Below are 72,089 nucleotides of genomic sequence, written 5' to 3'. Positions count from 1 at the left end.
CCTGTCTGGGTGGATCTCAAGGGATCTACCATGTGTTTTATTCTACCATGTCTCTCATTGCTGAGTTCCTGGCCTGCCAAGGTACCCAATGGTGCCTTCACTGCTTTCTTTTTTCTTTTCTTAGACAGAGTTTCGCTCTTGTCACCCAGGCTGGAGTGCAATGGCACGATCTCAGCTCACTGCAATCTCTGCCTCCCAGGTTCAAGTGATTCTTCTGCCTCCGCCTCCCAAGTAGCTGAGATTACAGGCATGTACCACCATGCCCAGCTAATTTTGTATTTTTAGTAGAGATGGAGTTTCACCATGTTGGCCAGGCTAGTTTTGAACTCCTGACCTCAGGTGATCCACCTGTTTTGGCCTACCAAAGTGCTGGGATTACAGGCATGAGCCACCATGCCCAGCCTGCCTCCACTGTTTTTTGTGCCCAAATCTTACCCAAGGTTTTCTCCAAAGCATCTTCACAGTTTTATTTCTTTTCCTGTTCATGTGCCTCTCTCCTAGGCCTTCCTCTTTCTACTCTATGGTGGCTACTTGGTGGCCTTTTGATTTCACAGAGGAGGACATAACTATAGTATGACTTTTGCCATCAGGTACTTTAATCAACGAAGAGGGTTCCATACACCTAATTTGATCTTTGCCCTGGAAGTTTTTTTATCAAATGAAATGTTCACCTAGCACTTGTCCCTCCAAGTGTTGTTAACCTCATCTCCACAAGTCCTCATATTCTCCAACCTTATAGGGCCTGGAATATCTGAAATCACCCTATTCCTTTGCATTGCTGCCTTCAAACTGGCATTGTTTTTCTCTTGAGCTCATCTCATTCTTATAATATCTTGCCAAATTCAATTAAGAGCAGCTAAATATTGTTTTCCAAAGTCTTCTCCTATTTCAATAGGTAGCATCCGTCTCCCAAATGAACATGGGTAACAGGCTTTCTATACATATGTTTTGAAATGTTTAAAGTTACTTCTTTTGTATTATTTTATTTTTAACTGACAATAATTGTATACATTTTAAGGTATGATGTGATATTTTGATATATGCGTACATTTAGAAATTATTAAATCAAGCAAATTAACATATCAATCACTTCACTTATCTTTTGTGTTGAGAACACTTAAAATCCACTCTTTAAGCAGTTTTGAAATGTATAATACATTGAGCATTGCATGACAAGCAGCTCCATATTTTAATATTTCCCAAATATGATATTCATTTTCTCACCTTCTTGCCCCACTGCTCAGCCAATGGCAATTATTCTTAGTTTTTGTTGTGAGTAATTCTCACTTCTGTTTCCAATTTCTGTATTAATCAGAATAGGAAAGGCTGTACTGTGGTAATAAACTTCCAGCTCTCAGTGGCCTATCACATGAAAGATAGTTTCTTTCTTGTTCAAAGTCCTCTGGAAGAGAAGCAGCTCTCCAGGGTGGAACACTTCTCCAGGAGGATTGAGGGACTCATGTGGCTTATACCTGGTTATATAGCTTCTGGGACACACATCTTTCAAGGCCTCTGTGGTGGGAGAAGGATGGGTATGGAGAACTCACACCCTTGCTTATAAACCTCCAACTGAAAGTGAAACTGTTATTTTTACTCACTATTGGCAAGAATCTCATACTTCAACCTTCCCTGAAGAGGTTGGGAAATATGGGGCATAAATGTGCTCATCTGTGTAGCATGAGCCCTTCCGCTTTGTCCTGTCTCCCTTTCTGCCTGTTTCCCTTTCTCTCAGCTTGCCAGTTGAGAAAGTATTCAGCATTCTACCTTTTTAGACACCTTTGTCTATGCACATTCAGAAGAATGAGATGGGACCAGATGATAAACTCACTGTTTATGTGAAAAAGAAAAACTGTCTTCAAGCTTCAATCTGGAAGGAAATAATAGCAAGAGAAAATTATTCAAAACAGAACATGAGTAGTGTTATCTGGAGTGAGCTATTGCTGTCGAGCACTGATTCTACATCCACAAAGGAGGTTTATTTATGGGAGTAAAGGATTGTTGGTGGGGTTTGTTTTGCTTTTTTTTTTTTTTTTTTTTTTAAAAAAAGACTAATACCTAGGCCTAATCCTGGAAATCCCAATTTAGTAATCCAAGGTGAGGCTCAGATTTCAACATGTCTCCAGGTAGTTTGGATGATCAGCTAGGGTGAGGGACAACTGGACACAAGATACTCAGGAATACTTCGTCACTGGTAGAGGACCTAGTGTAAAGGGGTGAGAGGTTGAAAATGTTGGTGGGAAAGTAACAAGATATTTAAAGAGGCAGACAACATAACAGTCGGTCAATGGGAAGGTGGGTGGTCTAGCCATAAAAAGAAAGAAGATGGCTCTTCATCTGCAATGGAAGAGATGACACAAAGAAGAAATTGTGAGACACACACCCCTTGGCAGCCTCAGACTTTCCAGTCGCCACTCACTCATTTATTTAACATTTATTGAGTAGCACTAGCCATCAGCCAGGTAGTCTGCTAGGGTCCCACAAATACAGTGCTGGACAGGACTGCCATCCTGTCCTTGGGAGGCTCCCAGCCAGTGGGCACTCAAGGTAAGAACACACCGTGATGTGTGTGGTGACAGTGGGAGAACATGGAAGGGAAGTGACTGAACCAGGAAAGACTTCTGCAAGGAAGGGAATCTTTTCCGAAGCTTTAAGCGTAAAATAAGTAACAGGTGCTACCCTCTTAAATATTTTCTGAGACAAATGAGGTATGCAAACAAACAGGGCTGAATGTTGGCCTCATTGTCCACAGGGTGCTATAAAGAACGCAAAGACGGAAGCAGATAGACCTGGACAGCAACACCAGCCTCAGCATTAGCAGTGCGTCCTGAGCACCACTAATGCTGGTCCTCCACCAGCTTGCTCCACCAGCCTCCGTTTCCTCAGTTATACAGTGAGCATGTGAACACCCTCCTCTCATGGGTCGTTCTTGAGGAATGGATGCCATTGCCTGCCTTCAGCAGCTAGCACCAAGTTTGGTTTAATGCCAGTTCTCTTCTTCTCTTTCCTGCCACTCATCACTGTCTTACCAAAATAGGGATACTAATGCTGATAATAGTATTAACACCATTATTAGATATGACTTCTACTACTAATAGTGTAAATATATTATTTTTGCACAACAGTCTACAACTGACACCATACTCTCACGCACATCACCGTTCTGAAGTTACTATCGCCTATTCTCCTTTTCCCTTCCTACCTTTTTTGTTGTCTTTGGAACAGTATTGAGTCTGCCTTAAGGTATACTTAAAATAATATAAGTGAATGAATTAAAATTAACTTGAAAAAAAAGTATAGTGAAAAAGTGATACCAATAAGATTGGCCACAATGTATTTACTGATCCTCTGGGCAGATTTAAGAGTTAGCTTTCAGCTTCCTAGAAGCCAAAGTGAAGAGAAATATTTTCAGATACATAGTTTATAGCATCCATGAAATAAGTAATCACCAGTAGCTTTGGCGATTTTCAACTATTATTGGTACTAATTTCAGACAGGTGTTTCTCCCTGGGAGTCTCATAGGGGAAAGCTGTACACCTGAGTGAACAATATTCAAGGCAACCTTTTGACGGATGAGCAAGAGCAATGCTGGGCTACTTTCTCCGAGATTCCCAGTGTGCACTGATGGTTGAGAGAAATTATCTTAGGGAAGAGAGAAAGATGGTGTAATTTAATTACCAATGGTCACCTTATTTGGCTTGACCAAAGGATAGATATAATATAGAATTTGGGGAGAATGAAAGCTGTGTGTTCTCTAAACATTCCCCGATGGACTTTCCGTGATTGTTAAATGACAGTGTGCTCAAGATACATCTATGTGGTAGCTTACGCATATTTGTTTTCTAAATGCAGCTTTTCCAACTAAAAATCTTGGAATCTTTCCATCAGGAAGTGTAAATTCTATTGGAGGCTCATGATGAAGTCACTTTGGCACTCATCAGTTCCCATTCCTTCCTGATTTACCTTCGGTCCCATGGCAAGGAAAGCACTTAACGTCACCCTTCCACCCTGAAGTGTAACTGGAAGGTTACCTGAGAAATGTGTATAGGATGTTTCCCCTAGCGCCTAGCACAGTGCCTCAGTGATCCATCAGCTATCCTCTAGGTATTGTGGTTGTTTCAAGAGTTGATTTGATTTTCTTGCAGCATTTGTAGTTTAATGGTGCTTTTAAGTAAACATTTTTTTAACAGTATTTAAAAAGGGGCCTAATTGAAATCCATCTGGATTCAGGTAGGCCCTTCAGACCCCTAATGCTTAGCTAATCAGCCGATCATTGGCACAGTGGATTGCGACTGCTCTCTTGCAGAGTAGCCTCTGAATGGCTATGTCTCATTGAGCAAATGCCCACTTGGCAATGCTGTGGCCCTCGCTATGTCAGGATGTTCTCAGCAGCAGGAAGAACCAACTGAAACACACATGTTTCAGCATGAGATGTAGCAAATCACCAGTGGTGGTGCTGACTCTACCACCACACATGGTGTCCCATGTCCAAGAACAGGTTTCCCAGGCACACAACCAGTATTCTCTTCAGCACACAGAAAATAGATCCCCAGCTAATCCCTTAAGATAAGTCTCTACAAGAGGAGATTTAATATGTCATCCATGGGCAATTCCACAATTGCACACACTCCACTCACCTTTTTTCAACTCTTGTCTTCAGATGCTGTGGGAAGCAGCAGATGCCAGACCACCACAGAACCCCAGGCAATCAAGCATGACAAAGTCCGAATTCATGCTCATCGGTCAGTGTCCTGGGTCTTAGTATAGGCGTAAGGGCCTGTACTCTGGAACCAGGCTGCCTTGGTTCTGTGCGGTCAGGGATTCCCTAAGCCAGTTACTTTACCACTCTGTGCCTCAAGCCCAATTTGTAAAACTAAAGATGGTAAACATATAGGGTTGTTGAGAGGACTAAATAATTGGATACGGGTAATTCGTTTAGAACAGCATCTGACACATATTTTACCAGGCTTCCGTTATTAAAAGTTGTGGTCTTGAACTGCTACAGAGATTCTGAGATTTACAGAGTATACCAGAGATGACCCTGGGGGGCAGCCAGCTCTCCTTTTTCTCCCCTAGGAATCCCAAATTAGGTGCAGCTTCAGAGGACCTCAGAGCTTTAAACTCCCTGAACAAAGGGTAAATAAACAATTTAGTTTTCTGTGCTAAATCCCAACTATATATTAAGTGTTTTATGTATAGGTTCACCTATAATCTTTCCGTTTACCTGTGAAGTAGGCACTATTATCCCCATTACTTAAGGAAATTATCTTTCTCCAGAGAGAGTATGATTACCACACTGGGCTTTAATACTCTTCTCGCTACCAGTATTGTAAACTATAGAATGCCTTGACAGTAAACTGGAGGATGCCTCATTCAAATTGAATCTCAGATTTAAAACATTAAATGAGATTTTAATATAAGCCTATCCCAGAGGTTGCATGGAACATACTTATGATAAAATATTATTCACTTTTTAATCTGAAATCAGAATTTCACTGGCTGTACTGAATTTTCATTTGCTACATCTGGGACCCTAACTACAAGGAAGTGTCTTCTGGTTGCCAAGCACTGAGCTTAGCCCTTTATACAGTTTATCACATTTAGATCATACAAGAGCAAGCCACGGAGAAGGTCAATTATGGAGCAATTTATATACATCTTTGCCAGCTGGGTTGATCTTTCACTAGCATGTTGAATGCCAACCTCTCTTCTGGCATTAGGGCATTTTGTCATAACACAGCAGATTTTTCACATAATTAACCTTCAACTGTACTGGTAAGACTCCCCAGTGATGAGGTATAGGTAGGGCTATTTAAAAAATAATTAAAAACAATAAGAAGCAATCTGAAGCAAAAAAAAAGAAAAGAAAAAAGAAAGAAAGAAAACACACACAAAAAAACAAAAAAATACAAGCTTTGGATTTAGAAAAACATAAAATTCAAATTCAAGATCTTTCACTGGCTGTCTCTGTGAGCCTCAGTTTTAACATCTGTAAATTTAACATTCTCCCCACAGGGTAATAGGGGATTAAATGAGGACTCTGTCTAAGTGCCTAGCTCAGTGTAGTACAAGTGAGTGTTCAACAAGTGACTGCTTCCTCCTCTTTCTCCTTCCATCTTGTAATAATAGATGGTAAGTATGAAGACTTTAAGTTCTTCACCTCAGTCACCTCTAGAGAGAAACTGTCTTCCAGTGTTTCCTATAGTGAGACCCATACTGTTAAGAAGTCATTGGGAAACTTCCCCTGGAACTTGGCCAGCTGGGCTGAAGCCTCAAGGGTGGGAAGGGAAGGAAGGCAGGTAAGGTCAGTTTCTACTAGAGCAGGCCCGCCTTTCAATTGGTGTCATTTGTTGTGTCCATGGGAATTCTTCTGTGGTGCGGAAAAAGCAAGTGGCTGCAGGCTGGGATTTTTACCCAGGTGTCTGAAAGAAGATGGATATATAAAAAAAAAACAAAACCAAACAAAAAAACATAACCTGAAGACTTGTCCCGAGGAAATGCTGATCTTAGGCTAGATCCTTATGCAATTTAGAAAATAAGTGTGCCATATTCTGGTTAAGGTTGCAAATGTTTAGCCCAGGGTCTCCCTTTTGTGTGTTATTTATGGAATCTGTATTTATGGACTTAAGGAATCTGCTATACAAGTCAAAGGACGCCTTGATGAAAAAAATTGCACAACAATGGCAAATGTCCTAGTGACAGCTCCCCTTCTCCCCCAGCCAAATCTTCTGGTGGAGCTGCCATGACAGGACAGTTGTACTGTGCAAGCAGAGAGAAAGTCAGCCCTGGTTAGCACAAATTTGCTTACTGAGAGCTGGTCCATAGAGTGCATCTTCCTTGTCAGAGATACCCTCCCTTTCCAAGACCAGGAGCACTGTTGAACACATCTCAGCTTGTGCCCTCTTTTATCTAAGGGTGGTATGAAGGAAATGAATCTGAACTTCACTTCTGACTCCCCCCTGCAATTGGTTCAAAGGCTAAATTCCATTTCCCTGCCTTAGCTAAGTCTTGTAGCATCTCCAGCACAATACGAAATTTGCTTGTGAAATAAAGACAAACACAAGCTTGACAGAAATGGTATAATCAATCCTTGGTATATTTATATAGAAGCCAAGTGCAGCTCGTGGATGATTGCTTCATACTTTATTTCTTTGCTTTTCCAAGAAATTCTGATAGATGTAGTGGGGCAGTTTGACATCATCTGGCTGTGTCCCTCGTGTATATCTTGAAAAATAATCAGCCCCAAATCAGGTCTGGTGAATATGAAGAAAAAACAGCATAGAAATCTAAGAAGAAACATCTTTAGAGTAAGTAACAAAGGGCATTTTATAATATTCATTTGCTCAGTCCCCCAAACTTTATGATATGTGTATATCACATTAGTTTCCTGATAGAAAGTCTGGTACGAGGAGTCAGAAACTTTTTACAGGATGAACTTATTGGTGAGGTTTCCAGCCTCAGTATGCAATCCCCAGACACCAAAATAACTTGGGACCCATTCAAATATTCTCAGTAACACATGAGAAATGCCAAGTTCCGCAGAGAACGGTGTGTTACATATTTGTTGAATATACATCTTCACAGCAATATGGTATTCCATTTATTAATTCTGTTTGCTGCAGATGGCTTCATTATGTGTACTTAATTTTAGTGCCTAAGTAAACATACAGGAAGGGTATGTAAGAAATTCTGAAGATATCCTTAAACAAAAAGCAAAGACTGTGTAATGGTGTAGGAGAGCCTGCTGAGAGTAAATCTATTCTAAAACGGTTTGGGGAAAATCTCCTCAAAGGCCTTGAGTGTGTGTGTCTCCTTATTTGTGATGAGGTGGAGAGTTTGAGAGGGAGTAAGATACTAATCAATGAGGCCGTAATTTGCAACAGCAATTACAGTGATTCTATTTTTCGCACAATAATTGCCACATGTTGACTGTGCAGATGTCCAAACACATGGGAGTACTTCTCTTTCTGTAAGACAAATGAAGATTTTTACTTTGTTTGGTAAATGTGTCAAGATTTATGACTTTAGTCATGTGCCATACATTAGGGTGTTTATAAAATATGGCTTTCTGCACTCTTGTTATGTAGTTTTATGATTTCAACAACATAGCAGTGAGGAAATCAATGTTTTCTGGATTCAAATTTGCCCTAAGTCTCAGAGTGGACTGTGTGCAGGAGTTCAGTGGTTAAAAACAAGAAAACAAGAAATCCCCATCTATCTATCTATACATATAGAAGGGGATATATATACATATACACACATACACACACACGCATATATATACACACATGCATATATATATCTAGGGATATATACACATATGTGTATATATATGTGTGTATATGTGTGCATATATATGTGTATGTATATGTGTGTGTGTGTATACAGATAGATAGATGATAGATAGATAGATAGATAGATAGATAGATAGATAGATAGATAGATAGATATGGTAGCCAGATTAACATTCCTGATCGCCTCTCCTCCCTGTCCAGGAAAATGATGATCAAGTGGAATAACATTGTCCAATAAGCTTTGACTTAAAGAGACCTTGGGAGTTGGAGCTTCCAGCTTTTCATTATAGACTGGCCGTAGTAACTATTTCCAAAATGCAAGGGAATTGTAGAGAATATGAAACTCCTGTGAGATGCACAGATGAAAGTAAGGGGTAGGTTCTGAGGAGACAGTGAAAAGAAGTCCAAGATAAGCCCCAAAATAGTATGTCTGTTAAATCTGAGGACAACATAAAACATTTCATAAAGATACAAATGCTGCCGCTAGTCCAGTGGCAAGCCAAAGCTTGTCTGTTAGCAAAGAACTCATACTATTTAGGATACCCCCTTTCTTGGCCACAAACTAAGCTAATCTGAATTTTGATGGCTCTTCTAAAACTTGCTCAATCCACAAAAGTTATGCTTTTTAAAGGAATCTGAAAGCACATTCGTGAATTAGGAAGATGGTAATTTACACTTTTGGCTTAACATTTAGGGAATAAACAGCCGGAGTAAGAGCGGGTTTTTCGGTTTCTTAGCTGCACAAAAAAGCTTGGGATTCAGAGAAAAGACAATGCTCTAAAATCTCCCTGGATCTATGACACATTAATTTTCTGCATTGTCCTAGAAATGTATAATTTCACAAAAATGGAATAGGATTTTTCTTGTAACATGTGGAAGGAAGAGAACATTTGTAGAATGGGGAAAATAATACCACCCTGTATTGTCTCATAATGGTTTCTAATGTAAACATCTTTTTTTCTCAATCAGACTATAAAATCCACAAAGGCAGAGGAATCCTTTGGATTCTCTAGTAGCTATCACACTCCTAGGCATATGATTGATAGGTATTACTTATGTATTGGTGTAACACACACACCAGTTTTGTTAGGTACTGTAGGTTTATCATTTAGCACACTACCTGGAATAAAGTAGGAACTTACTATGTTTGTCAAATGGGTGAATGGTTGAGATTCCTCAGGCCAGGGCAAAAGAGCCATGGCACATTGGAAACCCTGATGATGGATGCATATGAGCAGTTGTGAACATGACCCAGAAACATTTAGGCTGTTGCCCAAGAAAAGACCAGAATTTCCTTTAGATGGCATGGTATGCTTTATGTGACAATTCCCTGGCTGTAGTTAGGACCAGTACAAGGCAATATTTCAGTGTTGGACAGTCCATTTGCTTTAAGGCCTCAGACAGAAAGTCAACAGAGAGCTCAGTGCTATTGGCAAATGCCAGGCATTTGTGGCAGCTGCTGAAAGCTCTGCAACAACCTCTGAAGGGCCATCCTTGAAGATTTGGTTTTGCTCCACCTTTGTTCATTCCTGCTCAGATAGTTACTTGGGAAATGCTGCCCAATGGCATAGGCACCTTGGTAAGCTTCCCCAAAATCTTCGGGAAAATTCTTGTAGTGTATGCTTACTGCAGAGTTGTTAAGTGGTTCTAGCTTTGGAAAACAGTGCTTCCCTTACCTTATAAAAATCAACTTGGAGGAATGGGATTTAAAAACCAAGCTTGGCTGGTGCTGTGGCTCACGCCTGTAATCCCAGCACTTTGGGGGACTGAGGTGGGTGGGCCACTTGAGGCCAGCAATTCGAGACCAGCCTGGCCAAAATAGTGAAACCCTGTCTCTACTAAAATACAAAAATTAGCCAGGCATGGTAGTGCAGGCCTGTGGTCCCAGCCATTCGGGGGGCTGAGGCAGGAGAATCACTTGAACCTGGGAGACAGTGGCTGCAGTAAGCCAAGATTACTCCACTGCCCTCCACCCTGGGCATCAGAGTGAGACTCCATCTCTAAATAAATAAATAAATATAAAATAAAATAAAACAAAAAAAAAACAAGCTAAAGAAATAAGATACAAGGAATGACTGAATGCTCAAATCTTGTCTAATGCAATAAGGCCAAGGATTTTCGGGCAATTAATGGTAATTGATCATTCTTAAATATTTGAAAAACCTGTTATCACTGTTGAAGAGAAATTTATTTTTTTAGTGTATGCATCACTGTGATGTGAAAGGAAATTTCCAAAGAGTCATAGAGGTAGCAATCAGTAATTTCTGGGAGATAGTCTTAAAAAGAGAATTGGTTTTCTGTTATAGTACTTTTAAAATAGAAAGGATAGATGAAGCTAAAATGTAAGAATAAAAACAGATTTATTTGTTATTTTATCCCCATCTATCTCTAGTCTCCACACGGATTTGTTTTTTCAAAAGCCAAATAGACAAATACTCAACAGATGGGCAAAGGCGGCCTTGAGGAAGTCTTAATGTAAACACTTGCCCTTCTTTTCTGTGGCGCCCTCACAATTTATGGGTGTTTCCGATAATAATGGGGGCATTCTTGTTTGGGAGATATAAGTTCTCCTGTTCTAAAGTAGAGGCTGTTTTTTTTTTTTTTTTTCTGTAGATTTTTACTACCATTGAAGGACACTGGGAAAGATGATAAGACTCTTGATGTTGGAGGAAAAAAAGCAATGAATTCTTTTGGATTTTCTAATCATAAGCATTTTTTCCAAAGTTTTGAAGAATGTTGAGATGGTGAAGGAAAATAATTCAGACTTTCCTCTAAATACATAAAAGAATAATAAATATCTCTTTTTGCTAACTAAACAGACATCATAAACAAATAAACACTTAAACTGTTAAAAAACAAACAAAAAAGAGAACCCACTACTATTCTAACATCATCCTTCCGATACCAGCAGTTTTTCCTGTTAGTGTCTATAATACCGTTTCGAGAAGTTTATGTGGATCTTATATTTTAAAAAAGATTTATAAGCTGTTCTCTCCAAGAATGTTATTAATTAGGAGGAGCTATTTTTACCCTTCATAATATGCATTTTTCTTATATTGAGACTTTGTTGCAAAGAATCAAAACTCTTGCATTCTATTTTTTTTTGACAGTTTGCCTTTTTGTTTCTGAAATTTAAAATAGCCATAGAAAATCTCCATGGAAGCCATAAAGATGTACCTCTTTGGCTTATCCCCTTTTCGGTTGGCATGCCATTGTGCTTACAGTTGGGGGTGGAGTGTGCATGGTACAAAAAGCCATTACTATCTTTTATCAAACAAAGAATGTAAAGAAATCCAGGCAACTTCTCAGTACAAAAGCCTGACCTCTCTGGCCTCTGGGGCCTAAGGCCTAGACAATCATCCAAGCCTAGATCTTTCCTGCAAACTGGTGCAGGGGAGATCTGAGAAAGGACACAAATTGTGCCTTTTAGAAGCAAAGTCTGAGGTCTGAGGATCTAACAGGTTCTAGCTACACAAAGAATAAAGTTGAACGCTCCTTCTCAAGGTAACTGAATAAAGGAAAAAGTCAGCAGTAGAGATCTTAATTCTTTAAAATTTAAAAGCTAATTTTGTGTCTTTTAGTCAATTTCCTGCACAGGAAGGAAGAATTTATTAACTGCCCTCTGGTATTAAATGGAGTGCTAATGGGTAAGTACAACAATTCAACAGGTGCCAAGTAGATATATAGAGGCATTATATCAATATTAATCGTAATGCCTCGCAAATGCATTTGTAGAGTGATAGCTTTTTTTCTCCCCCATTGAGTTTATTTTGGGAACCTGTCTCTCTCTAAATACTAAAATGGCTGCTATACCTTATTCTGGAAAACAGAATACTGTATGGTTTTATTTATTAATTCATCCTATGGAAATGTTATTGCACAGTTCTAAGCAATAGGGAGGAGGATAAGCCAAATGTTCAGCTTTTCAGAAAATAATAATAATGAAAGCAGTTGAGGGGTTGAATCAGATTTAGGAAGGAATTTTCTCATTTGAAATCCAAGATTATAACCCTAAACCATGAACGCTTATATAAAATGCAGTCACAGAACTTGGAAGCAACAGCTTCTCTACAGCAAAAAGATGAATGTTCACTGTTTTGTATTCTGTGTTCTATTTTTGTTCTTCATCTTTTCTTTAGAAGTTTAGCCTGATTCAGTTGTCAATAGGAACAAAACACATAAAGCTACAAGTTTTATATAAGTTTATAGAAAAATGAAGGCCGATAATTAATGCCACTCTCAATGAACTTGTTTAGATCAAGCTGTTTTCTTAAATGGATCAGGTGCCACTTAGAAGAACAAAAGAGACTTCTTCCATAATAAATTTGATTTAAAACCACACAGTGGGGCCCTTTAGTATTTCTGCAGAAGGAATGTTTTTACCAATACCTCGTGCTGCATCCAGCTCTTGGAGTTGTTCTTCTGTATAAGCCGCTGAAACTCATGTTCTTCTTCCTAATGGAGGAGAGATGCCTTCAGATGGAAATCTCTAGACCTTTGAATAATCCCATTTTCTTCAAGGTTTAGTGGGGGATGTGGGAGGAGAAAAAGCCATTTATTCTTTTTGGTCGTTCCTCTCACATTTTTTTGAATATTGGAATTTATCTCAACTTTCCTTTGGAACAGTTAACCCTTTTTCTTTATCTTTCATGAACAGAAAAGATTAGAGGGTGCTTGTAATGGAAACTTTATTATTCAGTGAAATTGGAATCTCAGGCCTGATCAGAGAGGGGCATGGAGAAACAGAATATGAAATTTTCAAATTATGGAAAAGTTAGGAATGTGAAAATTAAAGAAATAAAGGCCTACCCTGATCAATATTCATGTTTCCTCTATGGAGGCCACCATTTGGAGACATCAAATTGAGGAAATAAAGGCCCACCCTTATCGATGTTCATGTTTCCTATATTGAGGCCACCATTTGGAGTCACCATTTGGATACACTTGGTTTGATACATTTAGGATGGAGGGAGGAAGAAAGGCTGAAAAGGGTTTTAGATCATGGTGCGCATCCCTAAAGGCCTAGAGGCTCAGTTAAATTTCTTCCTCAGACAACCATGCTCTATAATGACAGACACCAAAAATAGAAAACATTTAAAAAATGGTTCATGATTACACATACCAGCTCAAAGGAAATGACAAACAATTTTGTCAGGAAGCATCGAAAAATGCAGTGACCACAGTGAACATTTCATCACAAACCTCTCTTTTCTCAAATATAGTATCAGGCCATCTTTAATGCTCTTATGTTTGGAAATATGACTCTATTTAAGCATGACATTTTAACTCCTGAGGGAAAATGTCTCTATGTTGTAGTATGATAAGTTAGAATCGTAGAACTCAAAGTTCTGGAATTAAAATTAATATGAAGGACTTCTCATTTGTACTAAAGATATAAAGCCCCAATTTGATTTATAAATATTCTGCTGTCTTGTTGATTAAATAGATAATTTTTCAAAGGAAAATTTTGCTGGTGTATTCTCCATCATAATATTCTTGGCATAATTTTCTAAACTAATGTTTAAGTAGATGAATTAAAGCCATCTTTAACATCATAATACTCACTCTGGAGTTTTCAGTTCTCACCTAAGAAAAGCTAAGTTTCAAACACTAAACAAAAAGAGAAAAGTCAAGCAGGAAACTAGTACACACACACACACACACACACAAAACAATTGTGCATCCTTGGTTAAGGAAACTTTTCTTCCGACTTTCTAATTTCTAACTAACTAAAGTGAAAAATAACAAGCTTACAATGGAAATAAATCCAACAAGTAGGAGGAATTTGAGAAGCAATAGCAGTGGCGTATAAATTACATGCACACGCAGACATTGCCACACAGATATAAATAATCTTGTTTCAAATGGGCCATAAAGTTTAAATTACTTTCCACATCAACAAAGTAAGACCAGGAACAAAATACTAAAAACAAAAACAAAAACCCAGCTAACCTTGGTTAAAATAATACTGTGACCCTCTAAAGAAAACACAAAAAAGTAGTAGTTGATAACTTAATGGTTACCCTGGGTTTCCATAAACATGTCGCTTTCAACATTAAAAATACCATTGGCTTCTAATTTCTAAGAGCAGAGAAGCAAGAGGACTGAGGGTAGACTCCTGGATTTCCACCTTCATGTGTCTTAAATTGTTAATTCATGTAATATAAAGTTTTTGTAAGACTCTGACTCTTAATGTAATTAAAACTTTTCATACCTGTTGAGTTTTCAAAGTATTCAGGTACTTGTTTTTATAAAATAGTAAACAATTGGGGAGTGTTTTAAACTCTGAGTTAATAAAGCAATAGCCTCAAGATCTTGCATTAAAATCACAAAGGCAATATATGATCAATTGAGGAAAAATTGAAAGTGCAGAAACATGAAAGAACAAAGGAGAAAGAAGAGGAAGACAATTCAGCCATTCTACTTTGTTTCTCCTACATATTTCTGTGTGGTTAGAGGAGGGATTATCTTCTCCTACACACACCTATACACCTGTACATAAAATCGTGTTCATATTGTTTTGCAACTAGATCTTTCAGTTTACATTTTATGTGAATAAGTTTTTATGTCATTTATTTCTAGATATTTTTATTTAGATAATACTTCATTGTGTGCTTTCTGTATTTTCTGCATGTAATCTAATATTTCTGTAAACCTAAGTTGCTTTCAAACTTTTGCTGTTATACATACTATTGCAATGATCATTCTTGGACCTCTGTTTTAGTGAATACCCCCCATTTTTTTTCCATAGGATATTCCTAAATATAGAAATTCCTAACAGTGAAATTTCTAGGTTAAAGCATGTTGTGCTCTGAAAAGCTTCTATCGCTTTGTATCACCACACACAAAACTTCACTGTCTTACACTAACGCCAATCTGAAAAAGTAGAAATTGTAACAAATTAGTTTGCCTTTTTTTGACTTATGAAATTTTATCTATATTCATAAATGTACTGACTGAGTACTTGCCGAGTACTGACCAGGACTTGTACTGACCAAGTGCTGATCATTTTCTTATTAAATTGTAAGACCATTTTATTTATAAAGGATATTATCTTTTGGTAGGTCAAATATTTTGAACACTGTACCTAGGTTTTTATTTGCCTTACATTTTCTTACAGTGATCTTTTACTTCAAAATTTGTTTTGCTAGTGTAGTGAAATCTATCAATCATTGTTCCTTTGGTTTTCTGCTTATAAAGAATTTACTCTTGCAATAATTATAACTATCATTTATTGAAAGCTTACTATGTGCTGAGACATGTTCACTGAGTGAAAATAATTATTCACTTATTTTTTCTTTGCTTTTTCTTCTTTTTAGTTAAATTTTAATATCTCTGGAGTTTATTTTGGTAAATTATGTAAAGAAGGAATCTAACTTTATTTTTTGCCCAGTGATAGCCAGTAAAACAGGATTTGGTGAATAATTCAATTTTTCAAAATTGGATTTGAAATGCCACCTTTATTATGCATATTTTAATGGCAAAATGCAAAATAATCATGGCATACAAGACATTCTTCTGTGACTTGTGAAGACAATATTGTTAATTTTAATTTTCAAAAATATGTGTACATGGTTATTACTTCCATTAATAGTATGGTTCTTAGAGAAGTTCATGGATATTAATTAGAAACTTAGGCTTTCTTTTATAACTTAAGTTGCAATCTCAACTCTCAAGTGTATGTAAATTTCAACCGAATCATATAAAATAATGCTGACTAGTATTTTTACTGTAAAAATTATAACTAGAATCAGTAGCATAAACCTTGTCTTAGTCATTCCAATGGGACTCTACCCAGTGAAAATATTGTACACTTATGTTGCATATCAAGGTATTAAAAAAGCCATAGTGCGAATAATACCAGCTTGAATGCAATTTATAAACCTTATTTTATGTGTGTGAAAATACTAAAATACTTTATCTCAGATGAAGAATTAGCTTCCTGTCAGGAAAAATTTAAATTAAGACTTCTTGGTTTACAACTTGGCAAAATCACATCTGAAACCCATTTTTTGAAGCTCTATAAATCAGCAGAGCTCAGCAGAGTACAGTTTTGTTGTTATTATTGTATGTGAAAATATTTAGATCTGGACTGGCAGTGTTTCCCAATCGTGCCAAGTAAAAGCAATCACCTAGATATTAAATTCTGAAAAAATCAAAGAATATAAATGCACAGAAAAAAAGAACCCTAAGCACTATTTCTTTCTAAGAGTATGAATGCTATAAATAAATGATGGGCAGAATCTCTAGAATATGCTCAACCGTATCTTTGAAAAATATAAATATTAAGAGAGTGGAAAACTCTTTTTAATCAAATGTCTACCCAGGAGAGCCACCTTTCTTAAAACTATTTTTGAAATAGAAAATATGTAGAATTTTTCCTTTTACCATTTTGCTTTTCTGGACAGGAAACTATGATTTTTTGGGGGGAGGAAGAAGGGTTTCTTTGTTTGTTTATTTAGTTGAGAACTGTCTGTCTATATGAGCCCAGTTATATTTGATGCTTCTGCCCAAGGGTCTTTTTGCAGAATAAAACTAGAACAAGCACACCCATTGCATGGATGGCTGCAAGAGAATCTATTTCACATCTCTTGTATCATAAGTGGAAAAGCAAAGTTTCCATTTTATCATTTCTTACTCTATAAATATGGGTTCTGTCATAGCAAATTAAAATCACATTAACTTGTGATATGTTCTAATAAAATCTCTTGGTTAAAAAAATTGTGCATTATATTTTCTCAGAAGCGGTATAATTTACGAGGTTAAAGCAAGCACTCTGGAACCTGATCACCTGGGTTTCTGCCCTAGCTTCGCCATTTACTGTTTGTGTGGCATGGGGAAGTTATTTAACCTCCCTGAGCCTCAGTTTCCACACCTGTGAAAGGAGAGTAAAACCGTAAGGTTGGAAGGAAACTTGAAAGGCATTAATATATATAAAAGAACTTGGAACACTGCTGGGCACCTTTTAAGTTCCAGAAAAGATACAATTATTCCTGTTTTCTAATTGTAAATGACACAACTTTTAATGTTGGCTTTTTTAGTGTTTTGTAGTTTTGAAATTGACAGCAATAATGTAACTAGACTGTGCTGTTTGATTGGAACAGAAAAAAAAAAATCTTAAAATGACATAAGATAAGCCATGTCAAGTCATCTGATTTAATGCCTCTGACCAGAGTCCCCAGGCCCCTTTTGGTATAATCTTAGGCTAATCAAAGCCAGCAAGTCATCAGACCCTTGGATAACTGAAATAAAGTCCTAAATGTGATTTTATGAGATAACATAAAAATGGAAAATTTTTGTTTTTTTTCCTTTTCTTAAAATAATACTGAAGAAAAATAAAGTAACTAGACCATATTTTATTCTTATTTAACCAAAAGATTAGCACAGTGGGTTACTGGTTTTCTTCTACTTTTTTTTTAAATTTTCCATTAAGCAAATTCTTTTAAAACAAATTTGAACTTTTCCCATCCCAGTGATTCCCACGGACAGTTGGCAAAGAATCTTGGATAACTTGCAAAACTGGGATTTTTTCCAGGCATGAGTAACTTGTTAAAAAGCCACTATTTCCTTAATACTAACAGTAAATAGAGTTCACATCCACATAAATCCTCTGTGGCCCACTGGGGAAAGTTTTATATGTAAATGTGTGTGTGTGTATGTGTGTGTGTTTGTGTGTGTTTGTGTGTGTGTGTGTGTGAAATCTTTTTTTAATTCATAAAACACTTGACTCTCAGCATGTCTGTTTATATTTCACTTCTTAAAAATAAATACACACTTTTATGCCAGTTGAGGTTAAAAGGTATCCTTTTTCCAGTTGCCTGCTGTGTGCCAATGATTTTATGATGGATGGGTTTAGAATACCTGGCTAGAATTCTTGAAGAATATTTCCCTTCAATTTCTTCTATTTTTAAAAAAGAGAATAAAACTTAGTTACCATGTAATTAAAATACATGTTTTCATGAAATTTGATTTTATTGGAAAAGCTCAAGTAAATATTTTCAAGACTTACAGGAAAAACAAAATGTGTAATTTTAAATTCAAATAGCAAAATCAGTTTGCTTTTTGAGCATTGGGATGGAGTGTATGGTAACCTTTAGCAGTTACTATGAGTATAAATCTCCATTTTATCCATGGATAATAATAGGATTTTCCCATTTACAAGATTTGTTAAGGGAGACGTGCTTTAAAGTTATTATTGTAAAAGTCTGTTGTGTAGACGTGTTTAATGAGGCAGGCAGAGGTTAAGGGGGACTTTGCAAGACCACGTAATGATACAGCGTGGGTCAGGGACTAGAACTTACAGGGGGCATTTCTGTCCCATATCATTTGCCAGTGCTGCATCTATAGCAGAATGTTCTATAATCCTCTTTATCTGGGTGTTGAACAAGCAAACTTCTCTTGTCTTTGCACTGCTGGACTGGGTATATTTTGATAACAGGCAGTCCCGTGAGATATCTTGCATTTCCTGCTTCCGGTCAGATGTTCCAGAAGAATAACTTCTCTACATATGTTTTTGCATTTTTGATCACGATCCCAGCTGGAATCAGGAAGTTTGGAGGCAGCATGGAAATGGAAACTCGATGAAACTCACAGCAGCATTGTTTTGACTTGCAAAAATATTTAATTTTCTGGTGGTCCGAAAGGGGAAAAAAGTCCGTATCAGCTATTATCTACTTAAAACTATGCTACTACTTCAGTTCCTTATTCAATATACATTTTTATTTAAAAGAATAGGGTCCCTGTTATGTGGGAAAAGATTGCCCAAGGTCAGGTACCTAACCACAGAGAGACCTGAGGTGGGAACTTTTAAAATTCTTAATTGAGGACTTAATTAAAACAACATTAGGCATTACCACTGGCTTCAATTACTTCTTGTGCCCATATAAAACCTAACATCTTATAACTCCTCTAATGAACCTAATGTATTTAAACAAAGGAAGAAGGAAGAAATAGATAACTCAGTCTTCTCAAAAAGCTTAAAGATGAATTCTCGACATTGTGTTTTTTAAGACATTCTAAAAGAAATGCTTAATACTCAGCTTCACTTTGCTTATTTGTGGTTCCTTTGTGTACAGGTTGTCTAATTAGGATTAACTGAAAATATGTATGGAGTGTTTAGATGGTGGCTGGTCCCGAAAATGCATTAGAAAATGTGAACCCCTTTACTGATGCCTTTTTCTTTTTGGTTACTCACCTCAGGATGTAGGCCTGATACTTTTTAACAAACTGGGATTTTTAGAGACATCAATAAAACACTGTACCTAAGCTGGAGCTCGTTCTTTTGTCTGGCAAGATTCAGATTGAAATAGAATAGGTAGAAGGTAGGTTTTCTTGCTAATTTCTACCACCACTACTTACATTATTAATGTTTTATTAAATTTAGACGCACACATATGGTCATTGTGGCACTATCCACAATAGCAAAGACATGGAATCAACCTAAACACCCATCAATGGTAGACTGGATAAAGAAAATGTGGTACATATACACCATGGAATACCATGCAGGCATAAAAAAGAATGAGACCGTGTCCTTTGCAGGAACATGGTAGAGCTGGAGGTCATCATCCTTAAAAAAACGAATGCAGGAACAGAAAACCAAATACTACGTGTTCTCACTTATAAACGGCAGCTAAAAGTTGAGAACTCCCGGATACAAAGAGGGGAATGACAGACACTGAGGCCTACTGGGCGATGGAGGGTGGGAGAAGAGAGAGGATTAGAAAAAATAACTATTGGGTACTAGACTTGGTACCTGGGTGAGAAAATAATCTGTACAACATACCTCCATGACACACACGAGTTTACCTATGTAACAAACCTATACATGTACCCTGAACCTAAAATAAAAGTTTAAAAAATTTAGATAAACTCCTTAAGGAAAATAAACAAATATATATGTAAAAATATATATAAATATATAGTTATAAATATATATAAATATATATATATATATATATATGTAGTTATTCCTAAAATCCTGACACATTCTCCAACTGGGGAGATCCGACACAATTGCTGTCATTTTGTTTCAGACAAGCTGGAGAATGTCAATGGAGAAGTCCCAGGTATTTTCTCTCATTCAGCCCCTTTCCTGTGATCTGTCTGAAACTTCAAGAAGAGTTTGCTTTATTGTTGTTGTTTGGTTTTTTTTTTTTCTGTTTTTGCCTTTGTCTTTTCGATATCTTTTCCTATGAAAATTCCAAGGTGTGGTCATTTTTTGTTGTTGTTGGTATGGACCACATAAGAAAATAACCAATATTTATTGAGGATCAACGATGGGTCAGCCTCTTTTTATCCCTTGTCTCATGTAATCTCCTAGCAGTCAAATGACATAGGTGTTCTTATCCCTGTCTTTTATTACGAGAGGCTAGTTGTGGTTAAATTTGGTCAAGTTCATGGATACCATATGGCAAAGCTAGAATTCAAATCAAAGTTTATGCACCTTCAAAGACTGTTCTTTCCTCTGAGTTCCCTGCCCTTCTGTTTCTGTTAAGGGGTGGGATTCTGAGCACCCATCATCAGAGTTAATAAAGCAGAATTCTCCAAGAGTAAAATGCTCCAGGGCAAGCACACACAAGATGTGGTTTAAAAATACAGTTGGAAGGCATTTTCAATCAATGTTAACTTTCTTGGGTGGGATAACTACTTGATGTAGTGAATGCCTCTGCACTTGAAGAGATGCTCTGTGAAGCGTTTAGATGAGCAGAATTTGATATCTGCAGCTTACTTTCACATGATTCAGCAAAATATTAATCATCGGTGAATCCAGCTGCTAGGTATTTAGGTGTTCATTGTACTAATCTTTCACGACTTTCATAGACTTGAACATTTCCAAAATAAAAAGCTGGGGGTAGCGGTAACTTTTGTTCATTGTGGATAACAGAAAATTCTAGTCCACCCGCAGTGACCCAGGGAATCAACTTTCCTAACTCCTGACTTTCCTATATCTTCATTTGTAATCAATGTTGACAATAACAGTTTTAAAATTCTAATTTATAGAAGACAGACTAGGCAAGCAGATGTTCTACTGTTGGTGATTATGAGTTTCAGTGTTGTTGACTATTACAAACCAAAATGTTATGCCAGATTTTGGGATCCCTTGAGTAGTAGTGAAGCTATAAATGGGGTTCATGGGTACTACTAAAAATCTAGTTTCCCCTGAGCTTGGGGTTTTTGGTTGACTGTCCTGTTGCTACCTAGGAACATATTTGAGCTTACTAAATGCTGAATTTAGTTAACTGTAGGACTTCATGAGCCCCTGGGGCTTTCTTAGGATAATCATTCATACTTATGAATAAAAGAGTAGAGAAAAAAGGGAGATGGCTTAACACATAGAGAGGATATTGAAGAAAGTGAAAACGTGAGTCCCGTTTAGTTAAGCACCTACTATATACATCAGTTACTGTAAGAGATTTTCTTCTTCCTCTTACCTTCCCTCCTCTCCTTTTGTATCCCATCCCCTCCCCTCCACTCCCCTCCTTTGTCTTCCTCTTCCCTCCCTTTCCCTTCCCTCTCCTCCTTTCCCAAAGTATTTATAATACCCCTTTCATAGTGTGAGAGGTTGAGATTCGGAGTTTTAGTAAAGACCAGTAAACTCTGGATTCACTTTCAAATCATTGGGTTCCACAAACATGTATTGAGTGCTTGTTATGTGTCAGGCACTGGTGCCTGCCAAGGAGGAGATTGTTTATCTAGTAAGAGCGATTTTAGCTTCAGAACCTATGCTTTGAAGGAAGGGAGAAAGTCACACAGGAGGCACACATTTATTTGGTATCAACTATATGTGAAGCATTAGATAAGCATTTAAAAAATCTGTTTAGGTCAAGCTCATTAGGATGTGGTTACAGAAGAAATAGAAGATATAATCACACTGAGCTCCTCATCTGGTTGAGGAAAGACACCTAACAATGTTAAAAAATATGGAGATTGAAAGGCAATGGCACTGGGAGTCTGGGTACCCTGAATCTAGCAGCATGTCATCTGTAAACACCACCACATCTCCATGTCTTATAGTCCTCATTGAAGGTGTCCTATAGACAGGCCTAAGGAAGGTAATAACACAGATAGTTACGCCAGCATATTTGATCAACAGAGCATGCACAATCAATTTGCATGGAGAATATAGTTTTGTGCAGGGTTGATGTTCACGGTGGACCTATGCAGTTTGAACAGTTCTTATCTCAAAGATGTGGGTAGTGAAATATGGTGCCAAGGGCAAGACAGGGAAGATAAATAGCAAATTATCTGGTCTTGGGAAGCTAAGACACAGATAGCAGCTCTCCTAGGAGTCTTCTGACTGCATCTCTCTGGATCAGGTGAACAACATGGATACCAATGAAGTGGGAGGGTCCTGGAATCATGGCCACTGTCTTGGAAATTCCAGCCAGCTGAAGGATGGAGGATCCTCACTGATATTTAAGCCAGAGTAGACAAGTGCGATCAGGTGGTACCAAAGTGCATATGGAATGTGGGTGGACGGGAATCCCACAGCAACACTCTGAGACTTCCTGGCTGAATCACTCTGCATGCTGGCCTAGATCTCTTCAACATCCTCCCCGTAACTTAACCCCACATCTTATGTCACTGAATTTCATGGCTCCTACTTATCTCACTATGGCAGAGCTTTGCCTTAATTTTCTTAAGATTATGTACATCTCTGCCATCTATTTTCTTTTCTTTTTTATCTTTATTTTTGTACAAAAGAGAGATTGGGACAAGTTAAAAAGTCACTTCAGAAATACTGACACTGCACCAATACTTTCCCCTTTATACAACTGAGGATTGAAAGAAAACTAGGTAAACTATTATATGGCTAATTAAGAGCATAATAAGCCTCTTTATTACTGATACAAAATAATTTAAAATATGTATTGTTACAGCAAAACAATGTATCCAATATACATATGCACACACATACTCTACATATACATATATACATTTGGTTATTGCATCTGAGTAAAAATATCTCTAGAAGATTCACAAAAATATTTATAGGATGAGAAAAGAATGAAATGAACACGGGCTAATGGGTAATTTTTATTGTACTAGCTTTCGAAATCTGAATCGAATGTGATACTTATTCAAAAAATAAGTGAATGTGATACTTATTAAAAAGTAAATAAAATGCAATTTTCTTGAAGTGAAATAATTAAAATTAAAGGAATGACTTTATAACTACATAATTTCTGTTTTTGTATCACTTGAAATTTTCTTATGCTATACTTTGGAAAGCAATTGAAATAATTATAATAATATAATATTTTACATAGTTTCTGGAACTTTCACAATACTCATTAAAAATGGTACCTCTTATCAAATATAGATTTACTTCTTTTTTAAAATAGGTCTTCCTTTTGAGATTTTAGGTCCCACACAATCACAGCATTCATCAGATGACTGGAGATATTTTCCCAAATACTGGGGAGAGACTTGGTAACGGGGGAAACTGAACATAAACTTAACAGAATACTTTCTGTTCCAAGGACTGGCACTCAACTGTAATTAAGTTCTAAGCTATTTTTGCCAAATTAGTGCAGCCACTGTACATTTTTAGCCTCTTATGCTATCTTGATATCCTTTATGCCATCTCAAAACTATTTTTATACCATATATTATTAAAAAAATCCAACTTGGGTATTCAGTAGGTTAAGATGTATGAGAATAAAGCTTCATCCTCAACAGATGCCCCACTTAGGCATAACAATCTAATTCTATTTAATTTAGTCACTGGCACCCTTGCCTTTTCCTGTCAAAGTGAATCAACCTGAGTGCTAATTTTTGAAGCAAAACCTCTGTGATCATTTCACTCGTGATTTAATCCAGATCTAACCTCGGGCCTTTAGAGGTTCAAGGTCAGTGACCCAATTTACTCTGCCATCCGCCTCTGTATCAGTAACCATTGTTATTCCTTGCAAGACATTTACTACATACATTATTTCTTCTGTGTGTAGTCTCAACAAATTATGCGGGCAGTTAAAGGTGATTCCAGATTGCAACTTGAAGAAACTTGGCAAGAGGTTTTGGCTTCTCCGGCTTTTGGTAAACACAGCAAAAACGGTATTGAATGCAATCTTTGCCTCCATTAGCAAAAGCCAACGAGGAAGAAATTAATTAACTTTCTCCAATGAGAAGAAACTAGTCATTGGCATCTTTGCCAATTGTAAACTAATTGTTCTACAAAGAAATCCCGGAGCTTAAACACACCATATAAAATTAGAAAGGAAATAAAGGTATGGGTAGCACACTACATGTTTTTACAGATGAATAAACATACATGAGCTCAAATCTGGGGCCCTTATTTTACTTTTTTTTTTTTTTGTAACAACTAGTGTTTCTTTGGTCTCCTTCAGTCACAGCAGTTAATACGTTTTGTGAATTTCCTTTTATGTTTTAAATAATTTTTCCTTCCCTGGTGTCTCACCAGCACATCTGCCGGGAGCAGCAGCACGTTGGAGAAAGTCTCCTTAAGTAAAGGAGCTATCCCAGGGATGCGCCAGCCCCACTCAGGGAATTGCTGCTCCAGGGCTTTACCCCTCCCAGGAGGAGTTAAACTGGGTTTCTGTGTCAAAGATGCTGAATGAAATTGGGGGTGGAATTGTTAAAATTGGAAATGACCTATTTAACTACATGCACATTCCCCATGACTGGTATAAATACGTCCGACTTTCTAATTTTCTCATCAGAATGAACTTATCATAGACTTTGATGCAGAAAGTCTTTTTAACAATGTATTAAAGGAAAAAGAACACACGATTGATCTTTATAAATCTGTAGAATCTTTATGACTTCTTATTCTCTATCTTAATATTAAGAACACAAAGATGGCTTACATCCCACTGAAGCTTAGGGGAGAAAAAATAGTGGGTTGGGAGGTGCTAAGACAGATAATAGAAAAGAGCTTGTAAACTAAAACAATTTATTTTGGCTCCTTTACAGATCAGAAACAGAAAGCATAGTTATCTGATAATTACGATATAATGCTGCACTGGAAGTTACTTGCCAAATTCCATTGCTCTGTGTGCACAATTTGATTTTTCAAAAAATTTCATACTTACAAAATCGCATAATAATTTTTATTTCACCCTTCCTAAATCAATCATCAGCTATAAATCTAAAGAAAAGCCCAAAAGTTATTGCTAAGGAGAGTTAACTAGTATTCCCTATGTACAATGATTATAATTTTATTAATAAGACATGTAAATATCTTGGTATCAACTTATTTATTACTTTATGGAACATATTTTCAAATGCCCTAAAAACAGAAATGCGGAGATGAGGCAGAGCTTATTCAAGCTAAATGCACTGGGAGGCTGCTGTAACGTATTCTAATCACACTTGTTACTACTGGATGTGGATGTTTCAGGTAGAAGCCTCTAACATCTCTTCAAATGGATTCTGCATTTAGAACTTAAAAACGCGTAACAAATTTTGCATTGACTGCAGACAAATAAGTGTCTCAGCTAAAACTCTTCAGATCTGGCATGAACTTCACATAGCTTTTTTTTTTCTTTCTCTTTAACAAAAGAATATTTTGTTTTTAGAAAAAAGGATTCCTTTCCTTTTTTTTTTTTTTTTTGGATACGTGACCTTTAAGAAAAGGTTGTGCTGTGTATTTCAGCCACCAAGTATTGAGAAAATTGCATTAACAGTAAAATAATATTCTTACTGCCAAGTGTACAAATATTCACTAACAGCAATCTTACTCTCCAAGGCCCCGAGCAGTGCTTCATCATGCTAGCATGGTCACCGTGACAGAAGGCTTCCTTGAAATCCATCCGCCCCTCTGTCATTCACAGCTTTCTTATTCAAACCAGCTCAGCGCCCTCACTGGCTGGCTGACCTGTGGCCCAAGCCCTGCAGTACTCAGTTGGCAGGGGGTTCCTCTGGGACCTTCTGTCCTGGCTTGACTGGTGACTCTCATCATTGGGATAGCTGTCCATGATTTTTGTTTAGGACAGAAAGCGGGGTACTCACCGAAAAGCTGTCTCATAGGCTAGTTATAAATAAGACTAAAACAAACACACATATGTATATTTATTTATATTTACAATGAGTTTGTTTGTAAATGCAATAAGATATATATTTTCAAAAAAGGTATGCTCTTTGGGAAAATGTTATTTCTTTATGGAATTTATTTTTAATCAGACTACAGAGGAATTCAGGTAAAAGTTGATGATGCTTATATGCCTCGAATACTATTTGTTTTACAGGATGAATATCCACTAGACTTAAATGAGGGTATAAATAAATAGATTACTTCTCATTCTTCAACTTAACTAAAAGCAGAGTGATGAACTAAAATATAATATTATTTTGTAAGATTTTCATTGGTAGCCAATACATTCAAGTAGAACCTTTTAAAGTGGAGCCTTTGATCTTTTTCACAAAATTCAGACACTTGCAATGGTTTGGATGTGTGTGTCTGTACATGCTTTTATTTTCTTTCCCTGTGCTGCCCCAACTATGACTGGGAGGATCAAATCCACAGCAAGTTCATTTCTGGGCCAACTCTGCCAAATTATATGATGTGAATTGATGTCTACTAGGGCTTACAACAGCAAATCCTGATTTAAGTTCCTAGAGTGAACTTGTCCACAACTCTTAGGGTGAAAGGCCAGTTCATATCCATTAATTAGTCTAATCCATCTCAATCCACTTTATTTTATACCTTTCAGGGAATATATCTATGTGAGATATATTTGGATAAAGTAATGCTATGAACACTCAGAAATACAACCATTCCATGGAAAATGATTGCTACCTAGCGATGTTTTAATTTTTTCCCCAATATCAAAATTTTAGAAGGTTTTGTATACAGATTCTTGATGATAATGAAGTAACTTTATGTGAAACAGCGGTGGGCAGATTATTCTATGAGTACTGAACCAAAATATTAAAATCAGTTAGAAAGGTCACATGATTTTGTCAAAGACTATGGCAGGCTAGAATTCTGGAAAATAATTTGTCTTACATGAAACGATTTTCCTTCCATTGTACAAGTTCCATACAAGTATTAAATTTCAAAACAAATTAATTCATGCCTATGACTTGAAATTTTTACAATTTAGACATTTAAATACCAGGGTTCCATTTAATGGTATGAACAGGTTATAGAGATTTGTTAATTTGAAATTCCATTTGGTAACAGATGCAATAACTTGTCTGGCATTAAAACTGAGTTTAAGGTAATCACTGCACTTGCTCTTTTGTTCTAAGTGTTTTACAATCCTTAATTCACATAAAACATCTGTGAAATTTAGTTAGGAGTGTGGTGAGTAAAATTTAATCCCTGTTTTTATACCAGCTTGTTCGGAAACATGCTTACATATATTTTAATCTTGCTTGTGTGAAAAATACATGTGGGAATCAATGGGAAAGTGTTTTAGTGATATCCTAAACCTTTAGGGCAATAGAAGATTAATGTTCTAACAGAATTAAAACTATGCCAAGCTAAAGATTCTTTCCTTAATTGATTTTGACACCAATTGGAGGAATAACTGCAGAAACAAATGAAAATTTGGAAATTATTAAGTGGCCGAATATGTCTTTGTTTAAGAGAACACTGGTTTCTTTTCTATGTCATGGATTAGATATAGGCAAAAGAAGTTATTTTGTTGAGAACATTCCCGTTAGGTAGGAATGGTGAGTTGGTGGCAGTGCACAACTCTCGCCTTCTCTATCAAATGGAGACAACATTAACCAACCCTGCACTTTCCAGGCCTGGAGTCAGCCCCAGCTCCTTCTCAGCACTTCTCAGCACTGCACCCTGGCAGCTGTCATCAGCAACGCATAGTTATGTACCAGCAGGGTCTTTTGTGAAGTTCCTTTGGTAAGTGATAATAAGGCAAATGCTTCAGAAGCATTTTCCAGCATGGATGTAATAGAAAGGTTAGCATTAATAAAGCTACTGGAGAATTTGACATCGAAGATGTTTCACATAAATTTCATCTCCCCACTTATTAATCTGGAAATGTTTATCTAGCACCTTCTATCATAAGGCACTAAGCTAGACACTGAGATAGATGTGCACACACACTAATTCTTTATGCCCCGGCCCATTCCACAAAGGATTTAAATTTGTTCGTAAATATGTGCACATAGGTGTACATGTATGTGTGCATATATGTATATGTGTGTGTGAATATAGGATAAATACAAATAATGGAAGGACTTCTGGTAAAGGAAAAATTTGGATAAGGAAAAAGGACAGAATAAGACTAATATGCAAGGCCTAACTTCCATGGGGATATTACAAAGTTGCTGGAAGTAAACAAAATTTTGGCATCAAATTTACTTTCTAGAGATCAAAGCAAAGTGGGAAATGTGATCAGTTACAAAGATTTATAAGATAATAGGCTATAGGCTAAAACCAAGTGGGAGAGATTTTCCAGTTATTGAGATGAGAGGGAAAATTGTCCCATGGATTCTCATTTGGAAAACACTGTGCTATATGATGGGTGGGAGGCTTGCCAACATCTACACAATAATTAAAATATTCACTTTGATGGGACCATTCATTGTATAGTCCTTAAAGTATTCCAGTGACCTAACATCCAGATAAAATACAGTAAAAGCAAGTGTGTGAATAGGTAAAATATTGCAGGAAAAAATCTAACTCTGTTTTCATCTTGCCTGAACCTACTGTAAAATTTAGAAAGTGCATTTAAACCAAACGCCCTGGAGGTGATCATTCTGGTGCACGTGGGAGGTGGTGGAAAATGACTCTAGAGGGTAGATATCCACACTCCTATTCCCAACACAGGGGCTGTTGTTTTTCATCCGCGTTACACATGAGACTTCTGAGTAGTGCATCTCCCATTAAGATATTTGATAAGCATAAAAGAGAGCAGAGAATTTCAGGAGGCCATCCTGTGTAAAGATCTGAAGTACAGATACCATGTGGAGCTGATTAAAGGAACATCTTAATGCCTTGACAACTAATCCTGTGCTGAGCAGTGGGAAAGTTCTTTAATCATATGGTGGATATGTCCTCCAGCTCAGCCTAGAGGAGTAAGAGTTCCTCAGGAACTGTTCCTAGTCTGCTCCAGATGGGGAAATTGGTTCTCAAGGCCCCCAGGTTCTACCTTGCTGAACATTTTTCTCCAGGAAGCATTATTTCTAAAGGATGATAAGGATACTCTACGATCAAATAAGTTTGAGAGCCAATGAATAAAACAAGGTTCAACCAGTTATTTTCTTGCAGGATTTCTTAAAGCCTTAACTAGGCTAATGTGAGCTGCAAATCTCCAAGAATAGTATGGCTTTCCAATACTGATTCAGTTAAGGGTTCCTGTTTCCGTGAAGTAGCTCACTGAACTAGCTTTCTATGGCAGAGTCCTGTAGCACATTGCTTAGCATTTTAGCCTAGAACATTTCCCCTGTGAGCATTTCCAAGCTGACCAATAACGTTGATATGATTCTTCAGGTACATGTAAAATAAACCAACTTGCCTTCCCAGGTAGAATCCCTGAGTACAGTCTACAGATGATCTCTGAATTCAAACCACAAATAAATCCTGAATCAACCATGACCTTGGGCAGGTTCTTGTGCCTCACTGAACCTTGGCTTCTGTATGTGTCAAATGGCAAAAATGAGGTCCACCTTGCAGGTTTAATCATGTGCAAATGGCACCAAGAAAAGTGTCTAGGATTTTGAGATACCCACAAGGGGCTAACAACACAACTGGGAAGTCAGGGAGGGCTAGGAGAAGTTGATACCTACACTGAATCTTGAAAGATAAATAAAATTTATTCAGTAGGAGAAGCTGTGGAAAGGACACAGGAAGGCTTCCCCTTCCAGGACTGTGGTCTCTCAGTAGAATATGTAAGAGGTGACAAGACACTTAGAATTCCTAGTATGTTGGAAATGGCTGAGGTGTAAATTCGTGAGTCTGGCTGCTAGCATTTTTGACAATATCAGTTTACCTGACCCTTCAAATTACATTCTAGCTCTATTTTAAAAGTGAAAACCAAATTTATTGTTTCTAAACCAGGGTATTTACTTTTTAGTTGAAAGGCGGGAAATATGTTATGAAATAATAGAAAAATGACCACATGAAAGGGTTTGAACTTGTAGCTAACATAAGGAAAACTAATAGCTTTTCAACTAAGCCCTACCCAATATTTTGTATCTAAGCAAATTTTGAAATCAAGTAAAGATTCACAGCGTTTTATTATTCTTCTCCTTCTCAAGCCAGAATAATTAGTTTTAGGAAAGAAAATACAATAAAGGCAAGTATTCTCTGACTGATATTTCCATTTCATTTTTCTCTGCTTCTCATCTTCTGCCAAAGCTAGGAATGGAATACTGGCTTTTGGATTCTTGAGCCAGAAGAGACAGGGAGATGATAAGAGGACAAATGAGTGTGAGACTCGGTGTTTCATGCCTCAAAAATGTCGTCTTTTATTTATACGTGGTAAGAAGAAGTGAAAAGATCTTAGGCAGGATATCTGACTCTCTGGAAACTTCTCAACTTCTAGATCATGTGTTTGAATCTAGAATATAAAACAGCACAGGTTAGGACACTTTCATTTGAACAAAACTTTGTTATTCCATTTTCCATTGTAAATGATGCCTTGTATTTTGGCCTGTTAACAGCATAAAATGTATAAACCATTTAAGATTTACATTGTTCTATAGACTAGACTACTCATTAGAATAAAACAACCATGAACAAAAAGAAAGAAGAGAAAGGTGGGCTTAGTAAATTCACACAGTGCTTAGGAAATTCACAAAACTGAGTTCTCAGGATCTTGGGAAGGAATCCCATGAAAGTGTTAAAACATTTTGTTAAAAACCAGGTTTGCTGTATTTATATCCTCAATTCATGAGCTCATTGTCAGCTCACCAAATACGAATGTACAGGTAACAAAGTGGTACTACGGTTGCTAAATCTTGGATTCTCTAGGTATAGTATTATAGAGAAAGAATCAGGCCAAATACCTAGGCAAGTGATCTGAACTTTCATTCTCTGTTTTCTCATGTTGAAAGAGAAATAAAGCTCACACTTTCTATCTCCATCACAGAGAGTTTGTGAAAACTAAATGAGATGATGAATGTGAAAACACTTCGAAAATCGTAGTCATATAATTAATATTGATACTATTATTACTCAATTCAGTCACTTTCTAGATCATCTGGCTGCTCACCGAGAATTGTTCTGAAGAAGGGAAGGCTGAAATCAATTGCCAAATTAAGATTCAGAATTAATCTGTGAATTTTTTTCTTCTACCAGATATCCCTGGTAATTGAAAGTTGATGTATGATTCCATTTGTAAAAATGGGAAGAGTAGCTCTGACACTGACTTACTAAGTTTTCAGTAAAATAAATGTACCTTTGATGGGTTTAAGATAATGAAACATGGAAAGGCAGTCAGACAAGCAAATGTGCTCTTTTTAGCTTTGTGGCTGAAGTGTGTCTATAGCCAACATGAAGATGCTGTAGAGTGCCAAGTAAACACTTAACACAGTGAAGTCGTCCCTCCCCAAAACGTTCTCAGCTTGTGCCTACTCAATCCCTTTGTTCTGATAGAAATGTTTCTGAGACTCGTCAAATTATACCTCTGTAAGAAGGGCATGTTCTGAAGATTAGAGATGACTAATGCTATATTTCCTACTAGTGTGATTGTCTCAACTAAAAAAGCAAAGTAGAAACTCCAAGAGAGGCCAAAGAAATGTCACCACTGGTAAAGAGTCCTAATAAATGCATAGATTTAGAACCTTATTTATGTTGAGATTTATTTAGTGAGCACACTTGCCGTCTAAATGCTGGAACAAACTGTTTCTTTTTGCTGGTTTAATAACTCCAAAGACCTAACTGGTTGTAAAGGGTAAAGAGTTGCTTCATTCACTTACGATTCAGTCATGTTTCTTAGACTTGCATAAAGTGGTAATAATAAAACACTTACACAAACACAGTCAGATCTTTGAGTTAAGTGGCTTTTAGCATTGCCTTTAGCTAAGTGAGGTTGAAAAATTGTCCTGAATGAAGCCTGGCCAAAACAAAATCTTTCTCCCAGTGGCCATTAGTTGCCTTCTTTCTTAAACTATATGCCTTCTTAAAATATATATATATGAAGGTCATATACCTTCAGGGAATTCGCATACCTGGCCAACCATATTAAGATACTTTACACTGATGTTATATCTAGCCAGAGATATTATTTCTTTGCCTAGGGCAGATCCAGATGGGCTGTTTCGCCAAATCTGGACATGGGAATTTGTACATAGTAAATCATTAAATGGCCAAGAGAATTCCTTATATTGCCAAACAGGAAGAAAAAAACAGCAAAAAATAAAAAAACCTTTATTTTGATGGCATTCATGCCAAAGTGAACTATGTTGGCTTTTAACAGAGAACATGGCAAAAGAGGCCAGAATGCAGGCAATGCATCTCTTATCTCTTCTTTTCTCTTCAGTGTCTTCTCTTGTTAGCAGCATTACACTCAAGATAGTGGACTAAAAGCGTGGTTTACATGCTGTGTCAGCTGGAGCCCTAAATGTTCCAGTCTCCACTGGAGATTGCCATGGTCTTCAATGAAGGAAGAGCCAAGAATTTGCAAAGTCAGGTCTCTGCTCTCAAACACAGAAGTTCCGTTTCTGTATACTGTATACATTAGACCTCCACTTTAAGTTTTTGTTGAGAAAAATAAATGCCTCTTGAAAAGAATAAAACTTGAAAACATATTTTCAGAGTCCAGAAGCACTGCTTTTCTACAGAGCTGTTGCTTTACCTTGCTATGGCTAGCACTGAAACTGACACTCAGAGCATGTACTGTGTACATAGAAGATGTGCCTCCAATTAGTTCTGAAATATTCGATGTGTCCAAAGTCATTGAGTAAATGGGGCAGATGGTCCTTCAGATTCTATGTTGTGTGTCTGGTCCACTTATGGTCCCGTCATTGCATGTAATGGTCCATAAAGACTGGTAAGGGACACTTTCAGGTGTGAGGTTGTAGGTGCCAGATTTAGCAACTATTTGGCACATGCTTATATTAACATGGTATTTGTTTATCTGCAATTTGATTTTAGCTAGGCATCCTATATTTTATCTGCCAACCCTATGTGGTAGAAAAGTTGCAAGGATTGAGCAAGTTAGTATTTGGTGAAGAAATTAAATCATTCTGTGCAGACCACATTTTAAAGGACATGTCAGGTAAAGATGACAAAAATGGTAGTTTTGAAGGCATAATCAATGGTCAGAAAAATTTGTTTTTGGTGTTCTGTTTGTAAGAACTTGGAGCAATAATATATTTGTAGCCAGAGCTGGCCAAAGCACATGTTTGGGGCACCAGTGAAATGGGAGAGAAAGATCAGCTTAGCAGAGCTTATCAAGAATTTTGGAATCAGAAAATCCATCAAGGCAGGAATAATTTGAATTTTAGGATTTCACATGTGCATGCACACACACACATACACAATAGTTATTTAAAATAGTTTTGAAAAAGAATATTTAAAAATGTTTATCTGAAAACCTGGGGAAGTTGCATTTGCACACCCCTAATCGTCATTCATTTTTGTTTCTTTTCCTGGGAAGATTGCAATCACAGATTGCAGTCCATAAACGTATACACTGGTGGTCCTGCTTTTAGCCCTTCTTTCCCTGTCCTAGTGTTTGAAAGCTGTTCCAAGCCACTTGCCCCACTCACTGCACTGTGCATTGAATGGCACTTTCTCCCTCTAAGCTAACATGGCCTTCCTATTCTCTTTTATCCAAAATCCCATTCTCCCCACCCCTATCTATCTCATTTAAATTGTTCAGAAATGCATCTTAGACTAAACTCATCCGTATTAAAGTATGGCTGTATTGACGCATTAACGGTCTCAGGCACGTTTGCATTTTTAAATTGGAGATTGAGCTAATCAAAGCAAGGGTCCTGGATAGAGTCATTTGAGAATGGGTGGGTTGGGTACCTTCTTCCTTTTATCCATTTACACAGGAAAAGGCCTTGATACACAGAAGTGTATGTAAAAGCACCTTAAGAGTATCTATTTGTCACAGAATCCGAAGTTCAAGTTAAAATGGCTCTTTTAGTTTTACCTACATGGAGTAAGAGTTGAGGAAACATGGATAAATTTGATTATGAACTCTGCTACTAAACTCAAAAATAGCTAATTTGCCAGCTGTCTTTTATTAATAAGTCAAAAGAAAAATCCTGAAACTGCTTAAGCTTCAACTGAAATTTTTTGGCACTGTCCTCTGGGTCCAAGGGGAAAAACATGGAATGAGGTCGAATTGAACATTCTACTGTCAACCATCAAATCACTGATCCCACTGTCCTCTTCACATAGAGTCACATAAAGTGTGTGTTATACACATACGCAAGCCATTTAATCAATTGGTTGCATTTTAAATTTGCATCCTTTCTGCAAAGTCTCTGGGTAGAAGTATAATTAAATCATTCATTACAATATATTCTTAAAATATAACAGCAGCCATAGCAACAAATAAAAACCTCGCCTCTAAACAAATGCATTTTATGTTATTACTTCAACTGGAAGGCTTTACTTTGTGCAACTTCCTTACAATTTAGGTTTTATCTCATGGTCTATGATACAATACTGGGGCTCTATCTGAACCTATAGAGGAGTGAGGAAGGGAGCCAGGAGTGCAGGCATCCTTTTCAGAAAAATACATCTGGTTTTTGTGAACACAAATTGAGACAATGTGTGACTTTGGCTTTTTTTAGAAAGGAAGTGTATATAGATTAAAAAAAAAAACCCTTATCAAACTGCTTGGCTCATTTTTAAGCTGCTTTAAGGGAAAAGAAACCAACAGGCACATGAACCTTCAGAGTCTGTGCTGGCATTTCACACGCTTCCTAAAGTTTGATTCAGCTTCACCTTTCTTATTTAGCACAACGAATATTTGCATATCTTAAGGTTTCCCTTTTTTCTAACCCTAACTTTGTCTATTTCTGCACTTTACCATAAATTTGTATTTTTCATCTTCTATGTTGGCTCATATTGGTTGAAATGTGCTAATGCATGCTCTCTGATGATTTGGAAGCATCGATTTCTCTATATAAATTATGGATGTATTCTAAAACCATTTAGTTGAATTCAAACTGGAGATACACATATATGTATATGTACACATATATACATATGTATATGTTTATACATACATACATGTATACACACATATATACATACATGTGTTAGGCAATCTTAACACTAACCAGAACAGTACATTAGTTATCTATTACTGTGTAACAAATTAGAGCCAACTTAGCAATTCAGAATGATACATTCATTATTTCCCAGTTTCTGTGGGTAAAGGGCTCAGACGTGGCTTCACTAGGTCCTCTATTTCAGGGTCTCTGACTAGGCTTCCATTGAGATGTTAGCTGGGGCTGGGGTCTTGTCTGAGAGTCCCACTTCAGGGAAATGATCTACTTGTAAGCTCATTCAGGGTGGTAGCAGAACCTAGTATCTGGAGAGCTGTTTGACTGAGGACCCCCATCCCTTGCCAACCTGGCCTTTGCAACATGACCACTTATTTTATTAAAGCATATAAATCCAGAAGGCAATAGAAAGAGTCTGATAGAAAAGGAAGGTCTCATCTTTTGTAATTTAATCATGGAAGTGAAATCCCATTACATTTATCATATTCAATTGGTTAGAAGCAATCACCAGCCCAGCTCTCGCTCAAGGGGAAAGGGCTACACAAGGGAGTGAATACCAGAAGGTGAGAATCATCCACAAGGGGGATGGGGTATGTTTCAGTGTCAGCCTGCCTCAGATGAGTGGGTAAGAAAATGGTAGAGCAAAAGGTATGCCTCATGTCTCATTGTCAATAAATCTTATTTTAACTTAATCTTGTACAAAAGTTTTACAAAATTTTTACTCATGCGTATTATCTTGAGATTTTCTTAGCCACAGTTTTTACTTTAGTAATAACACAGGCCTTACATTAAGGATTGGCTCACCAGTCCTATTTCCCCTTCCAGTAGAAAACAGCTGTTTCTCAGCGTACCTTGCATGGAAATGACTGGTTCAAGCCAATGGAATGTAGGCAGAAATGATATTTGGCTCTTCTAACCTGGCCGTGTATCTCTTGTGCTCTTTTCCACCCATGGCGACACAAGATGGAAAAAGCCTGGGTCCCTCGTTATTGCTCAAATGAGAGCCCCTAAAAGACCTGCCTGACCTGCATCAGAATACGACTTGAGGCTGAGCACCGTGGCTCAGGCCTGTAATCCCAGCACTTTGGGAGGCCGAGGCAGGTGGACCACTTGCAGTCAGGAGTTCGAGGCCAGCCTGGCCAACATAGCGAAATCCCATCTCTACTAAAAAATACAAAAATTACCCAGGTGTGGTGATGTGTGCCTGCAGTCCCAGCTACTTGAGAGGCTGAGGCAGGAGAATCAATCACTTGAACCCGGGAGGTGGAGGTTGCAGTGAGCCAAGATGGCACCAGTGCACTCCATCCTGGGCGACAGAGTGAGACTCTGTCTCAAAAAACAAAACAAAACAAAACAGAATACGACTTGATCTAGCAATTAATCTGCATTTTGTCCCCTGATATTTATCCTGATTTATTTGGACCCCAGAAGTGCTAGTAGTGATTGTCATCTACAAATATCTCACCAAATAAGACACTCATATTTCTATAATAATAATTCTGATACATGATTGGTTATTTCCCAAGCTTTTGCATACATTAAACTACTGGATACTCACAAAACATAAGGACAGTGATATCATCCTGGGTTAAAGATGGAGGAACAACTTAAATGAAAATCACTGTAGGGTGAACAATGCACATATTTGGAAAATACATTTCTAGAAGCTGTTTAAAAGTAAGGGTGAGACCACAAGAAAATTATAGTTGCCAATTTGCTCTGCATAAGGAAAATGACAAGAAATTTGAGATACCAGAAGGAAAAGCCCAGAAGAGAATAAATAAGAGAACAAATAGAAGTGAGTAGACGGTGGTAGAGAAAAAAGGGTTCTGCTGGGAGCGATGCGTTGTAGGGCCTTTCCTTCACCTTCTCTAAGAAATCTTTCATAATTTTTACATTGCTTACCAATGTATGTGTGTGGGGGGGGTGTCTGCAAGTGTGTTTGTGTATAAGTAGGTTTTATTAGGAGATCTCAAAAAGCATGAAAATGGTAAGCGCTAAGATCAGGTCACAATTGTCTACATGACTAAAGTGAAGCATGGAAATTCTAACTGGTGACATCAAGGATATGCAGTCATTCAACTGAAGTCAGATTTCAAGATGCAAACCCAGATGAGCTGGGTTCTAAAACCTCTCTCCTTAACCTATACACTGCAAACTCTCTCTTCCTTTCTATAAAAATTGCTCTTTCTGACCAGAAGGAAAATTTTAAGAATGACGCATAAATAAAATAGAGAGAAAGGAAGAAAATATGATTTAGTTCCAGAACCAATATAAAAATTGGAATAATCAGAGATTAAAATGGAAAAGGTAAGTTGCATTTGAGAGATGAAGGCCTGAAATAATAGTCAGAAAAGAAGAGCGTAGATTTTTGAAGATGAAGTAAAAATAGCATGAAAGGTCTTGGCAGCCATTTGGCCTTTAGTGTTGAGGAAGAAAAAGAAATAAAAGATGACTTGGAGGTTCTTAATTCCAGTGATTAGAAAGATGCAGTGCAAATGAATCAAGGTGAAAAAATAGAAATTAATTTTTTATTCAATTAAATTGAAACACTTATTGAGTCCTACTACAAAGAAATATGTTTGCCATTGTTCAGAGTCAAGTGATGCATAAATCATGGCACCTGGAAAGTGAGTGTGATGTTGTTTCGGTGGTTAAGTGTGAGATACTTTGAGGAATTTAAGGAGAAATCCTTCGAGGTGATAATTCTGTTGTCTTCTACATAGAAGAGCAGTTTAAAATAATGGAAGGGATAAGATTACCCAAGGATGGAAACAGCAACTATTTCAATTTCATCTTAAAATACAGACTAGATGCTATACAAAGAGCTTTGGATTAGGACTAGCTAAATTATTTTTTATTCTCTGTTTCTAGTAAATATATATGACCTTGGAAAGTTGGATTAACATCCATTAAAGGCTGATGAACTAGGTAAGTATTAGGATATCTTTTGCTGATTATGCTTAGCTGTGAAAGGAAGAGACTTGACTTTTTAATATGTGTAAAAGGTATGACTAGGTCCATATATTAGCCAGGAAAAGGCAATAGTGCACTATGTAAACAACCTCAGAATTTTAGTGACTCAACACAGCAAATGTTTATTTCCTTCCCATGCAGAATCATTCTGAACAAATTTGCATTTGTGCAAATTACTGGGGCAGTGGTACTTTAAGCAGCCCCCTGATACTAATCCCTACATCTAGAATACTGCCCTTCCCATGACCATGACAGAAGGAGGAGCTGCAGGTAGTTCAAATAATGTCAATGAAATGCTTCAGTTTCAGGTGACACAATCACGTCCACTCATATTTTACTGGACAGAACTGGTCACATGGCTACACTTTTAACTTCAAGGGGGCTGGAAATGTTTCCTTCCAGGTACCTGGCCTTAGGGGAAAACCAAATATTTGTGAGTGTAAGTAATAACACAGGCTGTCATGCTTACTTGATAGTTAAAAGTAGAGAAAGTTCCCCCTCTCCCCCCAGTTTCAAAGTTTTCCTGTTCTAAATGAAATTTTATTGATATCTCTGAAACAAGTTATTTCCCTGTCCCCAAATCTCACTGTTTCTCCATCCATTCCATTAGAGCCTATCTTGGAAAGCAAATACTCCATCAGAATATGGTATTACATGACATTGTAACCTTTTTCCCCTCCAGAAAACCACCCTTTATGAATAAAACATGGGTGACCTTTAAAAACTTAGCAGTTGTACTAGGTGATTGCATATTAACAAGCTTTTTGAAGAAATAGGACAGGCACTGTATGTTTCAGTTAAGGATAGATAATAGAACTATTCAAATAATTTATTATTTTATTCAATATGAAGGAATGCAACAACTATTTTACAAAGTCTGCTTACACTTCCCTGAGTATAATTGTATGTGACTTCCCATTTATTTAAATTGTGTATGTACCATTAAGTTGAAGATTCCCATGGAAATGACAATTCTTATCTTCTTGATTTTTTAATTTTTGGTTAAAAATCTCTGAAAAATCCAAGATTTCTTTAAGCAAGAAGCAAAGTAAGGCAGATTTATACAAAGTGGAATTGAATCTCCTGACTACAAACACAAATCTGCAGGTTTCTCAGTACCTGGCATAGAGAGGATACTCAATAAGTTATTATTGAATAGGAAGAGTGTTCTTCAAAGCTGAACAAAAGTGAAGGTAAGGGGAGTTTTTCTAGAGAATTCTGTCAGTGCTATGAGGAAATATTTAATCAGATCACACAAAAAAGACAGTTTCGGTTTGGGCTTAAGGGGAGAAATATCGAGAGGGGAATGAATGAGGTGAGGAAGATTGAATCAACCCCTCAATAACATATAGTTAAGAAAAGGCCTCTGCTCAAGGCAGGATGTTTCTAATTCAATTGTTTAGGAGAATTATTTTCAAATGAGACCCTCCTGAATTGTAGGGTTCTAAGGGGGGATCTCAAGAAGCCCTAAAATGGATGAAGGAGTTATCTACATCCAGGGAAGCTTGGCATTTGTCTCTTTATAAAAAAGGGTTCAATATAAGATTTCACTTATGAAAAGGTCCTACTGGTAAAAAAAAAAAATACATGTTTTAAAACCATTTGTTCAGAATATTGTAGTTCTCTTGGGCAAAATCGAACGTACTGGTAATGATCAACATAATGAGATGCAAGGTACAAAGACACGTGCTTTCCTTTTCCCTCAATCTTGTTTCCATCCTCCCTCAAAAATCTCCAAATGTGTGCTTTTTTTAACTGCAGTGACATACTAGGATACAAAGGCTTAGGCTTTATTCTGGTCCTAGGAGGTACATCAAGGGGCTCGGAGGGGCCACGTGACTCCCATCACAAAGAAGAAAGTAGAGAACTTCATAAATGCAATAACACTGTTAGAATTACACGAAAACAGCTCTATGTAAATTGCATTATGCAGGTCATAGTTTTATTTTTTCTATCACAGTGCAAAATGTGTAGGGTTAAAAAACTCTCACAGAGACACTGGTGACACCACAGCCAACTTACCCACCTCACTCCCCTGTATTATAGTCTAACTATACCTGCCGAGCACAATCACCAGCCAGTTTGGACAACTCATTTGAGCTCTTGACAGTTCAGTATCTTCATCTGTGAATACAGAATATACTAGCCACTAAGCTAATGTCTGGGGAACTACTTTGAGAAGCAAGATAGACAGTTATTATTATACTTGTCACTGTTGCTTTTGGTAAACTAGTCGAATCTCTGGTATACAAACTCAGACAAAAATCCTTTAACATCTTGGGAGGTTTTTTAAAAAGTTAAGTGGGTCTTTTAAACTTGAAGATCTGCTCAAGTAGAAGATATTAACAATGCAGTTTTTTAAACTTACAAAATGGAGGGATTATTTCTTTAACCGATGAGGAATAAGGGTGGGAAAGTTTCGATGCTGCTTGATCTAATAAGAGACTACTACTTTGCAAGCAACCAATGTTTTTGTCACAACATACGCTTTAAGATTTTCTTTAAGAAATACGTACATTTCTGGCCGGGCGCGGTGGCTCCCGCATATAATCCCAGCACTTTGGGAGGCCGAGGTGAGCAGATCGCCTGAGGTCAGGAATTTGAGACCAGTCTGGCCAACATGGTGAAACCCTGTGTCTACTAAAAACACAAAAAATAGCCAGGCATGGTGGCTCTTGCCTGTAATCCCAGGTACTCAGGAGGCTGCGGCAGGAGAATCACTTGAACTCGGGAGGTAGAGGTTGCAGTGAGCCGAGATCAAGCCACCGCATTCCAGCCTGGGCAACAGAGTGAGACTCTGTCTCAAAAAAAAAAAAGGAAAAAGAAAGAAAGAAAGATACACATTACTGGAACATTTGTTTATGTGGACATCAATAAGGTACATACTGCACTATTTTTGCAGTAGCAGGACTAAGGGATGCCTGTCACCCAGCCTTGCTAGAAGATGGGGCCATATGAACTCTGATCTTTCTATCACCTAGTCTCACACTCAGGAATGTACAGGGGAGTGATTTTTGCAGCAGGCAAGCAAGAAGGGATAGCGCTAGGGCTCAGAAAAGTTGGAGAAGGTGCCAGGAGAGGAAAGGACCTTTCTGAGGGTGAGAAGATTGAATGTCTTCAGGAAACTGAAGAATCTTGTTTGAGGGAGGCACTTTCCTTGGAAGGGGCTTGAGGGCTTTTGTCTTCATTTGGGTAATAAGCTGTAGGCTTTATCTGTATTAAAGGAGCTTGTACCATTGCCTGTGCTTATTGACCACTAGAATGTCCTGCATTGACCATAGTCAATCACATCACCATCGCTCTTGTGACAACTTTTCAGTATTTAAGGCCACCAAATGGAAATGATCAGTGAATGAGGTTTAAATCCTGCAGAATATTTAAAAAGTAGTTAGTACAGATTCAAAATTATTAAGCACAAAGAATAATTCAACACATAGATGTAGATTGTTAAGCATATATAAAACAATGTATAAATAACTCATAGAACTTTTGATTAATGTTTGCAAGGCTCAATAAAGCCATTTACAGACTTACATAGACATTGAAATCTGGGTCTCCTTTCAAAGCTGTAATACTCTTAAGTGGTAGAATATTATTTTTAAATTATTTTTATACTGGTAAAAATTCTTATAGTAACTGAGGATTTAATATTTATTAAAATTTCTGGAATATTTATATATTATAAATATATAAATATATATAAATGTTCATATATATACAGATTTTTGAAATTTCTTAAGTTATCAGCTATTCTCATAATTTCAATGGAAGGGAGTTGATTACATTTCAGCAGTTATCAATATATCCCATTAGGGATTTTACCATAAGACTTCTTGAATTGTTTAAATCTGAGGGCTTCATTGTAATGGTCCATCTTCCCTAGTACTCTTTTAATTCAAGTATAGTGGTAACTTATCCCTTTCAATCCTTGAGCGTAAAGTAGGCAGTTTCATTTAATCTACAATTATGGCAATAAGCCTCATAACTTTGCTTTGCTTTGCTGGGCAGGCTTGGGTAAGATTGCCTCTAGGTGGCTCGATGCTGCTTCATCTTTTTGCTGTATGTGCTGCCTCTCCAGAGAGCCGGGAATAGATAAATCTGAGCATTGAGAAGACAAAATCACTTACATTTGTCATTTTAGCATTTAGGCTCCTAGGATTGTCTAAAGGATTCCTGAGATAAAAAATAAAGACATTTCTGTGCAAGAGGGAGTGGAGGAATGTTTGCATGCCCTTTTCCCTAATGTACGCAGCATCCACAACGTTCACTCTGGGAGCCAATGAGGGGAGGAAGGGAAAGAACACTATACAGGGCCCGCTTGAGAAGTTTTCTCCAATGTGTCATTAAGGTGTTTCAGAGCATCTGTGTGGCTGCCACATGAACTGGATGGGAACACAAAGTAATCAATTTCAGTTGAGAGCACTAATTTATCACCTTGCCATCTTTTATTGCAAGGTAGAGAATCTCAACCTCTCGTTCACTTGCTCTCTCTCTCTCACACACAAACCCCTCTGCACATATACACACTTACCTCCTATACACACTTACAAACTCTTACACTTAATACATCTCAGTTTTTAAAATACCAAACTGCCAAATAAGAAATTTATCATCTTTTATGCTTTAGGACAGTTTGAATTTGGGATTGTGAAGACAGTTGTTTAATCAACATTTTCCTTTGATATGATGGGAGGTTTTTTTTTTACATGGTTTCCCTTTGACTCCTAAAATAAGTTTGAGTACGATTACAATATTAATGTAAAGCTGGCTCCCAAATAAGCTCTCTGTCAGCAAGCAAAGTCTTTAGCTTCTTAGAGCTCAAAATCCCAATCTATGGGAACAATTTAATAACGCAGCTCAAATCTTAATTCCTAGGGTCAATATGATTACCAAAGTCAAACTTTAAAAATGGAAACGTAAACCCTTCAAGTACTCAGAAGGAAGTACTCATGACCATGCACCCTCATTTCGCTCAGCATCAAAGCCAGAATATTGTCATCATAAGTTATACCTGCAAGTCCTGAGGGGTGTCCGGCATGACAAGTCCAAGGTAGAATCCCTTATCAGATAGGGAACGGGGGAAAGAACAGAACAGCACAGGAAAGAGCATGAAGAGAGGGCTATAACCCTCCAAAAATAAATTTTGCAGATCTTAAAAGTCCCCAAGGCTCCAAGCAAATGTTGAGTTATTTTTCTCATCATTGCAGGTAGAATTTGAAGGAAACTAGAAAAGCAGCTGGGATATTTTATTGAGCTCCTGTTTTTAACTTTTTTTAAAACTAAATCTAGATTTCGTTTTGCCATCCTGGCTACCTAATTTTTGTATATTAAACCATGCAACGACTATCTTCAGAATGTGCCTCTCCTGGAACTCTGGAAATTGTGTGTGTTATTTATATTATGATATGCAGCACCTCTCCCAACAAAAAAATAAATCTTTTTTGGCCACTGGGGCCAAAGTTCATCTGTCCACCCCAGATGTGTTTTTCTTCAGAATCCTTACAAGATCTCAGTGTTTTTTTCATAAAATCTAAAATCCCACCACAAACATCTTTTTTCCCTTTTAACTCCTAATATATTTTTCTGCAAGCCTTGATGTTCTCTCTCTAACTCCCAATATTTCTCCCTAGACCCCAATTTCCTAATCAAAGCACATTACTGATCTGATGCTTTCAACAGCCTGGTAGCACATCAATAAACTAAAGATTATTGTGCTTTGTCAGGTTTTATTTTGTAACATTATGGGAAATTCTCCGCTGTCTTGGATGAGTGCATAAACTCTGATTGCTTGACAATTAACAGAGCTAGTAATAGAAAAGGCAATGTAATTTACCTTCATACAAGGGATCTCAGTTAACAAAAATTAAACTATTGAACTCTCCTCTCCAAGGAAAGGGATGTCGCCTCATTATGTTAAAAAGAAAAACAGATTCCAGTGGCAAGTGGGCCCTCAGTCTGGCTGGGTGAATTTATTGTTCAGATTATGTGTTTTTCTGACATGCATACAAAATTATGGCTTTTAAACTGGACTAAACTCTCTCTTCATTAAATGAGTATCTCCCCCCTTTGGTACTATAACTCAAAGAGAGCATTCTAGATAAATAATGTCAAGGGGGAGTATCTTCGTGTGCTTCATGGGTTGGATGTTGAGGACATTTCTAATCTGCAGGGCTGGAGTACAGCTCTCTCTCTCTCTCCCCTTCACCCTCTGTGTCTCTGTCTTTCTGTATCACAGCACTAAAGAAGAAAATATACAGTGTAATTAAATACAGAGCCATCACGCTAAAAGTGAAGAACTCCCACAGAGGAGAGTGCTGGGTTTTACAGACTCCCACGGAGACCATATGAAGCTTGTATTCAAAATGGCATCTGCGGCTTTGAGCCTGCCTTCTGCCCTTTCAAAGATTTCTGCTTAGTTCAAAGAAATACTGTGTTTGAACACAGACATCCTGGGAACTTAGGAAGTGGAGAGAGAAGTTGAGGCTCTTCTTGTTCCTGCTTCCTTGAGGTTTCAACCTCTTATATCTGTTTTCTAAAACGTTTTTCAGGCCCTCCAAACATTCCCGGATTGGATGGCTAGAATCATTGGTCCCTTGCCTTAGGCTAGGTAAATGATGAACAACTGTTGGACTCTCGAACACTGCAACATCAGTTTCTGCCTTCAAGAAGTTTATAGTCCAGTGGTCAGTAAACTATGGCTCAGAGACCAAACCCAGTCTGCCATCTCTTTTTGTGTGATTTGTGAACTAGGAAAGGTTCTCACACTTATAAACAGTTGGGAAAATTTTCAAAAGAATGTTATTTCATGTGACGTGAAAATTGCATACAATTTAAATTTCAGAGTTCATACATGAAGTTGTGTTGGAACACAGTCATTCCATTCATTTACATATGGGGTATGGCTGCTGCCACACGAAAATGGCAGAGTTCAGTAGTTGTGACAGACGTTGTAAGGCAGGAAACACCTAAAATATTTACTGTCTGGCCCATTACAGAAAGAGTTTGCAACCCCTGTTATAATCTCATGGAAGAGCCACTACTAATAACTGTAAAATAATAAATGAGCAACGGAAAACAGTATGTTCCTGATTGTTAAATGGGAAGCTGGTGGAAAATTGCCATTTTAATCGAGAAAGATATATGTCTCTGAGATTGCTTTTGTAAGGAAAAGTCTTCAAGAAGCAAAAGAGGACAGGAGCCAGTTTTAAGAAATAGTAAGTTTTGAGTGGATAGAGAGTAGCAGGAAAGACGTTTCAGGGTGGCTAGACAGAGCAAAAATGAGATCTGGCATGGCAGGAGTGAGGCTCCAGGAAAAGATGTTTGTGATCTACAATGAGAGTGAGAAGTCTAGGTTATTTAAAATATCAAGGGTAAATGAGTTGTCTTCTGTTCTGATTGTGATATTTAGGAATAGAGGGTGAATCACTGAGAAAAGAAAATGTAAAATTTAAAAGTAAAATCAAGTTCAAGGGAAGTTAGGCTGGGGAATTAAAGACATATGCTTCATGTCATTGAAACAGTTAATCCTGTTTCAAAAGATGGCAAATAACTGACAAGAGACAGAGAAGCATCATGAGCAAGGAGGATCTTATTTACATATAAAATAAGCTAAGAAGGTGGTAGGATCCTAAGGTAAAAACCACAGGAGCATATCCACCATGTTTCATGTTACATTTGGGTCATTTTTCTGTAACCATTCTTTAATAGGACGAGGTCATGGCTATAATTTTAATTATATGGTTAATTCCAAACAGTTATCTAATAAAATCACACTGCATGAGAAAAATGGAATGTGCAGTTTTACACCTGGCTATTTCCACTTTAGAATAAAACACAGGATACAGGAAGTAAAGAACATTATGAGTTGTTTGCTAGCTCAGGCCTCTAAACCATGGTATGTTGGAGAAGTATTTTAAAATGTGTTTGGCTTTGGGATTTAACCAGAAAGTAATGCAAAAGAAAATACTAATTATGAAATTATGATATTGTTGCATTAAATTTGATTTATCATGTAATTCAAACATTTGTCTTATTTTCTTTCAGTATTGGAGTTTGGACAACTTCAATGGCTAGCTTGACTTTTATTTACTATCTGGTTTTTTTCCCCACAGAATGCTATTTGACTTTATGATATTATTGCATTATTTAAAAATAGTTTCCTCTTTCATTTGTGGTTATGGTGTGAAGGATGGAAAGAAGCACATAAATATTTTATTTCCAGGTGTTTAAGATGCTTTGCATAACTCAGGAACAGAGAAGTAACAGGAAAGTTTGGAAAGCAGAGCTGGGGGGCACTCACCCAGGACACAGTGGGAGGATGGAATAGTTACGTGCAAAAGAAAATGCAGCTAATTAAGTACGTGGAATTCAGTTGGATGAACCCCAAATATTATTTATATCTAAGTGTATGTAAGAGGGTGAAGGGAAGTGGGTGCATCTTTTTACAAGTAGGTGTGACTTCAGTGTTCATTGATTCTCTGGTTAAATATTGAGCATGTGCTCTGTTCTCAGAACTGTGTCAAGCACTAGAGATAGAGAAGCGAATGAGGCAGAGACTCTGTACTCAAGTTGTTCATAGTCTATCGAGAAAGATAGACAAGGAATCAGAAGATGAAATACAGAGTGATAAGTGCAATGTTAAAACTCAGCAGTAGACTTGTAGCAAATGTCTACTAACCAAGACCTGGAGCCAGGAGTGCAAGTCATTGCAAAGACTTGGGGATGCCAATATGAGAACATCTCCCTTCCCTATTCCCCATCTCTTAATCCCCTTGGGGCATAGCAAGTACAGTTCTTATGTCACATAAGTCCCCTAAGTTTATACGGGAGCTGAAAAATTCCTATCGCCTAGTGATGTTGTAGCTTTTGTAACATCTTAACAATATAAACAGCACATTACCTTTTCTATGTTAGGTTATGGTTAGATACACAAATACCATTGTGTTACAGTTGCCTACAGCATTCAGTACAGCAATATGCTGTACAGGTTTATAGCCTATACCATATAGCCTAGGTGTATAGTATGCTATACCATCTAGGTTTGTGTAAGCACACTCTGTGAAGTTACCGCGGGGTGAAATTACCTGATGAGGTCGGGCACGGTGGCTCATGCCTGTAATCCCAGCACTTTGGGAAGCTGAAGAGGGCAGATCACTTGAGGTCAGGAGTTTGAGACCAGTCTGGCCAACATGGTGAAACCCCGTCTCTTCTAAAAATACAGAAATTAGCTGGCATGGTGGCACATACCTGTAATCCCAGCTACTAGGGAGGTTGAGGCAGGAGAATCCCTTGAACCCAGGAGGCGGAGGTTGCAGTGAGCCAAAAAAAAAAAATTACCTAATGATGCATTTCTGAGAATGTATCCCTGTCATAAGCGAGACATGGCCATAGTTTTGTGTGGCAGCAGTTTACAAAGCAAACACTGAGAATGTGAGCCATGGATCAGCTATCCTGTCTCTCTACAACTTTTCCTCCTATTTATACTTTTTTTCTCTCTCTCTGCTAAAATATAACTGTGAAAACAATGTCACTGAGACAGGGGGAACTTTTAGTACCAATCAGAGGGATTTATAAGCCTTTAAGACTAGAATTTACCCTCACAAACAAACAGTAATGTGTTTAAAGAATGAACAATCATCTTAGAAAAATATTTGAGATCATTGTGACTCGTTTTTTAAGAATAGGAAGTACATGTTGCATTTAAATATCTAAGAATATTCCTTTGTTTGGCTTTCACAGATATTTAGTTGTGATCATTTCTGTTTGAAAGGAAAAAAAAAATGTCTTCACTTTGTCCCTAATCCACAAACACAGTCCAGGATGAACTGGCCGGTGCTAATGCGAGGTCATATTTGAACAGTGAGCTTTCAGGCTAGAGAGTAGTTTCTGAAGTTAGATAATAATGAATGTTATGGATTTGTGCATTGAGTTTTAAAATTGCCCTATGCCGCTGAGCCTCCTTACACAGGCGAATAATACGAAGGGGTTAAGATGAGGGCATTAGGCCTAACTGGTGAAACGTTCTCCTCTTCTCATGAAGAACAAACTTTCATCAGATGTGTTGAAATCTCCTACTTGACCCTTGTCTAACCTTCAGCCCCAAATGCAAAGTAAGATACAGCTTATCCCAGAAAGCAGGTTTAAACAAACAAGCTAACAGTCTACTACATCTTTGAGGAGTCTGATTTTCCTACTTTCCTTACACACATGCTGCTTGGGAAACAAGAAGCCTATGACTTGGAGGTGGGTCACAGAGTCCTTGTCTGGAGGTTGTAAGACTCACGGCAGCTATTTGATCACTGCTGTCCAAAATATCTGATTACTTTTTACCTGACTTTTCTGGAGCAACAATATGCGTATGGTTCTGCAGTCTTCACAGATTTTTATTATATGTAAGAACTTTTAAATTCCTGACAATAATATCTTACTTAACCCAAAGCATCCTCATTCATTTAGTTGGAAAATTGTAATAGTTTGATATTTTTTGAAATTGTAATGACTGTCATTGTATAATGTTAACCAACAGCTCCTTTTATTTAAAGCTTCTTTTCTTTTAAAGCTTTAGATTTCTAGTGTAGGTAAAAAGGAAAAATGTGAACCATTTCTTACCCAGGGTGAATTTTTCAATAATACTGAAATTGAGATGACATCCATGCTGTAACAAAATATGTAGGAAACTGTACCTTCTGATTCCATTTAGGAGATATTAGATAATAATTATAAAAAAAATTGCAAAATTATCCATTAGTTACACAAATAGAGATACTTAGATATTGTACATAGAGTTGCTACTTAAACAACACAGGTTGGACTTGTGAGGGTTCACTTATATACAAATTTTTGTCCAACTCTGCCATGCCTGAGATAGGAAAACCAACTTTTCCTCTTCCTCCTTTTTCTCAGCTTACTAAACCTGAAGATAAAAATTATGAAGACCTTTATGATGATCCACTTCCACTAACTAAATAGTAAATATATTTTCTCTTCCTCATGATTTTCTTAATAACATTTTTTCTCTAGCTTACTTTATTGTAAGAATACAGTACATAATACATATAACATAGAAAATAGGTGTTCATGGACCATTTATGTTATTAGTAGTTAAGTCTTTGGGGAGTCAAAAGTTATATGAGGATTTTCAACTCCACAGGATGTTGGCAACCCTAACCTTTTGTTGTTCAAGGGTCAACTGTGTTTAGATATAACCCATAGATTGCCTTCGCTGGCTGATGAAATCTATTGCTACATTCAACAGAAAAATCCATAATTAACATTCATTCTTAAATTCTTATACCGAGGTTCTTTAGAATGAATTTTTTTTTCTTTAGAATGAATTTTAACTACATGTATTTTTTTTTCTCTCTCTCTGTGTATGTGTGTGTTTAGTCCTTTCTATAATGAGTATCTGAGACACCGAACTCTGAACTCTGCATGCACCATGAAGCCCAATCTGTGAATAAAAAACTCTCTTGTTCATGTAGTGTTGAGTACCATTTTTTTTTGTCAGTGATGATGGGAAGGGGATGCACACTCTTTGAAATTGATTTTAAAACCAGTAGTTGCTCTGAAATACCAAAGATTCACTTCATTCATCTGTGGCCCAGGCCTGAGAAAAAGCCCAGTGAAGAGCCTAGAGCCATTTGAAGATGTAGATGGAAGAAGACACTAGACCAGCAAGATGCAGTCAAAAAGGATCAGGGGACATAAGGGTGTGAACTGAGCAGGAGGCTCATCAAGGGGATAGTCTAGGAAACTATCAAGCTACAGGATTCATGACCCCCAAACTCTCACTGGGAATTTCTGATCCCAATTAAGGAGTGAATGGTAACTAGGCCACAGGGTTTCTAATCCTAAGGTAGGAATTTGCATAAAGCTGTATTCCTATGTTTTTCAATCTGATGCTTAATAACTTGAACCCACAGTAACACCCAAGGATGTGTCTAAAGTCTGTGGTTGATCTAATTGTCATGCTTTTATAGGCAATCTTTCTTTTTCTTTATCCTTGAGGTGTTGTGATAGCAATACCTAGGTGCTGACTTAATTACATGCATCCTAATTAGTACTTGATATAACTTTTGACTACTCATTTCTTTTTTCTGAAAATTTCTCATCCTTTGTCTCTTAGAATATTGACTTTCCACAAGTCTCTTTAGTTTCTACTTGTGGGACTTCCCTCACATGTATATTAGAGCTGCTGTTTCTATCCTCCAAAGCTCTTAGTCCTTTATCCATAATTTCTACCACTTTATGTCTCTGTAACTTTTTCTGTCTTCCAGTTCTCTAATTTTATTTTCTATGGTGTCTAATCTACTGTTCCAACCATCTTTTGAGTATTTTTTATTTTAATGAGTAGATTTTCTTTTCAGAATTTTACTTAATTTTTTAATATATCAGATTTTGTTTTATAATACCTTATTCTTGTTTTGTGGGTATTAGCCCTTCTATTGTATCTTTGACACAAGTAAAAAAAAAAAAGATGTGTTTCATCTTTCATTTTTTAACTTGAGTAAAACCTTTATGATTGCTGTTTCCCTTTCTTGAGTTACTCTGAGTGAGTTCACCCATTTGGGATGTATGCATATTATTTTAAAAGGCATTGCATCGGCGTGATGGCTGGTGCCTGTAGTCCCAGCTACTCGGGAGGCTGAGGCAGGAGAATGGCGTGAACCCAGGAGGCGGAGCTTGCAGTGAGCCGAGATTGCGCCACTGCACTCCCGCCTGGGCCACAGAGCGAGACTCCGTCTCAAAAAAAAAAAAAAAAAGGCATTGCATCTCCTCAAATTTTATAATTCTTGATAGGTGAGCTTATCATCCGTTAGTTATCTTATGTAGAATTGCAGGTGCTCTCTATAATGCAGCTTTGAGAATATCTCTGCCCTATCCCAAAACATATCATCTCTAATCTAGTTTTAAATTACAGTCTTTAAATTCAAAATATCAATCCTCCTGCAGTGCAGATGAAATGTCCCAATCTCATTTTAGTGAGCTTTTTCTACTATAGTCATGTATGTATGGCATACATCTGGGCTAAACCTCTAACTGGAAGGTAGGAATATTGAAGTTCTTCATCACAGATTATGAACCTGTGTTGTAGGACCAGCTCTAACTGCCTGCAGAAAACCCAATTTTAGACTTCTTATATGCTTGAAGCCTAAAACCTCAAATCTAGTTTTCCCTGCCTGGATATTGGAACTCCAGCCTCATGTCCTATAGCCAGACTAAAAATACCCCATTTCCTCACTGTAGGCTTTGCTGGTTTATGTACTCCCCACCAACAGGTTTTTCTTTCTGTTTCTAGCCTCTGAAGATTTCCCATCCTTAGGGTTCAGCTCTGTCATGGTTTTTAATGTTATATGTTAAAATATTTTATTTAGCCTTTCTATTGTTTGAAGTAGGAGTGGGGAGGCTTTAGCCTATGCTCAGCTGCCATCTGACATGAATTCTTTCTCTACTAATACTAATATATGAGTCTTCCTTTTGCCTTCAAATAACTTGACTCTAATTTTTGTCTAGGGTATTTAATCAATCTATGATCACTTAAAGTGGGTGTAAAAGAGAATAAGAAGTTACAATGATCTAAAATGGAGATTTAGTAGAACAGCCTAAGCACATCCTTCATCCTTTATTGAGGCATTGGCCCAATATCGATTTGAACTGTAAACAAGAGCTGATTTATCATTTACAAAGACTTGGTAAGAATGCCTACTCTTATAAGAATGCCTCTGTGTGTGTGTGTGTGTGTGTGTGTGTGTGTGTGTGTGTGTGTGTGTTTGTAATATGCTAAACATTTGAAAAAGGCTTTGTGACTTATTAGTGTTCTTTGGCTTGCATTCTCTTTCTTCACTTTTGAATATTTTCTTTCTGCACTTATTAATATAACAATTTAAAATTATTTTACTTATGTAAATTCACTCTTTCCAATTAGATAGGATATTTTTTGAAGTACAGGCAAGCCTCACTTAACTTTGCTTTGCTTTATTGTGCTTCACAGGCAGTGCAGTTTTTACAAATTGAAAGTTTGTGGCAACTCTGCATTGAGCATGTCTGTTGGTGCCATCTTCCCAAAACCATATATTTTTTGTGGCTCTATGTCACATTTTGTGAATTCTCACAGTATTTCAAACCATTTTTATTATTATGTCTATTGTCGTGATTTGTGATCAGTGACTTTTAATGGCACTATTGTAATTACTTGGGGGCACCAAGAACTGCTCCCATGTAAGAAGATGAACTTAACTGATAAATGTTTTGTGTGTTCTGGCTGATCCATCAGCTGGTTGTTCTCCCATCTTTCTCCTTCTCCTTAGGCCTGCCTATTCCTTGAGATACACCAATACTGAAATTAGGCCAACTAATAACTCTACAATGGCTTCTAAGTGTTCAAATAAACGAAGATTCCCACATCTATCACTTTCAACTAAAAGATAGAAATGATTAAGCTTAGTGAAGAAGGCATGTCAAAAGTCAAGATAGGGCGAAACCTAGGCTGCTTGCACCAAACAGCCAAGTTGTGAATACAAAGGAAAAGTCTGTGTAGGAAATGAAAAGTGCTACTCCAGTGAACACATGAATGATAAGAAAGTGAAACATCTTTATTGCTGATATGGTGAAAGTTTGAATGGTCTGGATAGAAGATCAAACCTGCCATAACATCCTCCTTAGCCAAAGCCTAATCCAGAGCAAAACCCTAACTCTCTTTAATTCTATGAAGTCTGAGAGACGTAAGGAAACTGCAAAAGAAAAGTTTGAGGCTAGCAGAGATTGGTCCATGAGGTTTAAGGAAAGGTACTGTCTTCATACCGTAAAAGCGCAAGGTGAAGCAGCAAGTGCTGATACAGGAGTTGCAACAAGTTATTTAGAAGATCTAACTATGATCATTGATGAAGGTGGTTAAACTCTTCATTGATCATTGATCAATGAAGTGATAAGATCATTGATGAAGGTGGCTAAACACCAAACAACAGATTTTCAATGTAAATAAAACAGCCTTTTATTGGAAGAAGATGCCTTCTAGGACTTACATAGTTAGAGAGGAGATGCCAATGCCTGGATTTAAAGCTTCGAAAGACAGGCTGACTCTCTTGTTAGGGTCTAGTGCTGCTGATGACTTTAAGTTGAAGCCAATGCTTATTTACCATTCCCCAAATCCTAGGGCCCTAAAGAATTATGCTAAATCTACTCTGCTTATAGTGCTCTTATAAATGAAACAACAAACTCTGGATGACAGCACATCTGATTACAACACGGTTTAGTGAGTATTTTAAGCCCGCTGTTGAAACCTACTGTTCGAAAGAAAATATTCCTTTAAAAATGTTACTGCTCACTGACAATATGTCTTGTTACCCAAGAGCTCTGATGGAGATGTTCAAGGAAATTGATGTTTTCAGGCCTGCGAACACAATGTCCATTCTGCAGCTTGTGGATCATGGAGTAATTCTGACTTTCAAGTCTTCTTATTTAAGAATTACGTTTTGTGAGGCTGTTGCTGTCATAGATTGTGATTTCTCTGATGGATCTGGGCAAAGTACATTGAAAATCTTCTGAAATGGATTACCAATTCTAGATGCCATCAAAAACATTACTGATTCATGGGGAGAGGTCAAAATATCAACATTAACAGAAGTTTGCAAAAAGTTGATTCCAACCCTCACAGATGATGTTGATGAGTTCAAGACGTCAGTGGGAAAAGTAACTGCAGATGTGGTGGTAATAGGAAGAGCACTAAAATTAGAAGTGGAGCATGAAGATGCGATTGAATTGCTGCAATCTCATAATAAAACATAAAGGGATAAGATGCTGCTTCCTATGAATGAGCAAAAAATGTGGTCTCTTGAGATGGGTTTGCTCATGGTGAAGATGCTATGAACATTTTTGAAATAAAAACAGAAGATATAGAATATTACACAAATGTAGTTGAGAAAGCAGTGGCAGGATTTGAGAGGATTGACTCTTAATTTTGAAAGAAATTCTACTTTGGGTAAAATGCTGTGAAACAATGTCACATGCTACAGAATCATCTTTTATGAAAGGCAGAGTCAATCAATGTAGCAAACTTTATTGTTGTCTTATTTTAAGAAATTGCCACAACCACCCAACCTTCAGCCACTACACCCTGATCAGTCAGCAGCCATCAACGTGAAAGAAAGACTCTCTACTAGCAAAAAGATTATGACTTGCTGAAGGCTTAGATAATTGTTAGCATTTTTTAGCAACAAAGGATTTTTAATTCAGGTGTGCACATTGTTTTCTAAGCATAATGCTACTGTACATTTACTAGATTACAGTACAGTATAAACATAACTTTTATGTGCAAAACATTTATATGCACCAAAGAATTTGTGTGATTTGCTTTATTGCAATATTCACTTTATGGCGGTGGTCTGGAACTGAACCCACAACATCTTTGCTGCCTGCCAGTATTCCAACAATTTGTGGAATTTTGAATCTGAAAGGAATGGGGGTCATTATCCTGTCTGATATTTCCAGGCAAAGATCCACAGATTAGTGAGGCAAACTGTACTTCTCTGTGACTATTCTCCCCTCTGACTAGTCCCCTTAGAAATTTACATCTCAGTCATTTGTATTCTGTTTTTCTCACATTCTACCCCAGACTTGGAATTTGGGTAATGGATCTAGTTTGTAAGGACACAGTATAGTTTAGGCTGAGAAAGGCAAATTTCATCTGGTTTCTCACTTTATAGGTGAGAAACCTATATCATATCTCATTTGAGATATGGATACCATATCTCAAAATATTTAGCTGACATGAGCAAGTTCATGGTGTTAGTGGGTAAGCAAGTGACTAAAACCACACTTGTGTCTCCCAGTGTCTTTTCTTGCCAGTAACCTACTCTCTATCATATGTTTGATATCCAAGTGTTATGACAAATTGCACCTCAAACCCTTTGGGTTTCTTAAGGAAAGTATGAGATTTTGAACTATCAATAAATATTTAAGAAAGTAGTTTTGATTCTAGAAGTATTTATTAATTTAGTTAACAACCCTTTATTAAACAACTACTATATCCTAGTTACTGCCTGTCATAACCTGGGTTCCCCAGCAGACAGAGCCTCAGACAATGACTTAATGTGCTCCCTTTGTTATGAAGTACAATCCTAGGAAAGCAAAAGTGAGAGAAAAAGAGAACAGAGGAGAAAAGAAGAAGAACCCATATTAGGGTTACTTGTGGAGCTAGCTATTATAACTGATCTTGCATAACTGCTTTCCAAGAAATCACTTAAATGGCTGTGCCTCAGAATAGTCACATCTAGAGGAGGAAAGAAGACTTTATCCATTGGCTCAGGTCTTCCACTGGACAAAAGTTGGCCACACAGAGTGCTAATTCTCCTGCATTTTTGGATATGTATCAGCCTCAGTAATGAAGACTTGGTGAAGGATAGGTATGAAGTGAGCCTGTGCCTCTGCAATGCCCGGAAGAGTCCTCCCACAAATGGGTCTCTCCAGTGTTAGCTGAGATATGTAGCCAAAGATTCTGAACACAGGTGAAGCTGAGAGGACCCGATACATATGCTAAGATACCTATGATAATGGCTTTCTCCTCCCGAAGAGGGTAACGACTCAACAATTGCTGTGTAAGTTTCACAAGTGATGCTGTGAGACTGCCTATGAGAGCAAATTAACACAGTGAGTAGAAGGAAGGAAGGTGGTATCTGAGCTAATGCTTGCAGGTGAGATAGGAGTTATCTAGACAGAAAGAGACTAGATAGAGGAGAGAGGGAAGAGTGTTTTAGGGTGAGGGAACACAATATACACAATTATAAGTAAGAGTGGTCGTAACTTTGAAGAAATATAACGAGTGCAACATGACTCTGTCCAAAATCTGCAGACCTTATGTGTAGTAAAGAAATATTTTCTACCTTTAAGCAAATTCATTCATTGCAAAAGAGGTATAGCAAAAACATTGTGTAGAGACAAGCTCTGTGGAAGAAAGAAAGCAGCTGTATTTGAATGAGGGAAAGAACACAGCTCACCGCCTAACCATCCAGAAACCATCAAATATTCTTATTATAATGTAATAACAATAATTAATAAGGATGATAGACAATCATTTGTATTTGCAGTAAAAGAGTAATTGTTGCTCTTTTTTTGGTAGTGCCACTATTGAATTAATCATGCCCTTGCTAAATTACTGAAACACGGTGTTATGCTATTGTAGGTGTCCGAATTCTTTGCCACTGTTTAAGACTGTTTTTATTGTGAAATGTCATAGCCTTGTAATGGCAAAATTAAAGAACTGATGAAGGTTTGGAAAAAAGGTAACTTTTCTGCTCGTTTCTTTAAAAATGTGCCTTTTTTATGTGTATGCGTATTCTTGCTATTCTAGATGGAGGACCAATTGACTTTGTAAGTAATCCCTAAGCAAGACTGATAAAATAAAGAATATAATTTGTTCTCCCCAAATTTGGTGGATTGAAGCCAGGAGCATAATGACAATTTAATGGGCTTCATCACGTCACTTAGAAATATAAAACCTGTTAATGTGGAAAGAGAAGGAATCTCCAGTGTCAGGTTACAGAATTGGAAAACGCACACTCCTCAGTCACTGAAATCTTACTGGTAGGTTTGGTTGTTTGCTGTTTAGCATAGAAATTCAATGTGACAACTTAAAATAGTTTGGAAATTTGGTATAAGTATCCTGTTTTAGAAGTGATTTGTTCAGTCCATTTATTCCTACAATGCTACTAAACTAATTCTACAGAACGAACTCCCTTGAGTGGTTCCCAATTCTCTAAATGACACCCCAAATTCCTTATTATGCTCATTGCAGCCTAACTTTGTAAAATGTCCATAGTGTTTCTCCACGGGTGAAATGCCGTATAATAAGATAAAAAAAACACTTAAGAACTAAGGTCATGCTTTGCTGAATCAACTTTGGTACCAGTTGCAAAACAGTGGTTACTTTTTCATTGTCGATTACGCATTTGGCAAAACAACTTGATCTTTTGTTCATCCACTGGGAATTAATGCATAGCAAACATCATAATTATATTAGTGAAAATTCCATCAGCCCTAACATATCTTTCTAGAGCAGTGAACACACTATGGTCATTATGAACAAAATTGACCGCGATTCCTTGGCTGATGCTAGCATAATGTCTGATGACATCAGGGGTGTTTTAGCCATCCTGTTGTTGCAAATTGACAGCATTTTAATAGCATGCAAGAACAAGACAGTTCTGCTCAGTGGTATTTTCATATATTCAGAAGGACCGTCTGCTCTCACAGCTCATCGTTACATGGATTTAGATAGAAAATAAATCCTACCTCATCTCTTGAAAGAGAATTATATGACCATACTGTAATATGTCTAGCATATAAGGCAGCTGTTATGTTCTCTCTAACAAGTATTATAAAGCTGTTCTCAGCCAGGCTTGGTGGCTCATGCCTGTAATCTCAGTATTTCAGGAGACCAAGGCGGGCAGAACACCTGAGGTCAGGAGTTCAAGACCAGCCTGGCCAACATGGTGAAACCCTGTCTCTATAAAAATGCAAAAATTAGCCAGGCATGATGGTGGGTGCCTGTAATCCCAGCTACTCAGGAGGCTGAGGCAGGAGAATCGCTTGAATCTGACAGGTGGAGTTTGAAGTGAACCGAGATCGTGCCATTGCACTCTAGCCTGGGTGGCAGAGGGAGACTCCGTCTTAAAACAAAACAAACAAACAAAAAAGCTGCTCTACTCTACTGGTGGAAAATATTCATTCCGTGCTAAGCACCTTCAAAACCGAAGTTCTTGATACAGGGTTTGCTCTTAGAACCATTGTGGGGCTTTGTGGAGGGCTAATTCTGAGCTAACTTAGAAAGACAGGAATTGCATAGCTGGAGATCAAAATATTACCTTTATTCAGGTTGGGTGGGAGAAGGTTGCCTTAGGTCTGGTAGCGAAGAGGTTCTTCTCTGAATTCAACTCACCACTCTGTGACAGACAGCACTGGAAACCAGGGATTTCCTGGTCAGGACGAGGCCTTCTCTGCTAAGTCAACTGCAAGGTCAAGAGAATGTAAGTCCTTTTCAGGAGTGGTTGATCAGGAAGCAGCTGAGCCAGGTAGGCTTGGTTCCCCCTGCCAGGCTCATCATTCATCAGGTAAGTCAGCTCCACCCTTGGGGAGGAGGGAGTGGAGGAAAGGACTAGATAGCTTTGCCACGGGCCCTCCATCCACAGGAAAACATGAAGCCAGGGATAGGACCCTTCCTTATTTCCCCAATACCCAGGAGATCAAAAAGGCTGCCCTAAAGACTTTCTGTACCTCTTATAACATGTCATGCTATACAATTGTGACCTACAACAAAGATACATGTGTTCTTGGCCATTTAAGCAGAGTAGTTTTCAGCACCCCGCACTATAATTCCAGAAATGCTTACAAAGCATATCCCTCTCACTTCATCCAGTCAATGGTGCCCTAGTGCCCTCAGGATAAAATCGAAACCTAGTGGCATTCAATCCGGTGCCCTCCTGCCTAACGTCACCTGCTGCCTCTTCTGTTTCCACCTGTACCCTAACCTCTAGCCTCCCTGGATGACTCACAGGAATGGGCCCTAGGCTGTGTTTCTGGGGAGGCTTTGCACAAATGGCTTCTTCTGTCTTTGGCTCAAATGAAATCACTGCCATTGCCATACCAGTTTTGTAAATAAGGAATTCGGCACCTGATACATTATTTGCCCAGGGTCACACTGTGTACTTGAGCTGAGAACTAAACCCAGCTTTGTGTAATTGACAGGGGATGAGCTCTTTACCTCTGGGTTATAACCTCTGAATTTAAAGCACCTCTAACACATTCTGGAACAGTAAGCCCTTAATTAATATTTGTCTCCCTCATCCTAAAAAGAAAATAATTTTATTAGCCTTAGTGATTTATAAATAATTTTATTAGCTCTAGTGATTTGTAAATGAAGAAGTGATTAATGATTAATCCATTCCATATGCATACTTTGCATTTGATACAAAAGTAAATGTAATAGTTTGTTTCTACTGTTAGAATTTTTGGTATAACTTTGGTAATATTTCAGAACATTCAAAACTTGCAAACAGTAATAGAAACATCCCACATTTTCTAGGAACTAGATGCCAGCTATGAGAAACTGGTATTAAGCTAGATTTTACAAGTTTGAAGTTGCATTTGATGTACTTTCTCCTAACATCTCGGCTTTTCTAAGAAATATGTTTTCAGCATATCAAAAGCACGCGTGTTGTCTCTAAGCGTTTCACACTATTCATAATGTAATTTAGATAATAAAACCACTGGGAAAATGGAAACCAATGTAGCTGAATAAATAGAGCTAATCAATCCCATTGTGTTTCTAGAATACAGTTTATTTAATTCATTTTTATTGTGTAAAATTTGGGAAGTACTTAAAAGTATAAAAGAAAACATCCACAATCATATTGCCTACAGATGACTTCCACTGGTATTTTGGTTTCAATCTTTTATTATTTATTTATTTTGCCTTTGTCTCATCATTGAGATCAGTCTGTATACAGTATTTTAAATTTGGCCATACACTTTGAATTTTATTATATGCATTTTCTTTGTTACTAGAAAAAATCTGACAGAGTTTAATGGCTATTTATCGTTCCACTATGAGGATGCTTCATTATTTACTAATCATTTCCCTGTTGTTGATATTTTCTTATATCCAAGTTTTTGCCACTGTAAACAATATAATATTGATCACTATGAGGGCATCAGACACAAAACTTTATTTCTTTACTTAGGATAATTTCCTTGGTCGGCATTTTACATATCTGAATTACTAAATCAGTGGGCTTTATATTATAAAGGCTTCTGATATATGTTGTCCATTTGCTCTATATAAAAAGTAGTTGTTAGTTTACATTCATGCTAGCCGTCTATCTCCTTTAGTCTCTAAGTTTTGTTTTTTAAGTCTATAATTAGAAAACAAAATGTAACAAAACAAAACAAATACAAACTCTTCCTAGGAAAATTCCAATCTGCTATTTTGTGAAGAGGCTGAAATTAAACTGGTTTCTACATGATCCATACTTCATGTGTCTTCTTTCATCAGCAGATAGCATTTTCTTTAATCTCAAGGTTGGGGTAAGGGGGCCTTTGACATGAATCTCTCTGATATACTCTTAAGTAAGAACCAATCTTTGCAGGCCTATGTGAAATTGTCAAGCATGGAGGAAGGAATGAGAATTTGATGGGCACCTATTGTCAATAATTTTATTCTTTAACTTTTCTCTTTTTGTCTCATGATTCTCTGCTCTGCACACTTTCAATTCCAAACACTGTTAGCTGGGTGTTGTAGTCCCAGCTACTTGGTAGGCTGAGTCAAGAGGATTGCTTGAGCCCAGGAGTTTCAAGCTGCAGTGAGCAATGATCACACAACTGTACTTCAGCCTAGGTGACAGAGTGAGACTCTGTCTCTAAATAAATAAAAAATAAAAATAAAAATAAAATAAAACTCTAAACACTTGAGATAGCCAAGCCATAATCCTACAGGGATGCATAATATAATAAATAGTAGGTCCAAAAGGTGTGTGTTTGTGTTTGCACATCTGAAAGCATGGTGTGTGTGTGTGTCTGTGTATGTGTATGTGAGTGTGGAGTAGTGTTTGTCTATTTGTGTATATATGATTGTGAATGAATGGAATGTGTGTGTGCTGGTGTATGTGTGTGTGTGGAGTGATGTGTGTGAGAGAAGGAATGTGAAGTGGTGGTATGTGTGTGTTATGTGTTTGCGTGAAGGAGTGAGTATGGGAGATGTGGTATTACTGGGGAAAAGGTTGAAGTAGGGGAGGAGGAAAAAGATGAGATATGGCCCATACATCATTTAACTTGGAGTTAAAGCATATGATCTCTTGGAAACTAGTTCAAATGTAAACTTTTGACATGATTCTTCACGAGGAATTTCTTCACATTTTCATTTGAACTGCAGTAGATCTGATGCAATGAACTAGCTGCTACATTTGCCTTTTCATAAAGTTTTCTCTCCAAATAGATTTTATTTTTGAGAAGTGTCATTTAACCAAGTTTGCAAAATCACCTGTGCAGGAAATAGAGAAAGATATGGTTGTTTGAGTATTTTAAGAGAAAAGTCACAAAAGTACATTTGACAGTGTGTCAATGCTTATTGGTTTATATATATTCACACATATATATCTCATATATATATATATATATTAGAGAGAGAGAGTTGCAGCTTAGAAGATTTCTAAGTTGTTCACCTTGAGAAACAAAATAAGCTTAAGTTTCCCTGTGAATTTAGTATCTACAAGAACAGTTGACTCTTTGTCCTATAATCGAAAAATAATTCTAGTTGTCTATACATTTAATTTTTTTATTCTCACATAGAATCATAATACTTTGGTTAGCCACATTTGTAGCGCATGTGAAAAATTTCATGTCATCGGAGCATTTCTGTGACTTTCAGTCACGGGTGAAATCTACCCGATATTTTAGTATCCAAATTAGAATCTGGATGATCACACCTGAAGCTTTTTTCATCGAGTTCCATCTCCTCAGTGCTCTGTATTCTGCATTGTTTTCTGAGTCTTAAATTTGCCTCTGTCTTCAAGTCTACTTTTATGCCAGCTAAAATATTAAATCTTATTTTTAATTGGGACAAGTACTATTATCATAGGCTGGAAAACCTTAAACACACTTCATTTTGTGGTGATATGAGTTATATATATTATATTATATACATTATGTATAATGTATATAATACATAATAGAACATTATATATTACATACATAACAATAAATACGTAATGTTATATATTATATTATTTGTTTAATATAAAGTTATACATATATCTATATATGTATATTTATATATATCTATATATCTATAATATAGAGATACATATAAATTCCAAGACTCTCAGTGGATGCCTGTAACTATAGATAGTTACACACTATCTACATATATACACTATCCTATATACACTATATTTTTTCCTATACATGCATGCCTATAATAAAGTGTGATTTATAAATTAGGCACAATAAGAAATTAACAGCAATAATAGTAAAATAGAACAATGACAATAATATGACGTAATAAAAGGTATATGGATGTGGTCTCTCTCTCTTTCTCAAAATATCTTGCTGTACTGTACTCACCCTTTTCTTTGTGATGATGTGAAATATAAAATGTCTATGTCATGAGATAAAGGGATGCATAGCTATAGGCATTGTGACGTAAATGAGCAATTTCAGAAATAAACAATTCATAAATTCTAAATTGTGCCACATTCTGAGTAGTGTGATGAAATCTTGGGCCATCTTGCTCCGTCGCACGTGGGACATGAATCATTTCTTGGAGAAGCAGATCCCGGCTGTCTGCACTGTCTGCCCATGACTCACTTAGTAGCCATCTCTGTTATCAGATTGACTGTCCTGTTGTTGCCGTGCTTGTGTTCAATTAACCTTTCTTTGACTTAATAATGGCCCCAAAGCACACAGGTAGTGATGTCCTATTTTCAGACCCCCATTGACCACAGGTAAGTGAAACTGCGGAAAACAAAATTGTGGATAAACGGGGACTGCTGCACTTGGTTGTATTATAGAAGGGTAGTTTTCACTGTCTTATTCTTATAACCTAGATAAAAAGCAATGGCTTAACAAAATAGTAACAGATAAAATGGATGTGATCATGTGCCTGGCTAAACTCAAAAAGTAGTAAAATGTTTGTAATTAATAAGGCTAATTGACCACATAGAGTCTGAAAATTGATTTCACTGGGGTGGATGCAGAGGGATGGGGTGAACCTCACAAATCTCCTTGCAGGGCACAGGGGACCTTCATTACTAAACGGTATCCTAACCCTTAATATCCCCTCAATCACTTCCTCCAATACCTGCCAGCTACTGGGAAATTGTGCCTTCCCCAGGGCAATTCCTGCACATTCTTTTCCTTATGCCCAAGCCTAACACTTCTCTGCCTGAAATATGAACTCCTCCCCTAAATTCCTACTTTTTCTTTGGAACCTAACTTTCCACTTGACTGGGTCTTCGAAATATCCATGGCTCTCCCCATTGTGATGCCATATAGCTCTTATCTACTGTATTGTAAATATTTCTTTACATGCTAATCAAACTTTAAGAAACTCAAGTAGGAGCTCATAACAAAAATAAGTATTACGTTTAGTTCTTCTTCCTTTTAATACCTGACACTAAGTCTGGAAGACAGCAGCTAATAAATAAATGCTAGCTGAATGAATGATGAAAAAATGAATAACCCTGAGTCAACCATCGTATCTTTAAGAAATTATTATAATAGTAACAACAAGGAGATGACTAATATAATTTTACTAAGTTTAGAAAGCCTTGGAAGGTTAAACTTCATGAGAGCAGTAGTCCTACCAAGTGTTTTATTATATTAGCAATTATCTTTTACATTCTAGTAAAATCCAGGCCTTTATTCATATTTTTCTCTGTGAAAGGTACAATCAATCAATTATGAAGGTGAAATTATGTTGATGCTGAGGCAGTATGGGGAACCCTAAATAGTTGGAGTACTCAAGTCACAGAAAATCATGAAAATGAAGCTCAAGTGATGGATTAGTGAAGACGATAAGTCCCTCAAATTTGAGTTGCAGCGATAAGGGAATTGAGGGGGAAAAAAAAGCTAAGTAGAAACTCACTTGAAAAATGCACTTAAGTCTTCATGATAAAATTTCAAACTTCTTTTATTACTATTCATTTTTATCTAAAAAATCATGTTAGCATTTAGTCCCAAATTTCCAAGCCTTGTGTTCGTCTTTCTCTGCGATGTTATCAGCTGGAAGGGAAAGCTGGCCGTGAAACTGTTATGTTAAGCACTTTTCCACAAGAACTTATTGCTTTAATAAGTAGGGAAAATGCTCTTAAAGAAAAAGAAATGTCATTCAAGATTCATTAGAGGGAAAAAAATAAAAAAGAAACCCATGTGATCCTCCATCGAATTCAGACTTCCTTACCATGGAATACTGAACATACATACCCTGAGGTCTTAACAAAGAGTAGGAGTAAACAGTTACTCATCACTAGAAAGAGAATTGTATATTCTCCGGGACAATGCACTAAGACAAGAGTACATAGACCAGTGTGTACACCAGGCAGTTATTGCCATGTCCCTGTAGACTGGGGATTCCAAGATAAACAATGCCTCACACAGGTAAGCACTCAATAAATATTTTTTGAAAGGATAGATGAACATTAGAAAGCAGTTTAATGCTCTTTAATAACTATAATCCCCCCTTGTAGATCAAACTCTCATCTTATATGAGCTTATGGCAGAAGCCACAATTACTTTTGCACCAACCTAATACATAGAATTAATTTATATCTATAAGAATTCACATATCAGCATAATCTACTGCCTTAGAACCTCATGCCTCTTTAGGAGTTGTTTTATTGCCATTGTCTTACGGTTTTTACCACTTTTGAAACCAATATGTATTAATAACAATAAAGTCACTTTATGACCTCAATGAAAAGATGTGGATTTTTTTTTTCTGACAAGGTGTTTTTTTCCTAATTAACCTTATTTTTAGAACTTGTTTTAAACACATGTGACTAGACATAATCAGCCTATGGTTAAAAATATAATACTATGATGAGTCATGTGGGTAGCAATGAAAGGGAAAAGAGATGACTCACTTTCCCAGCAGTGAGCATTCCTCTTGTCTTCCTGGTTTCTGGCCACCTCCCTCCACTGCCCCATAAAAACCCTGCCTTAGCTAAAGCTAGGCAATTTTTCTCACCTTCCCTCCGAACCTTGTGCTTAGACTACGAAGTTTGGACACTTTGGCATGAGGCTATTTTAAAGTCTGAATCCGATGTGGTAGGAAAAGCAGGTATAGAAACGGACCCCCTACATCCAGATTACATCTGCGAATGAAACCCAATAATGTTCTCAAGTTCAAAGCAATCGCCCACTCACCCGATGGTCTCTTTGGATGATTGAAAATGGCTTAAGCAAGTACATATGGGCTTAAAGAGCCACTCAAAATAACTGAAAAGCAGGTTGTCCACAGAGAAGCCATGTCACTTCGTTGACAAATAAGCGTGGGCTGAGCTGGCAAGGGGCTTCCCGGGGGCTCCTCACCCGCAGGGGGAGAGGAAACGTCGGGTGAGTGTGGGAATAATAAGTGAGCGCGGCGTCCTCTCTGGTTCTACTATTCTATAAATGTTATATTTGTTAGGCGAGCTCCCTCCCTGACCACCCCCCAAGCAGTTCATAGACAATAAAACACCAGGAATCCCTGAAGAGTGGTAAAATGCTGACATGATTTAAGAAGGAAGACTCTGATAAGAAGATAAAAACCTAATAAACAGAGTCTAGAGAACCTTGGTTCGTCTCAGCCGCTTGCCAGTGTAAGCAAAACCCTCCCAAGGAAAACAAAAGGAGCCTTAATGGTAAGGACATTCCACTCGCAGACCATCTGAAGGAGAAAGTTGAGGCCGTGACCTCTGCAGACTGCAGTTATGAGAGCTCGGACAAAAAAATATTTGATTTGGTTCAAGAAGCAAAATCAGTCACTGGATTTTTTAATATCTTTTTTCTTCAATAAAAAAATAATGTATTTTATGTGTGCTTGAGAGAGAGTTGTGTATACATGGTAAATATTTCTCCCACCCATGTAGTTTTTCTGTTTAGCTTGGTCTTAATTTCTTCTTGGATTTTAACCCCAGGAAAAGGTGGATTCACAGGCCCATTGATTTCCCTTTTTTAATTAACACAAGGCTCCCGAAAGCTCATCTGAAGTTTCACACATGAATCTGCAAATATGTAAAGACGTACATTCTCTCCAAGAACCAGAATGAGAATCTGCAAAGCTGTGAGTTTATTGTTGAAAATTTAGGGAATGCTAAAAGAATATATTAGCATCTTTGAAATCTAGAACAGAGAATTCCTTAGAAAATGCTTAAATGCACATAGGCTCCCAGGCTAGCTAAAAAAAAAAACCTACAAATGGTTGAAATTCTGAGCAATTCTGTTGCAACATCGATAGACATATGTAATAAGAGATATCTGTGAAGTTATTTGTGCTTTTGGTATTTAAAGAAAATTTGTAGAATTAGAGAAGAAGGAGGACAAAAGTTTTATAGAAATTTTCCAGAGCTCTTTTAGTACACTTACAAGAAGAGCTTCAATGGTTGTTGATGCTATTTTTCATTATGATTAGCTTAACTTAAAAAATGTATAGCTTGCCTTTTCCCAGATACAGATAAGGACTACATATGATAATCAAACGTAACTAGCTTTTCTAAAAATAAAATTTATTTATTTTCTCTAAGAGCAGAAAGAAAAGGGGGACAGAAGTATAAATGGGCAAGATCTGGAAGAAAATAGAGAAGAAATAATACCAGGTAGAGCAGAGGTCAGAACAAAATAGCCAAGGGTAGAAAGAACTGAGCAGTGTGGGACAACAGAAAGACAAAAGAACAGGCTGAGTTTCCTGGTCTTCTGCATCCTCTGGGCAGGTAGTCAGAGAAGAAGACTGGGTCTAAGAACGTGCCCTGATAATTACCCTAAAGCTCCTAGGGCTCAGAAGGAGGCACCATGGGAGGTACTGGGTACCTCATGGGTAGGGCAGAGGAGCAGGCAAGAGCATAACCTTGGGTTAGGTAGGAGGTGAGAGCATGGTTTGCAGCTACTGCTTATTCTATTTGCTTAGAATTCCAAATAGTGGAGTGTGTGTGTGCGTTTGTGTGTGTATAAAATTGCAGATAGTGGAACATATATATTTTTATATATACATAAATATTTTAGAAGGGGGGGCTTATTTAAATTTAGAATTTTAGAGTTCGAAGGGAATCTGCCAAGAGAAAACTAGGTGCCAATAGGCTCATGCAGTTACTGTCTTATATGGCTAGAGCTTTTGTTCTTTGAACTAAGCTCTTTTCATAAGAGCAAACGTATGTAAAGCAGGTATTTGTTTTCTTTAATGACCATGCACATTTTGAACTGAAGTAAAGATTCAACGACTATATAGTTAATTCGGTGGATGCAGTAAGAAATTGTTTCCTTTGGGCATTTGGAATATTTAGTCTATCCACATTGATCTTTTAACCAGAAGACCACTACTTTATTTGATGCCATATAGACACAGCTACAAGAGCCCAGTCTTTAATAGCATGCCCTCTTTGAGCGTGAAACCAGAAGGTCAAAATTGCCCATCATAAACATGTCAGCAAAGTCTACAATTAGGATAAAGAAAATTAAATTATATAAAATTAAACAACTCTGAACCTTGACATCAGAAATATGTTAATGTGTTTGTTTTTATTCAGATGTAGTTATCTTACACTTCGGTTTGCCGGAGCTAATGTTATCTTCCTTGGTAATATCATTTAAATGACTATATAATCACAAAAATGCGTTCGGACAACCTCTTTTATTTAGAAAGTGTACTGAAAGCTCATGCTTTGTACCCAGGCAAGCTGGTTCAAATCCTGGCTCCATCACCTACCAGTATGTACCTGGCTCCAGCATGTGCCAGCTATCGCTATCTGACCTTGAGCAAGTTACTCAACCTCTGTGACACTAGACTTCCTAATTTCTACATCTAGGTAAAAATAATACTATCTCAAAGAGTGGTTATGAAAATTAAGTGTTAGTTTATGTAAGGTATTGATACCAGTCCCTGACACATAGGGACAATTAGCTATTATTGTTTTCATAGTCATGCAAGTAATATGAGCATGTTTAAAATTTGTAGGATGCAGACATGTATTTAAAAAGAAAAAAATTGTTACCCCTAAATCTAATCCTTAATCCTAACAGTTGGGGATGATTACTGTCTTTCCTAATTCCTATTCTATGTGTGTGTTTGGTTTTTAACAAAATCATAATTAGTATATATATAATTTTATTGATTGATTTTATCCTCTTTCTCTTAAGTAGCATACACACACACACACACGCACAGGCACATGTCCAGAGGACTTGATTAACTGTACTTTGTTACACACACACAAATTTAGTGAATCAAATCCTCTGGATGTTTACAAATGTATGCCATTATAAATAAAATCTCATTCCTGTTTTTTCTACCTATGCACCTTGGATGGTTAAAAATAAATATTGGACTACTCCGCAGGGAATGCCAAAACAAAAGACAATGGTCATTAAATATTTTAAAATTTGATGTCAAGGATGCAGCAAAAGTTTAATCCCTTGAGGTTTTTCAAATTTAAGATATCAATTTCAAATAGACATCCAAGGTATCTATCAATTCCTCTTTATCACTTTCTCAATAATCAATCCTCGAGATTTTTCAGTATGCACCATATAAATGATTGAAAGCCCAAGTGAGAAAGATTTGTACACATTAACAGGTAGGAGCTTAATTAAAAACCAGTATGGATGTTTTGATTTCACAACAAAAAATGAAGGAAAGAAACATTTCAGTTGAATAAACAATATTTGGGATCATTTGGAAGCTATATTGATGACGTCTAGAAGCATGAACTAAAATGAATAGATTCTGCCCCTCCAACAAACTACTTGGATGTTATGGCACTTAATGACATTTTCTACCATGTTGTACAATGACTTCTGGGATGAGATAGTTTCCAAGCTGTTTAATGTAATCAAGCATCATGGATCATAAACAAGTCTATCATCTCTACTTGAAATTAAGAATATATATGACACTTAATTTTAGTTTGAAGATTTCAACCTTTAACTTAAGAACTTCCTTTTAGTTTCCAGCCTTCAACTTGGTTTCTCAAATAGGGTAGCTCTCATTGTGGCTTCATGAAGGCTGAACAGTGAGCACTTCAGACCAATATGAATTAGTTCCAGCTCCAAACCATCTACAAAATATTCATAGCATTTATGTTAGGTCCAAGAGTCACTTCCTATTAAGTATACTTTGTATTCCCAGGCAATTTAGGTTTTTCCAACTTCAAGTAGTAGAGATTTTGTCTACAAAATAATAAAATTTTAAAAAATACTTTTTTGTTAAAAAAGGATTAGGAATAAATATCCCAAATATATTTATAGAGACAGATGAAACAGATAAACTGCAATAATAGATATAAAAACAGCACACTGGAATGCATAACAGGTCAGCACATTTGTTAAAGGCAGATCAAATTTATTTCGTAACCGTGTGCTCTTATTGAATATCAAGAAATACACCGGAAAGGAAAATTCACCAAATGCGTTCAAAAAATTAAGCACTTTTCAAACACAGTTCAAGAGGCTCTTTTCTTAAAAAAATATTGCCCACTTTTCTAAATCAATTCTTTCTTTCTTTCCTTCTTTTGTTTCTGAAAGGGTGTCGCTGTGTCTGGAGTATAGTGGGGCAATCGTAGCTCACCGCAGCCTGGAAATCCTAGGCTCAAGTGATCTTGCTGCCTTAGCCTCCTGAGTAGTTAGGATTATAGTCATGTATACCACCATGCCTGGCATATACATATACATACACACACACACACACACACACACACAAACACACACACATATACATATATACACAGATATATACATATGTGTATATATGTATATATGTACATATACATGTGTGTATATGTGTACATATACATGTGTGTATATGTGTACATATACATGTGTGTATATATATGTGTGTGTGTGTGTGTATATATATATATATATTTTTTTTTTTTTGTAGAGATGGAGCCCTCCTATGTGATGCAGACTGGTCTCAGACTCCTGGGCTCAAATGATCCTCCCGCCTTGGCCTCCTAAAGCACTGGGATTAGAGGCATGAGCCATCAAGCCTAGCCTGATGATTTTCTACTTTATTTCAAAAGTAATAATTGTTTATAGTGATATGCCAAAAATTACAGAGAAAATTTATAATTTCTCATTCCACCTCCAACATTTCATCTCTTAGAAAGTGACAAAAGTTAAATGTTTGATCATTCATTTTTTCATGATGTGACAAAGAGAAGCATGTATATCTCATTTAAATATAAGTATACAGATATGAATTATATATAGATATATAAAGATGTATAACCATAAGCTTGTAACCACAAAGAGAATCATGTCATATGTTATTTTGCAATCTGCTTTTTTGAACTATAAATATGCTAAAAACATCTTTTTTTGATATATTTAAATTTTTTGTTCTTTTTTATTTATAAATGAATGGAGACGTTAGTTTTACATCTTGCAATGATAACTGGTAGAAAAGTAAAAATTTCAATGAAGCAATTTCAGGAGTTATTTGAAGTAGGCTTGATTTCAAAGAGACACTAAATAATTGTCTATATAGGATTTACATCACTGTCTTATTTGTATTCTCTACAGGTAAGCAAGTGTTTTGTCAAAGCAACATTTCCTCAAAGGTTTGCAATGAAAGATTTTACCTGTTGGTATTGCCTGATTCCACAATTGTCTATTTTGCTTTGGCAAAACCCAATAGAATAGATTGTATTGCCATGAAGAATTTCTACAAGCAAGTACTTAAGATTGTGCAAGACAAATTCTTAGGAAATCAATTTGAACAGAATTTGAACAGAGTCTGAGAGAAAGATGGGTAGCCTCAGTTTTGTATGCCACTTCCACCTCAAACAGCCTGAACACATTTCTCAGGCTGCTGTCCAAATGATATGTGACCTGCAGTGTGGAAGAAATGACTCGAAGGTAATGGTCCTTATTCAAGTGGAAGCTGAAGGTCCTACTCTTTTCACTGGATCTCCTTATTTTTTCTCTTACCAAGGAACAGGAACATTCTCAAATTTCATTATGATCCTCATGATCTGCAACTGGAGCAAGTCTCTTGGTACACAACATATCAGGATAACGTGTCATTTTTTCCTTCAAAAGGGGTAATGCCTTTGTATCTGTTGATAAACAATCAAAATATCCCTCCTTCCCTTTTCTTCCCAAAGAGTTTCAAAGTACCACTCCATGAGAAATTGAGAAATGCACTTATTTTCTCCGAGAAAGTGAGAAGACAGAGGCCTTGATATAGAGATATGGAAGACAACAAAACTCTTTTGCCCAAAGAGAAATGGAGGTAAAGATGTAGTTTCAGAAAACGTCTAAAGACAGAATAGATTTTAATCCAGGTGAATAATCTGACTCACCTCTAACATATCTGATGCCAAAGATATTTACCCAAATTCTCATGCTCTATGTGAAGGCTTTCCAGTAAAACTCTATGGAAAAGAAATTGGCACCAAGGCTCTTCTAGCCCTCTGAGTGGCACGTTTTGAATTCTATAAACCAATTCATTCCTTTGCTTCCCTCCGTCCCTTTCCCCTTTCCCTAAATGTGTATTCTTAGCTGAAGAAGAAGTCAGAGCCAGTTATTGTACACAAATCATCTCCTGGCTGAAGTTTTTGGTGGCAGTCAAGAGAGGAGAAGGGAAAAAAAATTAGAAAAATTTCAATTTCAGGACCATTATTATTTTCATTAATCATAAGAGGTGCTGTCACCCTGTCCTGATTCTTTAGAAGGAGATCTATTATACGGTCCATTTAGTCCAAGCCATATTACCTCATATGTTTTCCTGGCTGACCAAATAAGACTTAAGAGATAAAACAATTTACTGTTCATTATGATCCGTGTCACTGGAATCAATCTATTAACCTACATTAACTGGATATGTGACGATATCTCACATACACGCTTCCTCAGTTTAAAGGAAAGCCAAGGGAATGGGGAGGGGGCAGAGAGAGTAAGGGGAAAGGAGAGGGAAGGAAATCAGGGCCCATAAAGTGCAGCAGACGTATAATTTGC

General features: G+C 37.1%; 1 long non-coding RNA gene across 1 annotated transcript, besides 1 other annotated feature; it reads right to left on the bottom strand.

Annotated features, from left to right (window-relative positions):
• Positions 1 to 30,670: 30,670 nt before the first annotated feature.
• Positions 30,671 to 58,390, bottom strand: LOC105370995 (uncharacterized). The gene is made up of 2 exons (XR_932653.1): positions 58,253 to 58,390; positions 30,671 to 30,787 (listed from the first exon to the last, which is right to left on the bottom strand). It is a non-coding gene; the product is annotated as an uncharacterized LOC105370995 (long non-coding RNA).
• Positions 64,863 to 65,157: an enhancer, noted in NCBI's record as "tiled region #12634; K562 Activating DNase matched - State 5:Enh". NCBI's record gives its function as "activates a minimal TATA promoter and a strong SV40 promoter by Sharpr-MPRA in K562 cells {active_cell/tissue: K562}" and the evidence as "EXISTENCE:reporter gene assay evidence [ECO:0000049][PMID:27701403]".

Source organism: Homo sapiens, chromosome 15 (assembly GCF_000001405.40).
Source record: "Homo sapiens chromosome 15, GRCh38.p14 Primary Assembly".
In the NCBI taxonomy this organism is placed as follows: Eukaryota; Metazoa; Chordata; class Mammalia; order Primates; family Hominidae; genus Homo; species Homo sapiens.
The sequence above is the reverse complement of the archived record's forward strand: the minus strand, read 5'-3'. Positions and strand labels throughout refer to the sequence as shown.